This window comes from Pararge aegeria, chromosome 17 (assembly GCF_905163445.1).
Source record: "Pararge aegeria chromosome 17, ilParAegt1.1, whole genome shotgun sequence".
NCBI classification, from domain to species: domain Eukaryota; kingdom Metazoa; phylum Arthropoda; class Insecta; order Lepidoptera; family Nymphalidae; genus Pararge; species Pararge aegeria.
The window spans coordinates 11324918-11397006 of NC_053196.1; the positions used below are offsets into that span (position 1 = coordinate 11324918).

At 35.9% G+C, this 72089-nt stretch overlaps 2 protein-coding genes and 1 pseudogene across 2 annotated transcripts; 1 reads left to right on the top strand and 2 right to left on the bottom strand.

The window, feature by feature from the left end:
• Nucleotides 1-228: 228 nt before the first annotated feature.
• LOC120630919 lies at nt 229-19461 on the bottom strand (annotated as a pseudogene).
• Nucleotides 19462-21909: 2448 nt separating this feature from the next.
• LOC120631265 (carboxypeptidase B-like) lies at nt 21910-27395 on the top strand. The gene is made up of 9 exons (XM_039900749.1): nt 21910-21975; nt 22061-22241; nt 22640-22816; nt 23851-23984; nt 24481-24641; nt 25002-25127; nt 25597-25699; nt 26195-26341; nt 27114-27395. The coding sequence occupies exons 2-9, from the start codon at nt 22193-22195 to the stop codon at nt 27393-27395; spliced, it is 1179 nt and encodes a 392-aa protein (XP_039756683.1). The 5' UTR covers nt 21910-21975; nt 22061-22192.
• Nucleotides 27396-28232: 837 nt separating this feature from the next.
• LOC120631075 (carboxypeptidase B-like) lies at nt 28233-35843 on the bottom strand. Its single transcript, XM_039900493.1, has 8 exons — nt 35693-35843; nt 34790-34876; nt 34428-34561; nt 33046-33206; nt 32266-32391; nt 29967-30072; nt 29557-29703; nt 28233-28582 (listed from the first exon to the last, which is right to left on the bottom strand). The coding sequence occupies exons 1-8, from the start codon at nt 35841-35843 to the stop codon at nt 28343-28345; spliced, it is 1152 nt and encodes a 383-aa protein (XP_039756427.1). The 3' UTR covers nt 28233-28342.
• Between the last annotated feature and the right edge of the window lie 36246 nt (nt 35844-72089).

Consider the following 72089-nt stretch of genomic DNA (forward strand, 5'->3'; position numbering starts at 1 on the left):
AATAATTATAAATTTGTAATGAGTTGTATCACAGGATATATTATATAAAATATTTACTTTTGTAGATTCCGTGAGACTTGACTGCAATCTCACCTGGTGTTACGCAATCTAAGACGGTAACGGGCCAACCTGTTAGGGGTATACCAGCTTGAAAACACCTATCCCTTATCCGTTTATATTATAATTGTTATTAAAAAAAAGATGTAGGTAAGACAAACAATAAAAAGGTAGGTATATCAAGTAAAGTTTATTTTGTCACTTATGTATTTATAAAATGTTATTTGTTTCTTGCTATGTTTTATCTGTGTTATTCCGTGTAAGATGATAAGTGCATATAGAATAACTTTTTAAAATTTTATTTAACTTCTCACTATGCTGAATTTCTATATACGACTTTCTCTTAGGTATAGCAACTTCATAGAGATTCTCTGTTGAATTATAATTCTGATACTATCAACCGCTGTCTGTGATGTAGGAAAACTTAGTTTTATGACTTTTATGAAATTTAATAAATCAGATTACATATAGTTTATCAAGGATTCTCGACTGAATTATAATTTAGATTCTTTTTTCCATAATCATATGATTTAGAAATTGATTTATATTAGGAAGTCAGTCTTATATCAGAAATAGTTTTACAGGATACTTCGGAAACAGTCTTAGTTGATCTTTCCAAGTTAATTGTATCAGGTAGAAAATGTTTTTCTTCATCTCGTGACTTTATTTAGGGCAAGAGCACGACTGTGTACTTTGACGTTTTCTGTCCACGAAATCCATAAGCCTTAAAACCCCACTCATAACCTCGTTTGCAGTGGAAATTATGTCTTCTTTAGGCAACAAAAATCTGTACGTCTTGCCCCTTAGTTCGATCATGTAAGAATAGGGGATGCTTGCGACGGCGTAGCTCCAATCAACGCTTGTCCCAGCTGCATAGTACATAAGGTCCTTAGTGCTGCCCACTTTATAAGTGTGATTACTGGTTTCGTGGATGGCCTGTGAATTTAATACAGGCTATTTGTATTTATACAAAAATTTTGCATTTATATGTTTGTGTTCGTACAACTCAAAAGTTACCAAATGGATTGACTTGAAATTTAAGACAAACTGTTTTATTTTTTTCTAAAAATGTTTTCATAACATTTAAATAACTTCTCGAATGTCATCAGATATAGCCATCGTCTAACTAATATCAGAATTATTCAAATACCTTACCTTAGCCATAGCTGTGCCTCCTTCCAATAGTTCCACATAATCAGGGCAAGGGTCTCCCGTATAGCCCCATGGGAATATGATAACTTCACCGTAGCTATGAAGCGATAGGAATACCTTGAAATTTGTTCCCGATTCAAGTATAACATGCTGGAAAAATAAGACATCTTCAATTGGAAATTTACCTCAATTCACTGGTAGGAGTGGGGTATCAAAAATTCCATCGCCTATTTAATTTTTTTTTTCTTTTCAGTATTACCAGAAAATTGTTAACTATGTTTTTAGTAGGTGGTGATAGCCTAGTCGCTAGAGCTTTTTCCCTTTCGGTAACCAAGTTCAATCCCCATGGGCATGCACCTCTAACTTTTAGGAGTTATGTGCGATTTTAATAAAAAAAAATAAAATTGGTATGTTATTTGGTTTAACGCTGAAGGAAAACAAACAAGGAAAACAGATTTCTCCGTAACGTTGAGAACGTAACACTGTGAGGAAATCTGCATGCCTGAGAGTTCTCCATAATGTTTTCAAGGGTGTGTAAAGTTTACTAATCGGCATTTGGCCAGCGTGGTGTCCTAAACCTTTCTCATTCTAGAGAAGAGACCAGTGCCCTAAATAGTGGGCTGGCAATGGTTTTTCATGATTATGATGATGTTGTATTGTTTAAAGTTATAGTAAAACTTAACTCGGAATTCAATTTAGTTGTATATCTAAAAAAAATTAAAGTATGTAGTATCGCTAAGCCTTAAATTAGGGAATGCTGCTGTCCACTGAGGAGTTCTGTCCTCTATCTTTACCACAGTTTGGGCAAAATTAAACACATATATTAACCTTTATAGAACAAAAATAATTATTTAAGTCGGTTATAATTTGTCGGAGTTACGGCGTAGAATCGTTAAACACTCATCCCCTCTCTGTGCTTAATGTCGGGATAAAAAGTATCCTATATTACTTCTAACACTTCCAAGAATATGTGTACAAAGTTTCATAAGGATCGGTTAAGTAGTTTTTGCGTGAAAGCGTAACAAACAAACTTACATTGACATTTATAATATTAGTAGGGATAGGGTTTCGTAAGTTAGATTTGTTTTGGGCGATTCTTTCAATTATTTCAATAAGACCTAATTTTTTAAGAACTTTTTAAGAAAAATAAGAACTAAGTTTTTACCTTTGATTCGGAAGGCAGATTGACATTAACATTTTACAATCCAAAACATCTTTATGCCATTTGTATTAGATAAATCGGAAACAAAAGGCTAAATCTTACATTAAGGAAATCATAAAAAGTGCTAAAATCTTTATTACATCGAGGTACTAAACGTAGTAACCTCGATGTAATAAAGATTTTAGTTTTTTGTTAAACAGACATCATACATTGTAAGAATTAAAACTATTATTATTATATCCAATAGGATCTATAGAAAATCTAGATATAGAAATTTTTAAAGCCCTCTTACTTTAACAGCCGCTGTTTCCGGTTCTGAAAATGGCTCAGGTCCCCTAAAAAATATATTGCCGGGGTCTTCCGATGAGCCTTCCTCGCCCTTTTCACCCCAACCGTAACTGCAATAAGTTATTAAAACATGTTATATTAACTTTCATACGATCCTTTTAAAAATATAAAAAAAAATCTAAAAGCTATAATCATTATACACGTAGACACACACCTGAAGTTTCTGTTTAAATCCACACCCACACATTCTCCATAACGAGCTCTGTTTTTACGCCACATACGGTCGTGTGTGTGCGTATACTCATAACCGTCTGGGTTCAGCACAGGGAGTATGTACCTAAAACAATGAAAAAACATGTTCATATCAATTGAGCTTTTACTTTAGTTCTAGTTAGTGGACTGGGTATTCGATCTTTTCACCTTTTGCAGATTGTTGGACTTCATACACCTTTGAGAACCTTATGGAGAATTCTCAGGCGTGCAGGTTACTTCACGATGTTTTCCTTCACCGTCTAAGCAAGTGACATTTGAATTGCACGCACATAACTTAGAAAGTCGGTGTTGCATGCTGGGATTCGAACTTAGGCCCCCGAAAGGGATGGGGACAATAGGTTATAACCGCACCAATTTGGCTAATTTGCTCTAATTCGAAGATTTACACTAAGGTGGAATTTCAAATACATATGATTGGTGTGGAGTTTAATGATTGAAGACATTATTTAGGCGTTTTTATTATTAATTTTAATTTATTTATTTACATAAAAGTTTACAAAAAAATACTTTTTGCTAGCATAAGAAAATCACCCAGGTTTGTAATATGCTAACGGAGAATTAAGTCTTGGTACGTTATATACAGAACACTATTGCCAGTTTAACATTTTATGTATAAAAATGATCATAAGTGACTTAAAAAGTAGGATTTTTTTAGTCTCGTCTCGTACATCAGACAGATCGTATCGATCGTTGCATTGCAAAGACTTTCCTAGATTTTCTTTCGTGGATTATAGCAAATGAGGCTTAATGTTCATAGAATCATATGTCAGTCAGTAGCCAAATTTCATCAATATTTGTGAACCTTCAAAATATTGGCATTATAATATCAAGTAGAGAAAGTCTTACCAATCCTTTTTTGTTACTGTTTCTGAAAGCTCGTGGTAGTTTCTGACGAGGTAATTAGCGAGGTAGGTCACCACGGCGGTACTGATCCACTCGCGGGGATGAATTGAGCCATCTATCCACACGCCTTCGTTCCCACTGTTACCGTTTGATATCTTCAACATCTACTTCATGAAAACAGATTTTTTATTCACCATTTCTGGTTATTATCATATATATCAATATTTGATAATAATTGCTAACCACCCACGCTGTTTTCGCGTTTTGTGTAAATTTATGTGGGCTACAAATCGCGAAAGCAGTATTTTTTTCTTATTCCACTACAAGTTAGCCCTTGACTGTAATCTCACCTGGTGGTAAGTGATGACGCAGTCTAAGATGGCAGCGAGCTTACCTGTTAGGGAGTGTGTTTAGTCACAACTGTACGCCACATCGCACCGGAACACTAAATCGCTTAGCGGCACGTCACGTCGTTGAGGTGAATAGCCAAGAGCAAAGCCTCCCACCATACCAGAGCGTGTTGGGTGCATGCTGTAAAAAACTTCCCTTGTATAAGAGAAGGCCTGAGAGCAGCAGTGAGATATCTTTAGACTAATGATGATCCACAATAACGCCATAGGCATCACAGCCAGCCCATTATTTACCCCGTGATGCGAAAGTTTATTCACCGGCCCACTTTAGGGCACAGATCTCTTCCCACAGTGAGAAGGGTTTGGCCGTATTACACCACGCTGGCCCTGAGCGGATAAGTGGACTATATTGAATCAACATTAAATAATTATATGACTTACCTTCAAGTCCCTACCTTCAACTGACCGGCCGATTACACTAACTGTACACAAATAAGGAAACCGGGTAGCCAGGTCGTCCATAAATGAATATATCACATCCAAACGATAGTAGCCCTTCCAATCCATCTTGCGACCTTAAATCAGAATCAATATTTGAAGAATGATATTAATTTCTTGTACAAAATCAATTTATATCAACAATATTTCTACGTTCATTTTATTATCACCTTATTACAATAATGTTCTATGCGTTTAATTAATTGGTTATGCAATTAAATAATGTGTATCTCTTTTAAATTAAATAATCACGAAGTTAATTTGAACTATCATTACAATGTTACGTAAGTTTTAAAATTGTTAAAACCTATCAAGTATGAATTTGCGTAGATTTAACGATAAAAGTTATAATAGCCTCTTCATTAAATTTTGTACTAGATCATCTACTATCATAGTAACCGATGGACGTCTTCTGGTGGACATGGGTCTATTCTTCATATAGCGTAAAATCATTATATTCTGCTGCTACAGAGTGTGTATTAACATTATCAACAGCCTTTAAGAGTCGTCTGCTGTACTAAAGGTCATAAGGCTTATGGTCAAACCCTGGCAGGAGAGGTCCTGCCAGGGTTTGACCATAAACATCACGCTGGGCAGACGGATTGGTAATCACAGAAGATGGTAGTAGTAACATAGAAGATTGCTGTTACATTCTCTAAGACATCTCGTACCCGCTGCCCGCGGGTGTCGTACGAGAAGGTCACCACATAATACCAGTGTGTTTTTTTTTCATTGATCAACTTAGAGTAAAACAATAAACGACAACTAATTATCTCACCTCGTCTGAAATCACACATGGTTTATGTGACAAGGTATTGTGATAATTTTATTTTGTTTTAATTTTTTTTTTTCATCTTGTTGGTTAATGACATAGCAGTAATAATAAGCCTGTTTCTAAATTTCATCCAGCTTCTTGCACAGAAATAGATAAAGACAAGAACAAGAAGACAGCCCAGAAACACTTCGACATATACTTCAGTGTATAATATGTTGTGCCAGATATTACCGAATGTTTGTTTAAATATTATTTCAACGAAAGTTTCTACATCTTTGTCGGCTTTTTGACCTAAAATAAGATATTTTTAGTAGGGGTTTTAAAATCTCTCTCTGATACTTTTGATAATGTTTGTTCGGCTTGTTTGGAGTTACCAACGCTGCGTTTACCGGCGTTCGCCATTCGAGCATCTTGAGAATCCAACATCTAGAATAGTTAAAATAAATCGTTGATGGTCGTTTGTAAAAAACAAAACTTACGCAATGCTGAGGTCCTGCTATCTTTAGTGAAGCTGCTCCCTTGTTCTCTTCTTATCATAGGATCTACATCTCCAATTGCTATGGCATACGGTATATCTCTCTCGTGCAGCATCCCTGCAACTTGGGCGGATCGTGGACCTTCCACCATGATATCCATGGTGCTGAGCTCCTCCTTCCAGATGTTGATTGCTGATAAATATAAGATGTATTAAAATATATAGCACTATACGGCAACAAGGAGCATTTTATTTCCGTATTTTTAATACCTACTAGTGGTTCTCCGCGATTTCATACACTTCTCACCACACACACCTTCTATTTAGGCACCGAGGATGAACCTCTGCTGGTTTTTCGGTGCTTTATACTAATCATTATGATATGATTGTTTAATTTGATAAATAAATAAAAAAAAATGTTCAATTTGTCTCATCGATCCCCAATTGCTTGACTCCCAGGCCTTGTAGCGATAGTTTAAATACCTTTTTATATGCCTCAAATATTAAACCATAAAATGCAGAACGATTTTTCCTACCCGTTTGACTTAATAAATAAAAGTATGGATCTGGTAGGTGTTGCTCAAATCGTTTGCGTCATACGCAAACACAGTGTGCAGTTTCTTCTTATTCGACTTGACACACACTGTTCGTCGATCAAGTGTTCGAATAAAGTAACTTTAGAAACTAAAACGTTTTAAGTGGCAGACAAGAGCAACACTATATTTCCTGTACAGTTATAATGAGCGTATGCAAAATCTTCATCGCTTTAATAATGGGACCTGTGGTAGAGACAGGCAATTTTCTCGATATCAACTGTCTCTTAATACTGAACTCTTGGACACTGAAACCTTGGTTTCCTTTGATGGTGTCTCGTATTGTTAAGTGAGTATCTACATTAGCACAGTGCCTGAGGCGAACCCAGAACTATACTATTTTACGAGTTGAAAGATATTTGGTTGATATTTATTAACCATCGCTGATATGCTTATCCTTCTGTCTACCCATAGATTGAACTACTACGCTACTTTTCTCTTATCGGTCCTTCAAATTTCTGTCCTGCGTGCGATCAATCACAGACCGTGCCCGTTTGAGCTACTTTTATGTTTGCTCTTAAGTATGATGTACCCTTGAAGGATGCAGGTTGGACGCAGCCGTCTGGCATTAGCTTTAGCTTGAGGACGGTAAGAAAGTGAGCTACTTAGAAACTTGATTGATTGGGTCGCTCACTCGTCTGTATAGGCGTTTAAGCGAAAAAGCGTAAAAGGTAAGTTTTTAATCTTACGCCCACGGGACATTTGCGCCGTGCGACTGGCGAAGCGTCTAATATGTGTAACAAATGTATGGGAGCGGCGAGCGACACGGCTACCGGTACATTAATTCACGTTGCTCTAAGTGATTTTTCTTGTGGCAAGTTACGTTAGCCTTCGGCCTGGGATGGTAGGGGATTTTATTTTTGATGGACGTTGTTAACCCGACTGTCAAATGAAGTAACTCATAATATGATTTTTATGAGATATTTTTTATAAAACGTAAAATAAATACCTCCCAAAGTATCGAGTGTTTTAACAAAATACCGTTGAGCGTCATCAGTGAATCTTATTTCCCATACTTGCGTACTTTTATATGTCGATGCCACTTTGATTGATTACACAAATTTATTTCTATAAGTTAAGTTAGAATTTTAGTTAGAAATTAGTTTTATAAGTTATTGAGTTAAATAACATAATTTAACAAGTACTTGAAATTTTCGCAATTCCGAAACCGCATTGTCAAAAAGTGCGTCAACTCTGACGTTGGCATTATTTGTAGTAATATTTTTTTTTATAATAATTTCTAAGTTTTGATTTAAAAAAATGGTGGAAGCAAAACGGTTTTAATATATTTCTTTAGTTGACCCCAAATATTACGTATTGTGGGTGTTTGTGTGTAGCTCATAACGTTCGATGAAACATTATTTTTTTCTTATAACCAAACCAACAAGCAGAAGTTGTAAAACCGAATAGCTTTCAGGCTTATCTAAAATAGAGATAATTTTAGGTTTAGTTTAGTTCACACAGTTATTCAACCGCGTATTAGCATCAGTAACGCATCGCTTAGCTAAATCCAAAGCAAACTACAGCGGGCCGTGCAGTAACGAATGTGATTGCTTTCAAGCATTCTATATTATGACGGAGTATCATATTTCAGCATTAGTTTAACCTAATCCAACAACATTTCTCTATTCGTAAATTTGCTTTATATTCGAACACGGGCGACCATATTTGAACATCTACCCGCATTTTTCCATCAAGCTTCCTCTCTCATAAGGTTTGCAGAGCTTAGACCATTGGTAAATGCCAGGTGATGCCAAAAACGTACAACAATTCTTAGTTAACAAATCACTTTGGGGCTAGATGTCGATGTGATTGTCATAGTGTTAAAATTTTAAATTGTAAATTATAATTTAAATACTAAAGAAGAAAGTTGTGTTTATTTTCACTGACCCCCCCCCCCCCCCCCCCCTCATTAGTATATGTATTTAGTATAATTTATTTAGTGTTTGTATCTATTAAATATATACACATACATTGTCTCACGTACACAACAAGAGGGGGTAGATTACAATCGAGTAGTCTTGTGACGGACAAGGATTGGACGTACTCGTGACTGCGTAGAAGTCAGCCAGTGAATTGTAAGTACTGCCGGCCGTTACATTGATCACTATCAACCCATTTACGACCAACTACAATGCACGGGTCTCCTCTCAGTACAGCTAGCATGGGCATGAGCCAGTTTTCCCCCAGAGAAAGGATAAAAATTGATGTTCTCCCACAGCTTAATCAACTCTCAGAGCATTGGCGCACAAGTGGAAATAATATCCAAATAATATATCTGTATTAATGGGAGTAAACTTCGCCTATTCCCTGTTCTCGTGCTTAAGCGGGTGGACACGTAAATTATATCCCTCGTCAGGGGATATAATCGGGGGATATAATTTTTGTCTCCGGCCTGTGCTAGCTGCTGAATGAGACAGGTTTAGGTCGTAGTCCACGACGCTGGCTAATTGCAGATAGAAAGACTTCACACAATTTTGAGAACATTATGAAGAATCTCAGGCATGCAGGTTTCCTCACGATATTTTCCTTCACCGCTAAGCAATAATGTAAATATAATGATAATGTATATATGCTTCACCTAACTATTTTCTGTATTTGGTTTCTTCACTATTGGTTGCCTGGAAGAAATCGCTATGAAGTTATAATGCCGCCAAACTGTATACATTGTTTTGTTATACTTTTGCACGACTCATGATGCGAAGCATCAGAGAGTGCTTTACGATCGAAAAATTTTTTTCGCCTCATTTCGGCGGCTATTTTTATTATTATTGCCTTGTTAGTTCACGGAATCAAGATATTTTGCATACTATTGTCGAGATAATTTAATGGAGATTAATTCCATACTTTAAAAAAATTGATTTACTGCAATAGAATTGGAAAAAAAACACCAAAATAGGTCAAAAAATTTTCCTGTCCGTCATGTGTGAAACCCGAAAACACTCTAACTTGTGAAAAAATCTTTGAGTTTGAGTTAAGTTTTTTTTTTAAAAATTCTAATCGACGATTGTAGGTCACTGAATGCGAATGATTAATTAATTCAGTGTAGTTTAATTGCAATTAATAAAAAACGAAAACTGCAAGACTGTATATCTATATATATCCATGTAAAATTAACATGGATGGTGATATATCTATCTATATCTATAGATATTATGTACATTTTATTCCACCAGGGGCGCCTGTGCATCACTTTCCTAGTACAGCTGATTTAAAATTTTTTTTTTTTTTTTTCTATATTTGATAATTAAATGAGCATTATGAGTCGTGCACTTTTGGATTTTCCAAATTTTTATTATTTTTTACTAGCTGTTGCCCGCGACTTCGTCTGCGTTTGATTTTGTTTTGATGTGGCATTCAATATAGCTGTAGTTCTAAAAATTAAAGTATTCAGTATCGCTAAGCCTTCAGGGGTTTGCTGTTGTCCGCTGTATATATTCACAAGTAATTATCTAAATCGGTTATCATTTGACGGCGTTATGGTGTAAAATCATCAAATACCCTTCTCCCCTTCTCCCAAAAGAACTGATTTTAATTTCGGGATAAAAAGCATCCTATATTAATTCTAATACCTTCAGAAATATGTGTACAAAGTTTCATGATGATCGGTTTATTAGTTTTTGCGTGAAAGCGTAACCAACAAACTTACATTCACATTTATAATATTAGTAGGGATAGGGATAGGGATATTAGGGATGTACTTTTTGTGGTGTGCAATAAAAGTGTATTAATTCATTCATTTTAAATCCCTTAATTAATAACGCACATTATTACCAAGAGCTTAGAGGTGCGTGCTAGGGAACGAATTCGGCCCCTTCGAATAGGAGGCCGAAGCTCTAACCACTACGCTATCAGTACGTAAGACTAATCAGATTTATCCTATGAATTTAGTTTAGTTTTGTACAACTAGTTTGGAATACATATCTCAAATTGCGAAACCAGCTAAAGTCCAAGCCACTCTGTCTATTGCGACTGGAGTGTTATAGAACATAGCAGCCACTACTCTAAAATTGCAAATATGCCACTGCCCAGCCTTTTAAACTAGTAGAAAATGTAACTGTAGCTTTAGTACACGATTGGCAATCGAGTCGTTTTCGTGTAATAAACTCTGTATCGTCAAAATAAAATGGATCTAATATCGCTAATTGTAGAGTCGTGAATCTTACACTTCTGATTTTTTTTGACAAACGTTATGTCAAAATTTAAGCTTTAACAGAATTTAAATAAGATCCATTTTACTCCTACGTTCAAGTATTCCATATTCGATAACGACGCATCGATTGCGAGCAAGCAAATTCTGTACTAAGGCTACAGGGCATGGGTCTCAAACTCAGAGTCAGAAGGGCTTGGTTCGTTTTTTTTACCATGCTTGCCAAGTGATTTTTAGGCTTCGCTTAGCCTTTGCTTAAAATGCACATAACTCCAAAAAGTGACAGGTGCTTCCCTAGGATCGAACTCTGCCAACGAAAGTTATAATCAGCAAAGCTTTCAATCTACTGTAGATATAACTCATATTACTCACATTGAATTAGTAGTTAATATTTTCTCCAACAAACAATTTCTCCTTTCCATCTAAAAACTCCATCAAAGCTTTCACGCAGTTCAATATTTCATTACCAGTTTCATCTATTTCGTCTTTAGGTAGCATGAACTTGTGTTTTTTGCTTCTAAGCTCTATAAGATAACAGTATGGTATGCCGGCGACTCCATAGCTCCAGTCGTTGCTTGTGCCAGCTGCTCCATACATCACGTCTCGTGATACGCCCACTTTATAAGTGTTTCCATTGGTTTCGTAAATAGCCTTAAGTAAGCAAAAATTAGGTGCATTGGTGGACATAGTACTTACACCACTTACGTACAGTCGCCAAGGGTCAATATAAATTTGTATATTAGCTACCTAGCTTACCTACTGCGACTTAGACCTGGGCTTAATTAATTAAAAATTTAAGTCTGCTTTATGAATTTAGTCTCAGGTCAATGTAATATATCTCTCATCGCTCTATACGCTCTCGCTCACCTTGTCCTAATCCAAAGGTTGCCTGGCAGAGATCGCTACTAAGCGATAAGGCCGCCTTTTGTATTCTACTTCCGTCTTTTTATTTCTATTGTTCTTTTATTTTGTGGTGTACAAATAAAGAGTTAAAATAAAAATGGTCAACCAAAAAAAACTGACTTTGTTATACAACCTAAAAGAAAAAAATAAATATTTTCTACAACATTTTTAAGTCATTGGCAAGTAAAATGTTGAAAATGAGTATGACCAATGACTTCGTATACAGTTTTATATCATCATCATATCAACCCATTACCTACAGTGGACGGGTCTACTTCCACAATGAGAAGGGGTTGAGGCCGTAGTCCACGGGAGTCGGGAGTGTCCTTAGCTATATTTTATGAAAATCTTTTCAAAATGGCCGCCGCCACAAAATGGTGGATACATAATTTTTTTACAACTACTCCTCCAATCATGAAAGGGCGTTGTACTAGTTGTTGCTCATACTATTCTAAGTAAAGTTAATGTTATATATATTTTTTTTCATACTGTTACGTCACTGAGTTACAATTGTAATTGATAGCAGACTTAAGCCCTTATCAGTGCTTTCCAGCTAGTCAGTTGCATAAAGCGCAATACTATAACTCAGAAAAAAATAAACTTACCTTGGACATAACAGTCGCTCCTTCAAGTAAGCGGACGTAGTCCGGACATGGTTCGTCTTTGGAGGCGAAAGGAAAAACGATGACTTGTCCGTAACTATGTAGCGTGATGTAAACTCTGAACGGGATATCAGAGTTTAGGATAAAGTCCTGAAAAGAAATACCTATTTGGCTACGTAGTTATACTTATGGCTTGCTAAACAGACAGGCAAGGCTTACCTATACTAGTTTTATGGGGGCTCGTTTGTTGATTGAATATTTCGAATTTTTTAATACAAATTCTTCGAGCTGGGAGCCGCTGGAAACAAGCCCAGGATCGTGGATTTTGGAACTCTCCAAAAAAGACCTATGTCCAGCAGTGGACTTCAATCGGTTAAAGTGATGATAATGAAGAATACAAATGCTTATACAAAAGTGGTCATAGCGGCATCTATCGATATATATAGTTATTCGCTTTAACTCTAAAATGGGTCCACACAAACAAATAAATGAAATACACTTTGGTTTTTACAAACGGTGTCTCAAACGCGTGATAATCTGTATCACTCAAAACCTTTATCTTTATCTAACAAGTTTTTTTTACTCCTTATTGCAAACCATAAAAGAAAAATGGACTTAATGCTAAAGCATATTCTAACAGCCAACCTTGAGACGTGGAGAAAAAACGATTTTCTTTTTATTCTTATTTTTGAGGGCTTTCGCAAAACATCGGCATGTCATCGCTAATGTAACCTATTTATGAATGAAGTTATAATAATTATCCTACTAATATTATAAATGTGAATGTGTGCATGTTTGTTACTCAATCACGCAAAAACGGCTGAACGGTTTTCGATGAAATTAGGCATGCATGTAGTCTTTGACGTGGAAAAGAAGATAGGCTACCTTTTATTCCTATTCCTAAAGTAGTTTCTGAGAGAAAATTGAAAATTGTTTACGACCTAAGCCGCGGGCAGACAGCTTTAAAATATTGTATGTTATGAAAAGGACATGTACTTTCTATACTGATCTCTCAAATAGTTCCCGTGGTAAGATTAAAAATTGTTAACGAGTGAAGCTTTAGACCCAATTCTGAAGTCCACGCAGTCGAGGTCGCGGGCAGAAGCTAGTTATTAATATGAACAAACTGCACACCTCATTGGATTCTAGTCTTCCTAATAAGTTGTGAAACACGCAACTAGATCAGGTTGAAAGAGGTACTTAACTGTTTCCTATGTCATAGTATGAGTAGTATAGTACTTACATATAAATAAATAAATAAATAAATAAATATACTACGACAATGCACACATGGCCATAAAGCCCCAAAGTAAGCGTAGCTTGTTTTATGGGCACTAAGATCACTGTGGCATATTTTTATGAATATGTACTCATACTATGACATAGGTAAAATATTTTTTCTGTGTGTTAGCAGATGTGCCACTTACCAGCTTTGCATAAGAAAACAAAAATGTACAATTACATGATAAAACAATTAAACTGAACGCAACTGTATAAAATCGCTGCAGCGCAATTGATTTACTACTAAAATCTGTTTGCAGTTTAATCTCCGCGTGCAGCGTCGATGTCACGATTTCGGTATCAACAGCACATTACAGCTTAACATTAAACTGTGTAATGGATATTATTATTTGCGTCATGCCTTTATTTGATGTGCACGGTGTTATTTATACTGTTAAACTACTTGGTCAAAGTACTAATCAAATTGAATTAAAGGACAACGCTATAAACCATGGCCCGAAGCAAACGAAATGTTCCGTCCTTAAAAAGGCACTTTTTCATTTATATAAGTACGCATATTATAACGAAGCGGCGATAGCTCAGTGGGTAGGACTTTGACTTCACTTTCGGGGGGCGAGCTCAAACCCCAGCAGACACCTCTAACTTTTCTAAGTTATGTGCTTTTTAAGCATTTTTTTTTTTATTGGTCAACTTAAGAATTAAACAATTAACTATAACTAGGTCACTCACCTCATCTCAAACCACACAGACTTTATGTGACAAGGTATAGATTAATGATAGTCTTTTCTAAAACAATTTTTTTTAAAATTATCTAAGTTGCAATCACAACTCTACCAGTAGTCAGTACACAACAGTTAGATAGCAAGTTTATGATTACAACTTGTACATAGATGACATACCAGATCCCTACCCCACGCAACATTCTCTGTGATAAAGTTATTTTTTAACATTAAAATATCACGTGCTACAACGGTGAAGGAAAACATCGCGAGGAAACCTGCATGCCTGAGAGTTCTACTTAATGTTCTCAAAGGTATGTGGAGTCCACCAATCCGCACTGGGTCAGCGTGGTGGACTTCGGCCTGAACTCCTTCTCATTGTGGGAGGAGACCCGTGCCCTGTAGTGGGCCGACAATGGGTTGATATGATAAAGATGTTTTCCTGAAACGGTTTCCTGCCTAAAATATAATAAAATACAAAATAAAAAATTCTGAATTAATTTATTTCAAGTAGGTTTACGCTATTAGCTCATTTGAAGCGTCAAGTCTGTCTGTTTGTAGTGATTCTACCATCGGTTCGGGAGGCAGACTTTATCGAGAAATAAAGAGGTCAAATATTTCTAATACTCAAGGTAGTCCATTGAAAGGTGTGCCAAAAAGGATTTTCCAGAAATACCTGAAGGGGCGATGGGGTATGAAAGTTTGTTTAGAGGTTAATTTTTTCTTCAAAAGTAAGTACTTAGGTTATTAGGGTTACGAATTTTAATAGCATTCTCTCATAAGGGACCTAAATAACGATTATATTATCTTTCCGTGCTTAAATAACCTAACTGAAAACCGTGGTTACTAAACCCACCACGGCATGTCCCTCTTGTATCGTTAGTTTGTCCTACTTTCACATGCTAATTTTCACATTTATAAATAACATAGGAGCAAAGCTAGCAAATCTAGTATTGTAATAAAAAGAAAAGTTTTTTTTTATCACAGTAATGAGCGCTGCGATTATGGGGGTAGATATATCTGGATGGTCCCAGGTACTATGTCGCGTTAAAGGATTAGCAGTACAGGTGAACTTGTCATATACCTAACAGCCGATTGGGCGGACAAATTTATTAAAAGAGGCACCAATGACGCCCGCCCTCCGCATACTCAATGTCATATCAGAGCAATGTGATTTGTATTGTTGCGCTCTGAGTGAATTCACGAGGATCGCAATGTGGGTTATTTGTTACCCGAATAGGTAATTAAATATTATAATGTTAAGATTATGTAAAAAAAATAAAAAAGCTACACTATCGCATTAGGTTTAAGTATTCTGTAATGATAGTGTTAGAATAAGAATATAAATAAATAAATAAATAAATAAATAGCTTAGCCTGCTGTCATCTAGGCAACGTCAACACTTGCCATGCATGTGCGATTGCAGCCTAGGGCTAACTTGTACTAGAATAAAAAAGAAATACCCTCATCGCTCTAGATTCAGGTTCTGAAAATGGTTCGGGGCCTCTATAGAATGTATTTTCGGGATTTCCTGATGACTCCTTGCCTCCCCAACTGTAACTGCAAAAATACGGACAAAAAATGTTTGGTAATCCACTGCGAATATGTCCAATACTCATAAAAACATCATTATGATGTTTCACATTATATCCAAAAGTGTATATCCAAAAGTATATCCATCATCACTATCAACCGGTCTCAGAATGAGAAAGAACTGGGCTGTAGTCCACTGCACTAAATAAATAAATAAATAAAAAATAACAAATTATTACTTTTCACACATCACAAGTATCTTTCGTTTGTTTATATATTATATTCTATGTTATTGTCCTTTTTTATGATTATTTTGTTATTGTTTAGTCGCGAGGATTCAGTGACGACGAAGATAATGGGGCTGGCTGAAAACCAGTGCTGCGCTTTTTAGTTTGCAGCTATACTGAGCCAGCTCCTTACTCACACATTTTTTTTATTCTTTAACAAATTTATGCCACAAATGTAACATTTTACACAAATGTGTGATAATAAAGACGTTTTTTTTTCATTCTTTCACTAGCAATGATTAGACTTCAAACGGAATTGACTCCATTTTGCAGAACTCTCAGGCATGCAGGTGATATTTGATTGCATATATTTAAATAAACACGTACCAACTTTGTAAAGTTTGAGGTGCGCGCTAGGAATCGAACTCCGTGCCACCCAGTACAGAGGCAGAAGTGTAAGCCTTATTCCCCCACTAAACATTGTGTATGTTCAGTGGAACCTGATATTAAAAATATGACTGCTATTTTCTATCGCCATCAGACCCTTTGAATTGAAACACAGCATTACAACCAAGTGGTTGACGGCAGAAATTAGCATGGCGGGAGTATGTCCGCTGTCCGCGGATGAACTCTGTCAGCTCTGCTCTACTATCTATTGATCATTGATAATCATGCATTTCTTATGAAAACGAGACACTTATATTTAATTTTTTTGTTAAAAACAAATAATCCAACATTGCCGGCCATATAATATACTCAGGATAGTTTTGGTCTTAGATACCTGAAGTTTCTATTAAGGTCCACACCCATGCAGGCGCCCTTGTGCCGTGCTCTGTTTTTCCTCCACATCCGGTCGCCCGTATGCGAATGCTCATAGCCATCGGGGTTCACGACTGGGTGAAAATACCTATAAATTGCATATAGGACAGCTTAACGGGCAATGCATTAATACAGTCCGCGTAATTATCTGAATAATTAAAATGCTTATTCATAATTTGTGCATTGTAATTATATTATCGTTGATATTCGCGGACTAAGTATTTTTTTTATTCAATACCGGTTTTTTAGATAGTTACGCGTAACTATGTAAAAAACGTTTTAGCGCTTGACGGACCAAGCAGATGGCCTAATTAATGGGAAGTGGAAAAACATCTTAAACACATTTGCAACACTTCGTAGGGCATGCAAGAAAGATGACCTACCTAGTACTACTTTGTGTCTATCAATCTGAGGCGTAGGTGTTTCACCTCATGTGCCTGCAATTACACTAACAATAACGCCCTTCGGAACGCAGCAATACTGCTGGCGGCAGAAATAAGAATGGTGGTCTAATTCCCGGGTAGAACTCTATCACAATAAGCTCTATTGCTATAAAATTTTCTTATTAATAAGTAATGCGAAGAAGAAAAAGAAACACAGTATTACACGCATAACATATTTAAAAAGAAACAGTAAAACGTAATGTGCCCAAGCAAAGGCAGCCTTAATGCTGCAAGCAATCTCTTACAGGCTACCTTTGTAAACCTGGACTTACAGCAAGAGAACGGGAGTAGAGATTATCAAAGATAAATTCATCTGCCTGTGAAAGTTTTGTCAAAATCGATTAAAACAAATGAATTAATATACAACGACAATACACACATCTCCATCTAGCCCCAAAGCAAGCGAAGCTTGAAAAATGGGTGCTAAGATAGCTGATAAATAGTTTTATGAATATAATACACATAAATACTTATAAGTAATATACAGATAAACACCCAGAAAAACATCCATGTTCATCACACAAACACTTCCCAGTTGTGGGAATCGAACCCACGGCCTAGGACTGTTGACCCTGAAAGCAGGGTCGCTGCCCACTGCGCCAACCGGCTGTCAAAAATGGACAAACATTTTAATAATGTTTGTTTATGTTATGCTGTCGTTCAAGTAATCATCTAAGCTTAATAAGAGGCAGATTTTTTGAAATAACAATCAGCTATGTAAATTTTAATAATCAGTTACAGTTTGAAATTACCAGTCCTTATTGGTGATACTCGTTGGCAACGTCGTGAAGTTGCGAACTATGTGGTTTGCGACGTAGGTAGCTACGGCCGGGGCGATCCACTCTCGAGCATGTATCCCAGCGTCAATCCACACTGCTTGGTTGCTGGAGTTGCTGTTTGATACCTTTAGGATCTATTTGGAATATATTCACAAGTTTTAATAATATGAATTTTCGCAGCGTTCCCTTGAGAAAATGTACGTAATGTATAAATATTCAGACTTCGATCATTCGGAAAATGGTGACCAACAGAGCCACAAACACACGTAAAACCTCTTGTGTCATAGGCATAGGCATCAAAGGTATTGTTAAAAGCAAGAATAATATATAAAAAATATGCATAGTACCTTCAATGGTCTGCCTTCTAAGGAAGTTCCAATCATTCCAACAGTGCATATAGAAGGATATTCGATATTAAGCCCTTCCAAGAAGTCGTGAATTACATCCAAACGATGGTATTCATTCCAGCCCATGCGCGAAGGCTTTTCTGCTTTCTCAGTACCTGAAGAAACAAAACATGAATGCAGACAATATATCCGTATCAATCATCGATTACATTGTTCTCTTGGGTCATGACATCTCAGCTACCATCAATTTCGGTAGATCCATCTAAGCTTAAGCCAAGTTTCCGCCTTATAACCTGGTTAACTTATTAAGGTCAAGCCGTACTTTATTCCCGCCCAACTGCGTTATATCAACCTCAAAGAGTATGGAGTGGTAAATATAAATGAATAAATGAATAAATATACTACGACAATACACACATCGCCATCTAGCCCCAAAGTAAGCGTAGCTTGTGTTATGGGTACTGAGATAGCTGATGAATATTTTTTTATGAATATAATACACATAAATACTTATAATATACAGATAAACACCCAGACACTGAAAAACATTCATGTTCATCACACAAATACTTTCCAGTTGTGGGAATCGAACCCACGACCTTGAACTCAGAAAGCAGGGTCGCTGCCCACTGCGCCACTCGGCCGTCAAAATGCTAATAATAAGTAACTATTAACTACTAAACCCGCCCCGTGTCTTAATATTACTAAGTACTTTGGGTTTTTATTCCCATGTCGTAAATAGCCCAAAAATTCGCACGAAGATTTGCGTCTTCGTTTTTCAAACGCAAGCTAGCGATACGATTTAGAATGCCCTGTCTTTGTTTCCTGGTATCATGAAACAAGAGTGAATAGGCATCCTCCAAACAAGGGCGTCCCATCTTAGCTACATCATCTACCATTTGTGACCTAGCTGTGTTACTAGATGGTTGCAAGACTTTGAAAGGTATGAATAAACTTTTACCTTTCCTTCCTAAGCCTACAAGCCTGATAAGTTTGAGCTTTATATTCATGTAGTATACGAGAGAGTTTATACATGTGATTTTATAATATCTTAAGGGATCTAAATAACATAGCATTACTAACAATTTTCTAAGGTTCCATGTTTAGCACTTGGAGTAATAATTTTAGGGAGTTCTTTTATTTGAGTACCCTCGGAGCATGGTTTAGCAAAGCGATGTTCTTCTAAAATTGTAGGTCTGTTAACTAAAACGTGTTTGTTTTCGTTATTAACTTCATGATGTTGGCATCCAACATCATATTGAAATCGTTCATAATCATCAATCAAGGCAGTAGATTCATCTTTCTTTTTAGCTTTGACATCATCAAGATTATAAATATCTGACTTTATTATACAAGATGTTGAACATTTGCCTTTGTTGTTAAAACTGTATTCGGTATCCATTACTCCTTCAGAATAAGCATATTTTTAAAATTGTTTATACATTTGTATGAGTACTAAATGTAAATAATATTTTGAAAAACATTTCTTCGCTGAATACTGAATAATATTAATATGAATATTTCATGATTTATGTAAATTATGGCGATATAATCATTATTTTTTTTTGCATAATATAAACTTATGTGTTGGTTTGTCTTTATGAATCTGACAGAAATTGTTCGGAATCTGAAAATATTAGATGCTATAGTAGCTCCTTCATCTGAGGAAAACATGGACTAAGTGGTTGTATCCTCTTTGATTAGGACAATTAATTATTCTTGATTGTCACTGACAATTTCTAGTAAATATTAATCATTCCAAGACTGCTGCAAGATTCCAATGAGGTATAATGAGTTGCAGGAATCGTAGCCCGTGAGCCTTCATCATCAGTCTACTCCAAAAATTGAGCAAATAAAACAATATAGTTTGCGTGTCTGAATCGGTCCTTTTAATAATTTATTTTGCTCATTGCAAAGGTTCTCTGAAAGTCCGTTGTAAGTAAAAAATAAAATAGCTATAAAGGGATCCCGATAAATCTAACAAGCGAGTAACAAGAAGGGGGCGCAATTAAAAAGATAAACGCGTGTAAGACGAAGTCGAGGCGACATTTGGGTGGGGTGTCGGGGACCGACGTCTGGTTAGCGGGTTACCATGAGACGTGCCGCTACTATGGAATCTCATTATTACTTTAATTTATTAGTATCGAAAAAATCTAAGTTGTATATCAATAAGTTGTAAACAAAAATCAAATAAGGGTCAGACACGACAATGAACATTAATTTAATATGTTACTACTGAAAGATTATTTTCAAATTAATTATTTTTATTTTAGATTTATAGAGGAAAATCTCGTTTTTTTAGTTACTTATACTTTTCTGGTTTGTTAAAAAAATCGCTTGGGTGTGACAATCACTGCGGGCTTTATCTAAGTCCGTTTGAGATTAGTTTCTTATATGAATGAAGATGTGATCTACTGGTATGCAAATTACGCACTAAACATAGAATAAAATGTCATCTACTTGTGTGATGGCGCAACGATACCGAGAAGGCGAGGAAGAATTAGACGCAACCCCCCAGCAACAAGCAACAACAGTTTTCATAGGCTGTTGCCAACGAGAAATAATCTTATGTTGATTGGATGCTTTACAATTATTTTGGCTTTGTCTTTATTATACGACCAATCAGGATATGAAAAGGGTATTGATAACGTGATTGGTTGGTCACTAGGAAAAAAATACCACCGTAATTTACCACAGCATCGGTAAATAATTGGTCGACAAAATTAAGACATCCCTAGCAAAATGCTTGACATCAAATAAACAAAATCCTTAAAAGTAACCCTTTAAATTTTTTTTTTGCGTGAAAATACATTGTTAGGTATTGACATGCGAACAGAAGCGAGTCATCTAACTGATGAGAAGAGATGATAAATAAGTGAGAAACAAGTGAGAAAATTTAAAAAAAACGAGACGGATAAGTGGTAGGGTACTTTCATTAAAAGGGAGTGCATAGGGGAGGGAGAGGCGTTTACTGAAAATATCTGATTACATCTAATTATCGAGCGAGTGGCGCGCCTCTTAACGCCTTAGCTCTTTGAGCTTCTCTTGATTACGGGCCCATTGTTTGCGCAAATGTTTGAGTACGCCATAACGTAATCTTTAAACTCATGGAACACCTGTGTTGAATACTATATTGACGTTCAGGAGGCCAATGAGAGTTGCAGGAGTAACGTAGTGTAACGTTACTCCTGCAACGTATAGAGTTATATACTCATTGGCTTTCCATGTAAAACTATGAGTGATATCCAGTCATATATTTTATGTGACATACAAACAAATTTCTAAAAAGGTAAAATTATGATTGAATAAAAAACTAAGTATGAGACAAACACACAATCCCTGGCACACCAACCTATGTATGACAACTTTTAGCAACAGAGGTCTATGTGTTATTTGGTTTTTGTTATATTATTATATAAGTTTATCATGTCAGATAGTTTTTGGAACGATGTTGCTAAAAGAAATCGTCATAAGGATAAAGCATTATGTCCCTTCCAAGCTTTGTTCGCTTCCATTTCGCGTAATAAGTTAGGAGTAAAACTTAGGTTATTTTTAAAATTTTATTTTCGTAACTTCTTATAAAGAGGATACATACAGTCGGTTAAGAGAATACTAACATTCGGTTATGACCAAAAACAAAGAAAAATAATGTCAACTTAATATATTTTCGTATATATTCTAAGATAGCAAAAATGAAAGCAAAAGAAGGAAGAGAGAAGGAGATGATGCCCTAAATCTCAGGGAGGTAGCTATACTACTATATTAGAAACGTAGAAATGATGCCATATGTCACCAATTGATTAATAATTATGACATTGTTAATTTTTCAGTAATTATAGTCACAAAATTCAAAGGCTTCCGTCATAAACTTAATTTAAATTAAATGTTATCAAAATTCCTATATAAAATAAACCAAAGTGGCACGTAAAGGCACCAAGTATCAAATATGGGATGTAAAATGTATGAAAGAAGGACAACGGCTGTTCATGAGAAGTTTAGACACTAAGGGTTGTGAGTTGATACTTCACCAATTCTATTATTAAAATTAATTTAGCTTAATTACGTTTTTCGCGTGCGGGGTAAAAGAAGCCTGAAAAAACTATAAGCTGAGAATATTCGCACTGCTCTTACATAAATGAGAAGGATGGTGTTTAGAACCGACAGTTTCCAATTGTACCTAATCCGGTTACACTTCTGATTTGACTTACAACCAGCAACCGTACTTGCGGGGTTGTTATTTCAGTACGTAAATATTCATCGGTTATTTGATCCGCCTCACTCAGTTTAGCTTAGAAACTGGTCTTATTATCAGAAACTCCATCATTTCTATGGATTTAAATTTTTTTGTGTCTTTGTAAATTCTTCAGTTTTAAATGTATGTAACCAGCAATACAATAAAATGTTTACAGCTATCAACATTTTCAAAGAAAGAAAACATGCTATGGACGTGATGGTAGATGGCTGCCGCGCTACACAGATACAGAAATTGCTCCGCGATAGAGATATCCCGTTTGAAGTAGGTGAAAGAATCGGTCCAATTAACAGGAGTCCAGTCAGTTTTAATGAAACGAAGCCAAAGTCTCCGAGTAAGTAATGTTTAGTGATAAAATAAAATAAACTAAATTTAAAATTGGGAAATGGCTTCATCGTATTAAAATTCTTTTAATGATCACATAGACTTTGTGTTTGACAAAAAACTTGTTCTTGAAAATTCCTCACCAATGCACCACACCAGAGTATACACGATTTCATATGATTGACTTCAATCAGCCTTTTGTTTTATGAACTATCTTGCCTTATATATGTTATGATCATAAGTGATATCAACTTATATAATAAATATTTAAAAGTAAAACCAGTGTTGCCAATCACAAAAGACATAATTTGATTTTACCTAAATCTTTAATCTTCTGCTACCATAGCTAAAAAAACAAGTATTGAATAAATTTACTAAATATACTACGTCAACACACACATCGCCATCTAGCCCCAAAGTAAGCGTAGCTTGTGTTATGGGTACCAAGATAGCGGATGAATATTTTTATGAATATGATACACATAAATACTTACAATATACAGATAAACACCCAGACACTGAAAAACAATCATGTTCATCACACAAACATTTTCCAGTTGTGGGAATCGAACCCACGGCCCAGGACTCATTAAGCAGGGTCGCTGCCCACTGCGCCAGTCGGCCGTCAAATAATAGTGCTTGTAGCATTGTTATTAAAACCTGATGTTATGGTACTCTTGCTGCAACTGTGCCAGTCAATAGTGAAAAAGTGTTGCTGAATTATCACAATATGATCTCTGTGCCACAATTTTCATGACATAAAACGAGACGATACGAGTAAAAAAACATGGGGATAGAGTTCTCGCTTTGCCTCACCTGATCTAAAGAAGAAATAACTAGCTAAAGGAGCGTATGGACGGCTAATTTTGGCGTTGTCTTAAAATGTTGCCTGCAAGGTAAATCCTACGTGACAATCAGCTGATCTCGTCGAAAATCGATAAAAAATTAGATATCGACCTCGTCTTTTCATCTATACTGACGACAATATAGTCTAATCATAGAATATTTAAGACGTATCTTCAATACATATATTATTTATTCCAGAAAATTTAATCGATTGGAGAAATTTTTATCCACTTCGCAATATTTATTACTTCATGGAAAATCTAGAAGTTCGGTATCCGTCAACGTGCACTGTTACTTCTATCGGTCAGACGGTGGAAGGAAGAGATATAAAGGTTAGCAATGTAAAATCTTCTTTAGGGTAAGTTTGTACCAAGAACTGTAGTTTTAAGAATTGTTCTGTCTTATATTCGTGTGTAAGCATTATCTACGTCTGTAAATCTCTAAAGCTCTGCATAGGACTCAGGTTTGCTTAGTCTAGCTGATGTATCCATTAGAGGTGGCCAGAAGCAGATTGCTTTCAAGACCAAACCAATACTCCCCTTTAATTCACCGACCCCTGGGGTTTCCTCGTCCTCTGCACCCTTCCAATTTACCATCTTTCCACTATTTGGGGGTTCTTGCACAATTCGTGCGTTGCACATCTCCTATCGCATTAAACACATTCATTTCTTTTAATTTGCGTAAGTAGCACGAGCTAAATATTTTAACGACCAAAAACATACAGCGGTGTCTCTTGCATTCAGCATTTTATTTTTAATCTTATCTTACGTTTGTAATCGCCATAAATACGTGAGAGTAGAGTATAAATAAGTTATTGTTACTTTGCAGATGTTGAAAATTTCCAATAGTAATGCTGGCAACACTGGCGTTTGGATTGATGGTGGTATACATGCGCGTGAATGGATAGCTCCTTCTGTGGTAACATTTATTGCTGACCAACTTGCCAGGAATATGGACAATCTCCCCGAAAATATAACTAACAAGGATTGGTAAGTCACCTTCATCGGCTTACTAACGTTGCAATGACACAGGCCGCTTCTCTCATCCAAGAGGGTTTTAGAGCATGGACCTACCACTTCAAGGAGTATAATTACGTATCTTTTATTTTTATATTATATAAAAATTCATTGCCATGCGTGTTCTGCTTCAATACTAAATTCGTTAAGGGCTAAAGAAAGTCTTTTGGTATTAAAGTAAAGTATTAAAAAGTTAAAATTATAAGTAGCCATAGACTTTAAATCCCATACTATTCTTTTTGTTTTTTTTTTTTATCAATAATCATCACATAAAAATTCTTAGCTTGTTGATTTTATATAGCTTCTATGTAATATAATTTTATTATTGTTCAGGTATTTACTTCCTGTTGTGAATCCGGATGGCTATCTTTATTCTCATACGAGCGATCGTATGTGGCGAAAAAACAGAGCTCGTACAGGAAATATGATTTGTGGCGTCGATCTTAACCGTAATTTTGGGTACTACTTAATAAATTGAACTATTAGATATATGTTATGGATAAGGAAATAAGTACTTAGGGTTTTTATTCATATAGTCTGGGAATCCTTTAAAAAATAATTCGCTTTTACTATAAAACCCTAAATATTCATAGATCCCAAAGTTTGGACAAGCTTGTTGTATGTTAAGTTTGAAAATTGATTTGAATGCAAAGTTAAAATAAATGATTTTACAATTTATAAGCAGCTTGGAAACAAACGACTTCACTTTTATCCGCAGTCAAGAAACTATTATGATTAATTAGTAAATTTTTTTTTAAAGACAGAATTGCCATATTTCTTATCGGCTTAATTTACCTCCCAAATGAATGAGAGAGTGACGTATCTATTTGAAAATTAGAGCATGTTAAGTTAAACGAACTTTTTTTATTAAAGCAACTGCGCCAAAAGATATTTTTTTTTATATGTATGTTTACCCTGAAAAATCTAGATATCACTGGTTTCCAAAAGACGATTGCCACAGAGATGATCCAGCCCATATGAACTATCGTGGTCCTGAACCATTTTCGGAGCCAGAAACTGCAGCGATTAAGGTATGGTCATAATATTACCGATAGTATGAACAATCATCTATATTTTGGCTCGCTTTTTTATTTGTCGGTAGGGTTTTTGACGTGATATAGTTAAATATGATTGTATCTCTTCTTATTAGAAGAGAATGTTTTGAATAAATTTAGATGGGATTAGATGTTTAAAGTTCAAGTTATATTCGTGCTATTACTAAAAATAACTTGCAAAATATAAGAAGTTACATAATCACGATCGCACATAAAATACGATGCCTTAGAAATCATCAATGGCGCGAATTCTGATGTAGGTACCAAATCTCTTAGTTGTTTTAAATAAATTGCCTGGTCTAAAAGCAATACTGTCCTACTTACTACGTATCTCCTCGATAAGTATAGCTCTAGCTTAGTTTAGATATTTAAGTACAACCCTACGCAACAGAACTGGCATCATTGGCTGTCTATGAAAGACTATGAGAGTTACAAAAAATATTTTGTGTTATTCTACTACTTTGTTCACAGGATATAATTTTATATTCAGGCGTACCATTCAAGATATTTTTAACATTGCATGCATATAGCGAAGTAGTAACTTTTCCCTGGTGCTTCACATCGGACCCTTGTGCTGATTACGTTAACTTATTAGAGGGTGCAACAGCTATGGCCAAAGTGAGTAAAATTGAGGAAGTTTTATTCAAGTTTTCTCGTAAATTGTATAATACACTAATCGTACAGTCTGCTTACAAAGTCATGTGGTATTTTTTCTATAAACCAGGTTGACTGGCTTACCAGGATAACAGGAGCTATCTAGCTAACATGATTGATCCTATAAATAACTGCATATAGATTACAAAATAGTAAAATTCACTCAATCTGCGGCTCAATTTTGCGATTTATATTATTTCCCAAGTGGCTATGTCCCATCATAATCGTCGTTAATGTACCTACCTTATAAGTTGCATCTACTCCATAAATATAACACAATGCGTTTCAGATGAGTTATGGGTAAAAAATGCGATTCTAACTTTCCCAAATTGTTCCATTCCAATTGCTTTTACGTGGCCAATTTGTTAAATAATTTCAAAAGAGTTATATGGTTGTTCTATAGAACAATTTAAAAATTAAAAATGTCCATAAGTATTAAGTTCTATGGAACAAAAAAGAACGTAATGTCTAAATTTTATCCGGTAACGTCAAGTTCCTGAGTAATCATGCTAGCATTGTGGACAGGTGGACGTTGAGGTTCCAAGTCCCTGGAGTTTTGACCCCGCATTAGGTGAACAGACGATTTCAAGCGATGGACACATGATGCAAAAGACCCAAACACAAGGACCGTTCCTTGTGTTTGTGTCTAAGTATTCGCAATAGCTTAACATCCAGCCACGATGTCTATCAGTTGAAATGATGATGACGATGTGTAATCAGGTTATTTTATTGTCAGGCCATCTACGACGTAAATGGTCGTACGTACAAAGTCGGTAATTTCAAGGACATAATGTACAACGCAACTGGGACAAGTATCGATTGGAGCTATGGAACAGCGCGGATACCTTTCTCTTACCTCGTCGAATTGAGGAGCAAACAGTACAAGTTTCTTTTACCCAAGGAAGAGATATTGGACTGTTGTAAGGAAATATTTGCAGGTGTGAGGGCTTTAGCGGAATTTGTGGACAAAAAGAAATGTTTAAATTGTAGTATGTTTTTTAATAAAAAGTGTCTATAACAATTTGAAAGGATTTTTCTTGTTCAGTATCGGAAAATAACTTAGTTTTTGAATCGTTATATTGTAGGTTTTATATGTATACAAATTTCTTTTGGGCAGTCTTTATTGAAATGTTGGTAAACATACCGATTATTTGTAAACACTGTATTTTCCGATATATTTATGATCTTAAAATCTTTACTACTAACACTATACTATATACATATCAACTTATGATTATTTTTCATGGTTAAATAATTTCAAGTATAATAGTGATTATAATATATAATAATTATTTTTATTTATTTTTGGATATGTGATTAATTATGTCAGCAAAATAATATCAGTAATATTTTAAATGTTAATCATCTAACATTTAAAGTTATTTTTGACCTACTTTCTCCGAAAGGGGGGAGGTTATAAATTCGGGCATAAATCCGTCATTTATATTTAGACGGATTTGCAAAATTCTCTGTTTGTTCGAAAGAAGTTCCTTCCGTAATGGCCTCACTTTCATACTAATCTGATGACAAGTTTCGCAGACGTATAACGGAACTGTTCAAAATATGACAGCAAATCAACCGAGATTGCTGCAATTGCATAAATACACATTGTTTATGCAATCAGACAACATATCATCGCTTGTACATTCGAATGGGTCACGCAGATGTATTGGGGTACACCTACATTTTTGATCAAAGTAAGTAGTAATAGCAATTTTGCCACTGAAAGCTAGTTGTAGCACATAGTATTCAAGCTCGATTTTTACCAAAATGTATTTTCTTTATAGTTTATTTAAAATTTATTGTAGAAGTCGTTTATTTTTGTTGGAAAAAATCTCTATGTTTTATAACGATTTCTGCTTTATAAATAAAGTGACTCAAACTTCATTGCGTTCACTAGTCACGTTATATAAAAACTTCGGTCCATCTTCAATAACTCTGTTAATACTATCTTGATAATTTACTCTATGGCTGATCGATAAACTCCATCAGACTTTTCACTGCATGCCAGATTTCTACGCAAGTCTCTAAAATTTGGTCTTTTGGTAACTTGAATCTGTGCTTCTTGCTGCGCAATTCTATCATATACGAATATGGGATTTTTGCAATACCATAGCTCCAGTCAGTACTGGTTCCACACGCGTAGTACGTGAGGTCTTTTGTACATCCAACTTTGTAAATCATTCCGCTGTTGTTATATATTGCCTGTAATAAAATTGTAATAATATGTCAAACTATAACAACTTTTTGCTTTCCTCTTTCCTTCGGCATTGGGTTCGAAGAGTTCTGGGTATATGGTATGATATGCTTCATGGGTTTCTTTCTGCTTGCTCTTTATTTTTTGCAGCTATACTTCTTTTGGCGCGTGAAAGAAAAAAATATGAGAGTAAACTTTTACGATGCGCACACGCACCGTCACAAAAAACCTACACCCTGAAGTTAGCTAAAGGTCAATTAATAGCGTCAAACCTTATGGCTTTACAGTGTTTCTTTTTTAGAGGAATTTTATTAAACCTCTAAAAATTGGCGGACCAAGCAAAAAGAAAAATCATGGCCCACCTGATGGTTAATGCCTATAAACAGGGGAACATATCGCAGCGCAAGCAAGGAAGACACCATTAGTTGATGGACACAATACAGCACCCTGTGTCTATTAACTAAAGGCGTAGGTGTTAGGCCCCTCATATGTCCGTAATTACACCGGCAATCACGCCCTTCAGACTGGAGTCTGGAACACATCAATGCTTGTAGTACTTCCCCGTACAAGCTACATTACAAAAAAATCTACCACTACTAGGAGTATGGACTTAACATTTAACTGACTTCCATGTTAGCCCGACACGATCTTAAACTGCAACATTACTTACCAGGTGGTATTGCAGTCAAGATTCATCATCATCAATAACTCGTTACCGGCCCACAACAGGGCACGGATCTCCTCTCAGAATGCCAAGTGCGGGCGGATTGGTAGACTTCACACACCGTTGAGAAAATTATGGAGAACTCTCAGGCATTTAGGATTCCTCACGATGTTTTGCTTCACCGTTATAGCAAGTGATATTATAATGCCTTTAATTAAAAACGCACATAATTTCGATCAATGGTAGATATATATTATTATAATAGATATATTATGCCTATCTTAACTAGCCTACTAGATTCTTACGTGGACGTGTTACCCTTGACATGACCGTGCCACCTTCCAGTAGCTGCAGATAATCCGGACAGGGCTCCGCTTTGTAGCCCCAGGGAAATATGATCAGCTCATAGTAGCTATGGAAGGAGAGGTAGACTTTAAAAGGCGTCTGGGAGCTTAATATTGTATCCTAGAAACGTAATAAAAATAATGAATACCTAATTTACCTTTCAAACAACAAAAAAAAAACAAAATCAAAATCGATTTTTGCGTTGGGGTTAAAAAGTAAAATTGTAATATGTGTGCAATAGGTAAAATTCCACATAAACAAATACCTTGGCATAAAGACGTTTAAAGCAAACTAAAAAATAATTTTAAGCTTTAAACTTAAGATTATTTTTTAGTTGGCTTTCGCGAACTAAAATTTCTTGAAGTTTGACTGTCTCTACATACCCTGACTGCACAACTTTCTGGTTCTGAAAAGGGGACAGGTCCTCGGTAAAACACATGATTGGGCAAATCTGATGACCCTTCATTGACATTGTTTCCCCAACGATAACTAAAATAATATAAATACTATATAGAAAAGGTTAAAAAATCAAGCATATTTTTCTAACAAAAAAAAACTAGCTTAAATTAGCCATGATTTTTTGAGGCTACGTCTGATTTATTTTTTTACAAAACTGTCTCAGTCTTTCCTCTGTGCTCTGGCGGACACAAAAACTCGCCAATCCTGGTTATTATCACTAGAAAGGCGCTTTATTATTTAATAATGAATTTGTTAACATTTAAAAATCTACCAAATTTTTCTACGGTTTATTAACAAAATAAACTAAGCTAATCTTAAATAGTATGTAACATAATATATAGCAAATAATTTGAAATTAGTGTGTCAGACTCAGAATGTTTCCGAATTGTATCTATTTATATTTCATGTTTTAAAATTATATTCTACTAGCGGACCTTAGCGCCATCTGTCTGGCTGATTTGTGAATCTAAACCATCCAGGGTGCCACCCAAACGCATACCAAAAAATTCATTCAAATCGGTCCAGCCGTTAAGGAGGAGTTCAGTGGCACACACACGCACACAAGAAATATATATATAAGATGTCCATCTACACGATGCAAGTTATACAATATGTGGTAAATTTCACTAATATCATCATTAATAACGTTGAGTATCTGCAATATCAGATATAAAACTTCTTAAAATAAAGAAATCTTTCCAAGGAAGAGGAAAAATCAAATGAAAAGGTCAAAGTTGGGATCAATGAAGTTTGCTCAGACGAAAAGCCCATGGATTGAAAATAAGTTTTCAACACGAATTTGTGTCACGTGTCTACATGGATATATTTATAGTGGATGAATAAGCTACAGTTACATTGATATAGTGTGGAGATACACAATAGACGAAGATATTTACGTACTGATAACGGAACTAAATCAGTCGCGCGAATGTTTAATTTTTATTTATTGTTTATGTTTTTTGGAGAATTATCTCTTTTTATTTGACGACAAGTTATTTATTTTTTATTTATTTAAACTCTTTATTTGCACACAAATAAAAATACAGAAAAAGAATAAAAGAAAACACAGACAGAAGAAGTATACAAAAGGCGGCCTTATCGCTTTGTAGCAAGTTAGCATTGGAATGCCTTCGCATTCCACTATGAAGATAGATAGATAGATAGATCTTTATTTGCAAAATACACACGTTTACATAGATGTCATTTCAATATCAATTGCGAAGTCACAGTGTATTTCCATTAGCTGGCGTGCAAATGTTACAAGCCATTGGTTGCAATTAACACAGAATCTATTTAAAAACATGTAATTTTAATACAATACAATAATACAATTGCGGTAATAATAATTTGAGTAAAAATATATATTTATATATCTAAATAAATTTAAATATATATATATATATATAAAAAAATCCGAAACATTAATTGAAAATTCGTGTTCAATGTTCAGTGTTTTTTGTCATATTGGAAAAAATCATCTACGGAGTAGAAATTTTTACCTTGCAACCATTTCTTCAACTTTTGCGTAAAATGTTTTATTGAAAGTGTTTTGAGATTGGATGTAAGTAATATAACAGGCTATTACGTTGGTAGTATAGTGGTTTGCTACGAATTACGAGGTTATCGGTTGGCCAAAAATTGTGGAGTGCAGTTGGGTTTACTGTCAATCGTTTATCTTTAACACAAAGTAAGAAAGTAAACAAATGATAATAATCATTATAGCTCGCTTACTCATATTGGATCAGAGTCACAGCTATTAATCATTCTTTCGTTTCCAGAGAGGAGTTGAGACCTACACTATTCTTCTAATTTATGCACTTATACTACGTTATATCCCAAAACAACTTCTTTAAGACTTGGGAAAAGATTTGCTGATTTAGTTTTGTTAGTGTTTTGTTAATTTGCTGGTTTAGTTAAGTTCATTATTTTTACTTTATTCCATTAAAAATTAACCCCTTAACTTCAATCTCAACTGGTGTTAAGGTGATGCAGTTTGAGATGGGAGCGGGTTAGCCTGTTAGCAGTGGCAATGGCAGTTATACTACCGTTCGGGTAAGACGTCGCGTAGAAACCGAAAAGGGGTGCCGGTTCAATTCTACGCGACATCGTACCGGAACGACGCTTAATCGCTTAGCGGCACGTGTTTGACATGTGTTATTTAGGTTGTACCAAGAAGCACCATTCTCTATGTTTAGTATATCATTGTGCACTTTACGCAGTCACCTAAAATTCCTGTTGAGATCAACACCGACACGCTCGCCGTCGTGTTTCGCTCGGTTCTTTCTCCACATGCGATCTCTTGTATGCGTGTACACGTAACCATCGGGATTCAATACAGGGACTATGAACCTGCAAAAAAATATAGGCACTGTTATCCTTTTTTATTTGTGTCCACCAACCTAAGGCTTAGGTGTTTTAGCCTCATCTGCCTGTAATAATATCAGCAACCATTCCCTTGAGACCGGAGCACAGCATTGCAACAATGCTGCTTAGCGGCAGAAATAAGCATGGTGGTAGTAGGTACTTCCTCGGATGAGCTCTGTCACAAAAAGGGTCTTCTACTATTACATTAAATAGTGTGTATCAGCGTGTAAACTTGTGATTGAACTATTGTTTATATATTATCTACGATCATTGTGAGCCCTAACCTAGTTTACTTTAAATGTAAACATAGCTGATTTTATAGTTTCAGTTAATTTTTTAACGAAAATTTCGAATCAGCTTGAATGAATTTGTATTGATTATATTCTATAATGACCGCTCGATGATGGCCTTCCTTACATCTATGTTAGTTTTTAAGTTGTGTATATTCGTTTTCTTAGGTTTGTAATAAATGTTTTTTTCCTTTAGCGTCTTTGGTGGCTTTGAAAAAATCGCTATGTTGCGATAAGGCCACCAGATTGTACTCTCTTGCTCTGTGTATATCTCTGTAACTACTTTTTCTTTGGTGTACAATAAAAGTGTATTCATTCATTCATATTTTATGACTATTTAAAAAAATACCAATCATTATCAGTAATGGACTCGGAGAGTTTCTGGAAGTTTCTGACGATGAAATCGGCGAGGTAAGTGACAACGGCTGTGCTTATCCATTCCCTCGAGTGTATTGCTGCATCTAGCCAGACTGCAGGGTTGCTGGCCTTGCTGTTTGATATCTTCAACATCTAGTCGTAAATAAATTGCTTACTTCACGATCATAAACAGGCTTGCTTGCAGTTTATAGACGCAATAATATTTCTTATTTTAAATTACTGAGAGTTCAGTATGGAAAAAAAATGGATAGGAGGAGGAAAATCTAATCAAAGTCACCGAAATCGACTGATCTGGGTTTTGATAGTGGCTAGTTGATTGTAGTAGCAAAAACGTGGCGCAAAGCGATATATCGTTCTGGTATCATACTGCTTAGAAACATACTGTGGTTTAATGCATCTGCCATACCCCTTAAACGTTAGCCCGCTATCATCTTAGATTGCATCGACAAAAACTACCATATAACAGTTAAAGATACCTTAAGTTGGAATTGCAAGCAAATACAACGACGAAATAAACGACAAGGTAAAGTGCCAGTGGGAAGTTCATGTTTGAATGGATCGATGACCAGTTTGTGTTTGCAGTGGAAACAAAGCAAGAAATGATCTCCAATAGGCGGATGACCTCATGAAGGTGGTTAAAATGGCTGGATGGGTAGAGAGCCGTATCTGGTTCCATGCGATAGTTGCAAAGTTGTTCCGATAACACAATATAACATTGAATTTTTGATCGACTACGGGCCACCTTTAATTTTGTGCTTATAGAAGAAAATGCTCTTGCTCTTATGTTTTATCTCATATTGTCCATACTCTTCAATGAAATTCATAAACGTGTTTGAAAAAAAATAAGTTCAATTATATTGCTAGTGAAGCAGTGATAGCATTGGGTAGGCATATTGGGTAATTGAAATATCACTTGCTTCAACGGTGAAGGAAAACATCGTGAGGAAACCTGCATGCCTGAGAGTTCTACATAATGTTTCGAAAGCTGTGTGGAGTCCACCAATCCACACTGGGCCAGCGTGGTGGACTACGGCCTCAATCCCTTATCAGTTCTGGAGGAGACCCGTGCTCTGTAGTGGGCCGGTAATGGGTTTATGTGATGATGATGGTGATGTTGCTAGTAGGTGATGCCCGCGTTCTTCCACGGGTTTTTAAGGATTAAAGAAAAAACTCGTGGGCACCGTTTGATTTTGCGGGTTTAAAAGTTGCCTTCACCATTCAAATAACTCTATGCCAAAAATCAAATTGATTGGTTGTTTGATTAGGGCGTGAAGAAAGGACAAACAAACAAATGTACAAACAAACACACTTTTGCACTTATCATATTAGTTAGGATTAACGCCTTAACAGTACCTTAATATCCCTTCCTTCTACCGACTTGCCAATGCTTGTAACTGTACATATTGCTGGAAAATCCCTTTCTAGCTCATCCATAAACGAATATATAACGTTGAGTTTGTGAAACTTTTTCCAGTTCATTAACTTTACTGAAAGAAAATATATGTAAGTTCTTGTACAGTGTACAGGGTACGCGTTCATACTAGGCGTCGTTGCCGATAAAGACGTGCAGCAAAGCGATTTAATGTTCCCGTGCGATGTCGCGTAGGAACCGATTAGGGGTGTGACTACCGTGGTCCCTAACAGGTTATGACGTACCACCAGGTGAGGTTGCTGTCAAGTATTACGTTGTAGTGAAATAAAATAAAAAAAAATACCTTTTCTTTTCCCTGGCAGTTCCGATGGCAGGATTTGTTTTATGCCTTTGCCTAAACACCTCCGGAACATTAAACTCGGTATGAGTTCTGCTAGAAAAAAAGCTGATTAAGTATAGTAGTAATATTTAGCGGAGAGGTAGTTAATTTACTTTTCTATCGACCTCCTTGGCGCAGTGATTTTGGGAGGTCCCGGATTTGATTCGTGGCAGAGGTGATTTGGGAATATTAAATTTTCTACCTAGTCTGGTTTCGACCGCGGCTTTTTACCACCTTCATCAGGCTTGCTGCCAAGCGATTGCCAGCAGGTAACATATTGGCTTAGACTGCAACATCGTAAGTGATTTTCTGCGATCTCAGTCAAGGGCTAACTTGTGGTGAAATCAATAAAAAGGAAGTGATGATGCAGTCTAAAATAGTAGCGCACTAACTTTTAGGGCTATGGCAGTTATATATGCCCCTAATCGGTATCAACGTAGCATCTTATGACCCTGCTTTCTGAGTCTAAAGCCGTGGGTTCGATTCCTGGAATTTTTTTAGCGGCTGGGTGTTTATATGTATATTCTAAGTATTTATGTATATTATTCATAAAATATTCATCAGTCACCTTAGTACCCATAGCAAAAGCTAAGCTTACTTTGGGGCTAGATGGTGATGTGTGTATTGTCCTAGTATATTAATTTATTTATTTATCGTACCGGGACGCTAAATGGCTTAGCGGCACGTTCACGTTAATAACTAGCCGTGGCAAAGGCCTTCCACCAGCCCAGACAAAATTGAGAAATTATAAATTTCCAAATTTCACCCGCGGCTGATCAAACACGGGAACTCCTACCTCTAAGATCACAGCGGTCACCATTGTTCCAGAAAGTTTAATTATTGTCCAATTAACAGTTAGTTTTTTACCTTTGCTTTTCCGGAGTCGGAAAAATTTCGTTTGTGTGCCATTATTTGCCTTTTCGGCACTGTTACTGTCCTCTGAAGACTGGTCGCTTAGCAAAACATGTAGTTTAGGTTGGTCAACGGCAACATGTTGAGGTAGAGAACTCTCCATCATTCTATTGGTCTTGACGTCGAGAATTAAAATAATAACAAAATTACGGATTATGTAAGAGAATGAAATATATAAATCATGAAATATTCGTATAGTTGAATAAGCGAGACCTTGCGTCTTGACAAGGGTTTATTGACACTTCGCATGTACGTCCATCTGTTAGATAGTCTAATAGTTTGGAAATTAAATGAAAATTGTTTATTTTCAACTAACTGTAGATTGGTTGCTCAATTAGGGTGTAAAGGACCAAAAACCAATACCAACCACCAAAACCAACAAACAGACACACATTCGCATTTGCAATATTAGTAAGGATTCTCCGGAAACAATTGATTAATAAGCAGCCCTTGGGGCTATATGATATAAGCAGTATCAGTTATTTCTTATTTTTGTTTAACACATCAACAAATACTAGTACGTATATATAATAAGAAAAGGAATGAAAACTATATGTTATTTAGTATTTTTTTTAAAGCGAGTATAAGTAATAATTTTTAAGCCACTACCTATTTATCACTAAAATTTCGATGTTTCAAATAAATAAATATTTTTGACAGTGTTTCAAAATTATGCTTGACAAATGGTCATAGATTAGTAAAATTAGTTTAATTTGGCCATGCTAAGATAATATAAACTGAGTTTATTTTTTATACTATGAATATTTATTTTAACTTTAAAGCTTATCGATTTAATATGTTGTATCTGCTTAAACTACACTTCCCGTCCCAAAATTTTGACGGTCGAGTGGCGCAGTGGGCAGCGACCCTGCTTTCTGAGTGTGTTCGATTCCCACAACTGGAAAATGTTTGTGTGATGAACATGAATGTTTTTCAGTGTTTGGGTGTTTATCTGTATATTATAAGTATTTATGTATATTATTCATAAAAATATTCATCAGTCATCTTATAGTACCCATAACACAAGCAACGCTTACTTTGGGGCTAGATGGCGATGTGTACATTGTCGTAGTATATTTATTTATTTATTTAAATCGCCTTTCTGCTTTAAAAAGCAAAATACGTATTCTAATTTAAATTTAAAGTCAGTCAATAAAGGTAGATGTCCGCTAAAAGTGCATTTGGCAGTGCAGTAGTAAATAAAATAAGCTCTCAGCAGCTGAGTCCATGAACAAATTTCGGTCTCGGATTAGAAAACCGCGGGCAGAAAACTGCTCGTCAACTACGCGTCGGCGTCAGTCTGCAATCGCAATCACGGCTGCCAGCGCGGCACTATTCTGAACATTTGTATTTTTTTCTTTTTTTTTTAATGCAACATAAATCAGTAGAATCAGTATCAGTATCGTGCAATCGACGCAGGAGTGCTTTGTTAATTAACACAGATAAGAAATGCTGATAATTTTCACAAGCCTTTGGTACACAATTTCGTTCGTTATCATGTTATAAAAGCATATACCCATCCCCACAAAGGATTTCTGTACTTTTCTCAGACGATATGCAGCACTAATTTATGTCCGTTTCTAGTAAGTCGACTGTTTATATCGACTTTTTGTTTATGATTACTTATGTTTAGTTTAACAAAGATTATAGTATTACAAATATACTGCGAAGCTACTGTTAGTATACCTATTTCTTTAAATATGCTGATTGTATATTGAAAATGCAGATTTTTATAGTGGATATGCAGATTCGCTATAACAAGTATATAAGTGACATACATTGACACTTATATATGACATGTTCTTTTTATAGCGAATGTGCATATCGCTTTTCGAAACAGAATAAGTCGTTTAACTTTTACAGTACAACTTTGGCCGGTCGACGAGCGGTGCGCTGTTAATTGTAGACAAACGAGATTGATTGAAATGGACATGGAGTTACAATCTAGTTCCTCGCATTTTACTATTCTAATCAGCTTTGTGTCTCAGGTAAATATAGAAACATTTATTTGGTTGTTTAAGTGTTTATTAGTATGACGGCCGAATGGCGCAGTGGGCAGCGACCCTGCTTTCTGAGTCCAAGGCCGTGGGTTCGATTCCCACAACTGGACAATATTTGTGTGATGAACATGGATGTTTATGTGTCTGGGTGTTTATTTATATAATATAAGTAGTTATGTATATTATTCATGAAAATTATTCATCATTTATCTTAGTACCCATAACACAAGCTAGGCTTATTTTGGGACTTGGTGGCGATGAGTCGTAGTATATTTATAATTTATTACTTTTGAATTGGTCATAGTCCAGTGGGTAGGACTTCAACTTCACTTTCGGAGGGACGAGTTCGAATCCCAACACGCACGTCTAACATATCTAAGTTCAGAACGTTTTTAGCAATTAACATATCATTTGCTCCAACGGTGAAGGAAAACATCAAGCCTGAGAGTTTGACACAATGTTCTCAGAGGTGTGTGGAGTCCACCAATCTGCACTGGGCCAGCGTGGTGGACTGCAGCCTTACCCCTTCTCGTTGTCGGCCGGCAGTGATATTTTAATTACTTAAAACGCACATAACTTAGAAGAGTTAGAGGTGCGTGCTGGGATTCGAACTCGCCACTCCGAAAGTCAAGTCGAGCTCGTACCCACTGGGCTATTACCACTTCAAAGCAAACTAATAGACACTAAAACAATCAAACAAATGTGTCTATATTTACCTCAGACACATCACCGCCTTTGGTTTCACAAAAAATTATATAATTGCACATATAATTTTTTTAACCTATATATTTAACAATAAATTTACTTTTAGCACTTTTAAACAGATGGAATTTTATATTTATATACAAAAATACTAGAAGGATTCATATCCTTCTACTTATTACTCAGACGACGCTTTACTTATCTTAGTAAAATTTTCATTGGAAAAGTTGGCATCCCGGAAACGGCTATAGGACACATTTTATCCTGGGAAAATAAAGGGATTTAAAAAAATCAAAATAAATATTTATATTTTCCTCAATATTATAAATAATATTCTGGAAAACATAGTATTTATATATGTAACAGAGCACTTTTTAGTTACAACCTAATTGCCATATTACGTTTATTATATGACTATACGTGCATGGTATACATATAGAAGCCCCTTGGCAATCTTCAGTCAAACATATTAATCTCAGGCCAAACAATGTAGTGACAAGGCGCCGTACATTTCAATTAGTCGGGATGTCGACATTTCACGCCACTATCTTCACGTAATCTTGTTAATTACCGCTCAGGAATCGAACTCCGAACACTCCCCCGTGTTATTTAGACGTAATTAACATTCGATGCACTTTTACGGCCTTAGGTAAGCGTTAAGCAATTAAAGCAATATATGTAAAGAACAGGGGGCCAAGTCTGCTATTACAACTGTATAATACACAAACACTGCACTCCACTTTTTGCATATTATCTCATAGTGCAAACATTTTTTTAATTACTTTGAAGTGTACCTAAAGTATGATTTTAAAATATAGAAAAAACAAGTGTGATAAAATAAATAAAAACAAGCAAAATAAAAAGAGATTTTTATAGATAAAATAAGCAACACAGACTTCAAATGCATTTAGTCTTTTTTCTTAGCATTATAACGTTTTTTCAAGATAGCCATAGCTAGATCTGCTAAACGCCGTTATAAATAAAATTCAAACGTGTACAGGCTATATAGATTCAAAGTATATTTAATGCACAGTCAAATTCGTTTTATTCTGAGTATAGATTATTTTAATATATATACGACTGTTTGTCGAGCATACTTTGGTCAAGCATTTATTTCGTGTATACTATTTCTTTAAGTACATTCGAGCTAATTTAAATGTGTGGACGTCACATTACATCTCTCACGTCACAGCTTTATAAAAATATTTCTAATCTGCAAAAATACAGTATGGATATAGTGCTTACTACTGTAGTTAATACTATCAGAATTACATACTGACAAGAAGTTGTGTGTGGAATCGACCAGCAATTCTATCCTGTAAAGTCAATTGAGACTGGAATGAATGGGATGGAAGAAGCTAGCGGGTTCAAATTGGATTCAAACAATTCAATATCGCCAGAAGTAGAAAATGTTCAAGCAAGCCTACACAAATATGGTCGAAATAGACCCAACAAAAAGAGAACGTCAACAGCAAAATAACTGCATACAAACTGCAATATTTATCCATTGCAATCAATATCCATATAAGTTTTATTGTAAAATTAAAAAAAAAACCGTTTGAGCGGTTTTTATTATGATAAAAAGATTTGTTTTCTCAATCAGTTGTATTATCTACAACAAAAGCGAATAATGCCTTGAAGCAACTGGGGTTCGTTTTAATGTGAGCCGGCTTCGTGTAAACAACGCTGTCTCTGGCTTCCTTAGCCTTCGGCGGGGCAAAGAGTAGACATTTCACCGCAGAACTTACAGTAGGCAAAAGCTTTTTTGAGGTTATGCAGTACATATGGACAATTTAAAAAGAAAGAAAGCATGCAATCAATATTTAAAGAAAGACATCATACTATTTATTATACTGCACACTAAGAAATTATTTTAGGGTATGCAGTAGATATGGACAGTTTAGAATAATATGCAATAAATATTTAAAGAGAGACAGCATAATGTATACAAAGAAACAAAGTAGAATTATATAATAAATAAACAAATATCGGATTCTTTCCAGTTGTACTTATACTATGTAGCCATATCGCTAAAAAGAAGTCTACCACGCAAACAAGATGATAAGTAATTAGAAAAACCACTTAATATTCGTAGAATTTTCTCGTTTAGTGACATAGTGCGCACTTGAGTTACTGATGAATGGGATGAATAAAGTATTTATTCGGAAAAAAATATATATGCGTTAGTTAGATAAAACGCTCTTGGGATTCAAATATATATTAAATTTAAAAGAAAAGTCTTAAAAGAACAGAACGATTATATACGAGTATATTAGTAATGTAAGTAATGTGAGTATTATGCTTTATAAATTGACACAACCAGTAGTCGTAGTAGTATGATCTTATGCACCTCTATTTAAACTTTAATAATAACGTCTACATTCTAATAGGCTTATTTTAATGGTACGTTCTTACATAATTTTTTTCCTTGGTGGAAAGAGCTCCGATTAAAGGAGAAGCCAAAGAAAAGCCCTGCTAAGTTTTACTTTTGCTATCACCATCTCACAATTAAGTTTAAACACATACATAACAAAAATATTATGGAATTTTTCCAAGTTGTGCCTTGGAATTAGGTTTACTCTACGGCAAAGACATAGAGGGAGACGGGTAGAATCAAAAAATTGTGCTTCCAATAAGGGACATCATTAATTCTCGCCGCTCGCTTGTCGGGGGATTGCCTGCATTACTCTAATAGCTTCTGAGAAAAATAACGGATCAATATCCGGAGATCAGGACGACCGGCAAACGACCGGAGCTTTTGTTGTGGTCGTTCATCTGCCCTGGTTATATTGGTGCTTTGTGTTTGGTAACGTAAAGAGGAAATATGCTTTATCTATTGCTTTATTTATGCATTCATCATAGTTCCTATTAAAAATGACGATAAGTTATTTGTTACTAAAACATTGTGCAATTGATGGCAAATGACCGTGTATGAAGCTGTTTTGTTCATTGTTTTTAATAAGCACCGCAATGACATGTTATAACAAGCCGGTTTCTATTGTTCTAGTCACATATATGACCACTTATAATAAAGTCATTTAGAATTCAGAGCATATTATAAAAAGCAACCACTTCATGAATATCCTATAACAAGCCCACTGCTGGAATAAAGGCCTCTTCCAATGGGAGTTTTTGCCCATAATCACCATGCTGGGCAGACGGGTTGTTGACCGCAGTAGATGGTTGTAGTTGACAGATGAGGCTCCTGCCCTATCTCCGTTATATTCCCTTAGTCACCTCGCACGACACCCGCCGGAATAGGAGTGGTGGTGACCACTGTATAATGACCTGCCGTTAAGGCGTAAAACAAAGTTTCAAACAAGTGTTTTATTGTTAAACGGGTTAAATATAAGTCAAATGTTCGCTATAGCGTCTGGATAAAATCTGTTTCTCATTGAACATACATTGGTCAAAACAGTCCCTTGAGAGGTTCACTATCACTGATAGCAAATACAGTTCAACCAAACAATCGAAGTAAAGTCCACTACAAATCTTATTTATATGTACCTACAGAAAATTTAGTTTCACTTCTTTAAGTTAGCATTTATTTTATTTTTAGTTTCTGTTATTATATCAGTTTGTGGTCAGTAAAATTTTACTTGTATTAAAAACAAATTCAAAGGATCCATGTTAATCTGTATGACAAAATATAACGTGTATGTTATAAATGCTGTAAAGCTTGTACTTGTATATGCGGAAGTTTCGTTGTTTGTTACTTACTCTACCTGATTCAGCTGAGAGTAATATATTCTTGTACGCTTGGTGAGTACCTAAATTGTGAAATCAAACTGACTTGTCTAGGTGCAGAAAACTAAGAGGTAATCTTGTATATCGTACCAGCTATTTTTTTGGTTTTTCATGAATCCTGCGGAAACCGTAAATTTTCCCAGGTTAAAAAGCAGCCTATGTTTTAATCCATGATATAATCTATCTCCATATCAAAATTCAGTCAAACTGGTTCAGTAGTTTTTTTGTCAGAGTAACATACAAACTTTCGCACTTATAATACTATAAGTAGAAAGTAGGATTTTATTGGAAAGAAAAACTGGCTTTCGTATAATGTCCCTCTTTAATTAATAAAAGCTGATTTGTACCCAGTTAAACAGGTGCTTACGCAGTCTACTAAAACCTTAATAGTCTTGTAAGAATCCCCCGGGCATCTAAGTATTTCTTTCAAATAATTATCCGAGAAAAACATCCGGGGATTCTTCGGGTTCGTTAGGATCTTGCCCTCCCTAAGTAGAATTAATGATTCCCTTTATTGAAAGTTCAATTTTTTGATTAGGGGCCGTGGCCTCTCTCCAAAACACCGTTCAAACACCGGATAACAGGATTTTTTATTTGCATTCGGTTAATAGAGATTTTGATTTGATTTATATAGACTGTGCTTTTTTATTTTAGTCTCTTAGTTTATGGCTCTAATTGATAAGATTGAGTACTATTTTTTTTTGAGTGATTTATAGGTTCGGCCAATTTTAGTTTATAATAAAGTAAATAAGATAATTGTTCTTGTTGTAGCTATGGATTTTTATCTGAATTAAAAGTTATTATTATTATCTTAATCTATCATTTATTCTTTCACATTTCATTTATTTTTTAATTCTTAACAATGCTTAAAAAAAAAAATAAAAAACAATATTAAAATTTATAAAAAAAAACACAAAATATATTAATGAAAATAGTTACGTGTGTTTATTATTTTCTACCCTTAAATTATAACTTTTTTAGATAAATTGATTCCGTTTTGTGGGGGCTTGAGACGTGGCTAGTTACCACACAACCGACAAAGACGAATCGCCTAGCTACTTAGCGTTCTAGTACAAAGTTGCGTGGAAATCGGATAGGACTATCACAGTGACAGGGGAACCTATCTTAGACTGCTTCGTCACTCACCTCTACTACGTGTGATTTAAAAAAATCTCTTTTTAATATTTGGTTGAGATTATTATGATAATGAATTTTTTATTCACTTTGCTGATGAGGAGATCGTATCTACTGTTACTATTTAAATAAATAAATATAATACGACATTACACACATCGCCATCTAGCCCCAAAGTAAGCTAAGCCCAAAGTAGGTAGTACCTACCCATAACACGAGCTCTGATAAACAGATGACTGATGAATATTTTTATTAATAATTTACAAAAATACTTATAATATACAGATAAACACCTAGAATCTGAAAACCATTCATGTTCATCACAGAGACATTTTCCAGTTGTGGGAATCGAACCGACAGCCTTGGATTCAAAAAGCAGGGTCGCTGCAAGCTGTGCCAGTTAAAGTTAAAAACGTAAGAAACGTTATAGCAGCTTTTAATACCTGAGAGAATCTTTCCGAGGTGAGTTTTGAGGAAAACAAAAGAGAAATAAAAAATTCAACGTGAACTAACGCGTTCTTTGAACAGTTTCGTTGAGAGAATTGTACGTATTCTATTTTTACTTCTTACCTTATATCTGTTATACTTGCCACCACTAAAAACTAAATCTAAAAATTAACTTTTAAAGAAAAATGACATTGAGATGCCGACGCCAATTTTATGAGTTACTGCGTGACTAAACAAAACGCATCTTTGATAGACCTCCGACGAGGTGGACGGATGACATCAAGTGAGTGACAGGAAGCCTCTGGACCCAACCATCACAAGACCGTGGTATTCTCCCAACAAAGGCCTATGTCTGGTTTTTTTTTATTCCTCTGCCAATAAGCCCTTGACTGCAGTCTCACCTGATTGTAATTGATGATGACAGTCTAAGATGGTAGCGGGCTAACCTGTTAAGGAGTAGTCATACCCCTAATCGTTTTCCACGCACACTAAATCGCACCGGCACACTAAATCGCTTAGCGGCACCTCTGTGTCGTTAGGGTGGTAACTAGCCACGGCCAAAGCCACCAGACCAGACCAGAGAAAATTCAGAAATTATAAAGTTCCAAATTGCCCCTGCCAAATTTAAATTCAAATTCAAAATTTCTTTATTCATGTAGGCCTATCACAGGGCGTGAAGCGTTCATTCATACATGTTTACATAATTGTAAGGGGATGGTGATAACTTCGTTCGCCAACTTGAACCTAAAGCTACGTGGGTGCCAAACGCGCCCTGGTCTAAGAAGAGCCCAAAAAAACTTAGCCGGGTAAATTGTTTTTGTTATCACCATCTCACAGTTTATTTATATAAAGCTATGAAGCTAGAGCAATTCACACCCATGCTTTTTTATCGTTTAAGTAATCCTTAATATTATAATAGGATTTTTCAAAACATGGTTGACATGTTGATTATGAAACAAAATGAAGGTTTAGTCACGTAGTTCGTATTTGGTTGATTGATAATTCCGTCTTTATTTAGGCATTTTTATCATCATCATATAATCTCTTTACCTGGCCGCTACAAGGCACGAGTCTTCCATAATGGGAAGGGCTTAGGCCATAGTTCACCACATTGGCCCAGTGCCGTTTGTTGTTATGTAGAACTCTCAGGCATACAGGTTTCTTCACGATGTTTTTCTTCATATCTGAAGCAAGTGATATTTTAATTACCTGAGATACACTTAACTACGAAAAGGTAGAGGTGCGTGCTGCGGTTCGAACCCAGCCCTCCGTCAGGCTGAAGTCCTAACCAATGAGCTATTACCGTTTCAAGTGGCATATGAAGTTCATAAAATAATCAATAGGCTGTTGGCTTCCACTTTTGGACGAGGGCCTTTCCGAACTCCTCACGCGATGCTCTGCCTTAAAGTTGGGGTTTGGACAAGACGTTTTACACTGTATCGTGTAGAATATAAGGTCAGGGTGGGCCAGTAGTAATCAGAAAGGTGAGCGAGCGAGCGCGGTTCGGCGCGGCGGGAATCTAATTTGGTTGGCATCGTCGCTCATTTGTTCAAATTACACCCCACCCTACGCCGCCACTGCCGGCTGAGACTTGTGCAGTGCGATTCAACTAAAAAGAAGAGCTATAGTCGCTTTAAGACTGATATAAAAAGGCGTATACTAATTTTGACATTGGCGGTAGGAGAGCCTCAGCTTTTTGATTAAAGCACTCATTCTACCAGAAGGTCGCAGATTTAAATCTTGTCGGTGCTTCTTTATTAATAAAATTAAAAGAAGAGATATAAAAGACCATGATCGATTTCAGAATGTTTCAAACTAAAACGGAACTTAAAATGCTACGTGGCCGCTCAGTTTTCCAGTTCCACTTTTTTTTTTTTAAATTTTCTGTATCCAGTCGCTATCCTTACATAAACTCTTTCGTTTCTAAGGATTGCGCATTGTATGCGGTTATGTATTTAACTTATTTTGATCAATAAAAGAAAAATTGTAATCCCAGAATAATCAATAATGCCTTTATTGTAAATAGTATTTTCTTTTTGGTAATTATTAACGGAACAGACAGATCTCCCACCTCATGGTAATAGGAAAACCATCTCCAATGAACAGAGCAACACTGCAGGGAATGCATTCAACACTTTTTGCAACATGCCGCTCTGTGTCCATTAGACTGAACCATGTCTATCAGGCCTACAGCATTGCAACACTGTTTAGCGGAAAAAATATGTAATCATTACAAAAAGCTCTACAACAACTCCGGTTTTTTTTATTTGATCTCAAAACTTTAATAATTGCTGTATTATTACAATTTACACATACGACGTAACTAAAGAAACTATTATTTTCCGAAATACTATATATTACTCTTGCGTTTGTAACGCATACAGCTGAGTAACAAAATCTATAGATACCAAGTATAACATAACAAAAGCTCCTTCGCTTGAGTAGTTTTATTCAAATCAGCATGACCTATTTTTATTTTTTAGGATACTGTAACGACGTTTCTATGGTCCCTTTACCCTCGCCTCCCTACAAGGAACTCTAACTATTCATCCCTCGGGCGGTGTCTTTGTAAAATGATCTTTCCGTCCCCATTGTTTGCCGTGCACAGTCCAGGGTTAGCTGGGTAATATAATATGTTAACCCTTCACAAATAAGCAGGAAACGGGATAATTTGAAGCGGCAATTAAATGTTTTCTACATATTTCAGCTTCAAAGCGGAAAAATAAGTCGCAGAAATATGTAGCTTTACTTGACACAAGCTTTTAATAACTGAGAAATAAAAATTCTAAAAAATACTTCATGTAATGTTCAGTCTCTGAAATCCTAAAAAAATGATTTTTATAATGAGTATAATTTTGATTTAATCGACTAGCTTTTAATCTTAGCCTGTCAGGCAACTTAATTATATAAGGTAATGGCAGTATGCCTCCGCTCGTAGCCCTGGGTTATCATCATCATTCCACCTCTCAGAATGAGAAGGGTGTAGGCCGCATTCCACCACGCTTTTCCTAGGCTTAAACCGCATCCGTGCCGTGAGTAGTAAAAAAATAAATAAATAAATTTAATATGACAACACACACATCGCCATCTTGTCCGAAAGTAAGCGTAGCTTGTGTTATGGGTATTAAGATGACTGATGAATATGTTTATGAATAATAAACATGTTAGCAAAACTGCCTTTGTATGCACATTTGGTTAAAGATAAAAAGCTATGTTTGCTCAGACTGGTCAAAATTATGTAAAATCTGTGGTCGGTATAAGTTGGAGTAGGAATTTTAAATGACTGGAACCCAGATCAAAAAGGAAGGTCATTTAAAATGGCGGGAAAAATAGAGGTACAGAAGAGTACGGGCAGAAGTGCCTAGGGAAGATTGAAGAAGTTATCTCTTTGTAGTTACTTAAAAGTGTGCTATAAGTTTTGATAGATTGACGTTTGAGTTTATAATGTGCTACACTGTAATTAGAGATACAAAAACGATTTAACGTTGTAAGATATGAATATGGGGTTTCTTTTAAACATATAAAATACAAATAAACACCCAGACTCTGAAAATATTCATGTTCATCACTCAAACATTTTCTAGTTGTGGGAATCGAACCCACAGCCTCGGACTCCGAAAGTGGGGTTTCTGCCCACTGCGCCAGTCGGCAATTACATTTAGAAACCTACCTAGTAATGCCGCGAACCTAGATGACGATGATGCTTTAATTAGGTTCCTACTTAATAACATCTCACTGAATCCCAACCTAACCAAGTACCTACTAATTACTATACAATATAATCATTGTACCTGCCGTAAATTCATCAGCATTAACCCCTCATGTGCAGTTATGTTTCAATAGACAGGGATCAACATTGGAGGCGATATGCGTTCTCACGGTGATTGACTTACCTAATGAGAACGGTCCGGCACTTCGGACTGCGTTTATACTAAGACACACGATTTTATGGCAGGTGTATACCCAATGGCGTGCATAGAGGGTATGCACAGTAATGAAGAAAATCTCCAGTACGAATTATAAAAAACTTGAGGCATTATAAAAATAGTTAAAGTCAAAGTCAAAGTCAAATGCCTGGAGCCTTCTTTTAAGGGTAGCATTACTACCCCTGAGAAGACATCGCTCTTCCATAACAAAAAATAAACATATAAACGAGGGTAGGTATACAAACAAAAATATTTATGTTGATATTAGAAATAATAGACATGTTACATAGCGGAAGATAAGTTAACTAAAAAATAAAAATTAACGAAAAATTACATTACAATATATTTAAAGTGCGTGCGTGTTTGTGAGTACGCGTGTGGTGTGTGTATGTGTGTGTTAACCTCTATAATTATATTCAGCTTCTAGCTCGTACTGGAGATTTACTTAATTTTATATTATCTGCCTCTGTGCATACCCTGTATGTACGCGACTGTGTATACCTATGTAAAAAGCGATGATAACCTAGCCTTTCAGGCAGAGACTGAGTGCGATCTGGCACGCTCTAACTTTTCGAAGTTATGTGCTTTTTTAATACAAGGAATTTTAAATATCTCTTGCTTTAACTGTGGGGAAAAATATCGTGAAGACATCTGCATGTCTGAGAGTTTCCATAAGGTGGTTTACTAATCCGCACTGGGCTAGCTTGGTACTACGGCCTAAGCCCTGCACATTCTGAAAAGAGGAGAGGAATAGACGTAGTTGATGCCCCTTGGACTGGTACAAAGCGTTTGGCTTCCTCGTTCCTAATTTGCACCGCAAAAATCCTTCCAACTTCCGTTTTCCCCGAAACCTATAATATAAGTTCCTTCAAATCAAGAGTGAATAGGCATCTCCTAGGCAAGCGCACTCCATCTTAGGCCGCATCATCACTTATTTTCGGGTGTGATTGCGGTCAAGCGCTAGACGGCATTAAAAAAAAAAGACTCATGCCCTGTATTGGGCCTACTGTTCATGGGCCAAAGTTTTACACTTTCCATCAGGTAGGCCTACTTGGTCCGCCAATTATAACTATATAAACATATAAATTAAAAAAAACTCCGACTGACAATATAATATATAATAATTGGTGGCGGCCATCTTGGATTTGAAATGTATCATAGTTTATAGTAATATAGTAGTCCTTTATTGAGGGAGTTGTGGAAAAATATGTAAATCGCCATTTTGTAGCGACTTTCATCAAAGCAGAACACTTCCGACATATTTATCTATCAAACAAAAAAAAAAACAAAATCAACATCGCTTCATCCGTTCGATAGCCACGATGCTACAGGTACACACACACAAACACACAGACACGTTAAACTTATAACACCCCCTTGTTTTTTCGTCGGGGGTTAAAAAAAGGAGGTAAATGTACCCGACATTTTAGTCGCAATGTAAACCTAGTTCCATATCCGCATATAGCAGCTAATATATGCAGTTGTAGCTCGTTAAACCGTAATATAGGGCTGTGATACTATGTATGGCTATAAGCTTAGACTGGGTGCAATATTGTAGCGACACATGTATACACGGTGATTGGTTCCCGTAATGAAGACAGTTCAACGCCTTTTGGGAATGTGTATTACAGCCGAATAAAGCCGAACTGTTATATAATCTTCATCCGCAGACTAGAAATGTTACCGTCGTCGGTGGTAAAGTCACCACAAAGACTTACCAAAAGCTGATAAACTAAACGCGTTCTTTGCACTCGTTTATGACGGTCCATTACAAATCCCGTGGGAATCGTTTTGTCCTGGGCTAAAAGTGTATGTCTATATTTCATAAATTTTCATCAGTTGTTCAAGTACCAATAATACTAACTACGCTTTCTTTGGGACTAGCTGGCGATGGCGAATTATTACGACAATTATCATATCAACCCTCTACCGACCCACTACAGAGCACAGGTTTTCCTTTCGGAATGAAAAGGGGTTAGGTAGTATTCTACCAAGCAGGCCAAGTGCAGATTGTAGACTTCACACGCCGTTGATAACATTATGGAGAACTCTCAGGCATGCAGGTTTCCTCACGATGTTTACCTTCACCGTTTAAAGCAAACAATATTTGAATTGCTTAAATTAAAACGTACATAACTCCGAAAAGTCAGAGGTGCGTGCTCGAACGCTGTCTCCACAAAAGGAAAGCCGATACCTTACCCAATAGGCTATCACCGCTAGGCTGGTTATAAATAAATTATTACGAAAATACATTGTCGTAATTATTGGTTTATTATTAAATTAAACCCAATCAATCTTGCTAAAACCTGATTAAAAAAATCTCTTACTCACTCCCACCTAGTTAGCGCAACAAAACAGTTTAATTCCATCAACAAAAGCACACGCTCTTCGACTGGGGACGCTGATCGAACTGTCTCCTGGGTATAAATTGATTTAAAATTATACGAAAAAGCGCAACGTAACCGTTTGAATGACAGGTTGATAAGAGAATTTTAGGCTCCCCGTACACACTTATTCACAATAATACTATTGACAATATTCTACATATTAACAATCAATCAGGTCGTATTCCACCTCGCTGGCCCAGTGCGTATTTGACTCCACAGACCTTTTGAGAACATTGATGTTTACCTTCACCGTTGAAGCCAGTAATATTTTTTGCTTAAAACGCACATACTGAATAGTTAGAGGTGTGAGCTGTCATTCCGACTCGGCCCCCCGAAAGTGAAGTTCAGAGACTTTAGAGGTACATTATTTACTGTCTCTAAACCTTTTCTGTGAAATCGAAACGCTAATAATTTTTGACTATAGTTTTTACTGAAAGAAATCAGATTCAGCCCTAATACCACATGCAAGAGTAAAATCAAGTGACTGCAGTCACTTTATTAGGTACGCGTCGCGTAGCGTATGCACATGCATATTTCGGTCTTTTATCTTCAATAGGGTTTTCATAACTAAACACTGAGAATGTTTTGAATAACTTTGTATGGAAAAATTAAAATGCTTTTTTTTAATTTACAATGTATACAGGATGATTCCTTATGAAATATAATTATGCACCCTTCAATAGTATTTTGTAGTTCCGTTACAAGTTGTATATACTTTAAATATGTGTAGAGTAAATTTTGGTGTTCTATTAGTCGTGTAAAATTCACTACCCTCAAAATTCAGTATTATATCTGGAATATTATGTCCCAAAACGGAACCATTTTATAAACTCGAAGTAGGTACCTCTGCGCCGGACACTGAAGGTATTACGGTCTTACTGTATTTGCCTACTCACCGCTCCCTGTTTACTCAGTAAGGCTCCCATTTAACAAGTTAGAGGAAACCTCCGGGATGACAAAGCTGCGTCTCATTTGGGCTTAATGTTAAGCAAACATTCCGATTTCATAAAATATATCTTTCTACGCCATAATATTTATTGCTTCTCATATCGTAGTAAGTATGAAGTATGAAAAGTATAGCCACAGATCAGACTTTAATTTATAAGTTACAATAATTACAAACTAAAATTAATATTTACAATAAATATAAGTCGTCTAACTGTTCACTTATGGGCATGGTACCCAAAATGCTGGCGCTATTGCCCCTTTGAATTGCTAGACTTAATATAAGCGCCAGCTCTTGGGTCACCAGACGTCATTACCAATTTTAGGGACACGATGTTAATAACATTTTTCATGTCCGAAGACCATGGGCCCAGAGTCTCAAACGCAAGCGCCGCAAAAACGTAGTATTTAGAAATAAAAGAGTATTTACGGCATTTAAGCATTTGTATTCGGCAGCTGCTGCCACTTTTTGGGGCGAAGTATGAAAAGTAGTTGAAGAAATTACAAATTACACCGTACAGATTCTCCTGCTTTTCGCGGAGTATACCAAAAGCTTAATCTAATATGATTACCCAGTTTCCTTTGTTATTGCTAACCATTTGCTAACTCTATACCAGCTATAGGCGATGGCGCGACGCGGCGTCCGCGACTATAAAATTTCACGCAACATAAAGTAAAAACACACCCCATGGTTATATCCCGACCACACACGCAAGACCTATCATTTCCATCCGGATCCTTTTAAATGACGTCATAACTAGGAAGTGCGAGGTGTCTCTCGTTCTGGTGCATAAAACACATTTCGTTAGTCCGGATATCGTCGAAGTTGTGGATAACAACGTGAACTACAACTATCAAAAGTGTCGTTTTAGGTTTGATGTTCATCTCCTTATTTATCTATCTATATGAATAAATGAAATTAAAGTAAGTAGGTATCTATATATGACTGTGATTTTGAAATAATTGCCTCATAATATAAGTGAGCTTATAATACCATATCAAATCAATGAATAATATGATCGTATTAAAAATTTAACGGTAGCATAACTTTATAATTCGTTTTTGAAATTTTTGTTTCTCTGTGATGTCGACTGTCGGATAAAATTGCATGTGAGTTTTATTTATTTATTGAATAAACAGTTGCTTTTATTAGCTTATAATTTATTTAACACTACGTTAGGTTTTTTTAGCATTAATTTATTTAACATTAGCCTAGCCCGCAGATTCGCTAAATCTGATTTTTGTACCAGTGGTAATAGAGCTTTTTTTTTATATGTTCGTGCTTATTTTTGCCGCCAAGCACAAATGGTTGCAATGCTGTGTTCCAGTCTGAAGGGCATGGTTGCCGGTGCAATCACAGACATAACTTAACTCCTCAGGTTGATGGACACAAGGTGATAAGTTGCAGTAGGTACGTATTCCTTGCATGCCCTGCGAAGTGTTCCTCTAATTGTTTCACAAACTATACGGCGGGCAATCTGCATGGCCCATCAATAAAAAAATGTAAACCCCTCTTTTGGGGACAAAAAGGGAGGTTTTTTCTAAAATATTTTTTTTACAATTGCCTACATAACGTTGATAATAGCTAACGTATGCCAAATTTCAATCCGATCCATCCAGTTGTATGACTTGGGCGTCTGGAAATCATTTAGCTAGTCACCTAATTTGTCATCTTGATTAATACTTTTACTAGCTTCTGCCCGCATCTTCGTCTGCATGGACTTTAGAACTGGGTCTAAAGCTTCGCTCGTTAGCCTCGTTTATTCTACAACGGGAGCTATTTGAGAGATCGGTATAGAAAGTACACATCCTTTTCCATAGCATACCAAATTTCAAAGTTGTCTGCCCGCGCCTTAGCTCGTAAAGTTTTTAATACTCCCACGGGAACTCTCTTATTTTCATTGATAAAAGGTAGGCTTTTCTTCTTTTCCATGTCAAAGGCTACATGCATACCAAATTTCATCCAAATCCGTTCAGCCGTTTTTGCGAGATTGAGTAACTAACATCCACACTTTTACATTTACAATATTAGTAGGATAGTAGGATAAGTAGGATAGTAGGGTTAATACAGATTATGCTTTCGGGTCAGATAAGGCACATTTAAAATAACTAAGATCTAAAATTAAAATCTAAAATAGATTCATAGAAGCAATAAATTGAAGCTCCAACATCAATATTTAACAGATATAACTTCGTGTTATTAAGTCTTACGAGAGTAGGTAAACACTGTAGTACCTACTGGCATTTAAGTAACTAACTTCCGATATTTTAATAATTTCTTGCTACGGGCAATTTTTGAATAGTAGATTTTATAAAACAGACGGCTTATTTATTGTATTACGAAAGATGTAAAATAATGCACGTTGGCATATGTGTGAGCAAAATTTTAAACTACATATTGTTTAAGGATACCTACTGTTTTAATTTTGACGGCCGATTGGTGCAGTAGGCAGCGAACCCGCTTTCTGAGCCCAAGGCTGTGGGTTCGATAATAATAATAATATTGTTCGATATAAATATAATAAATATACTACGACAATACACACATCGCCATCTAGCCCCGAAGTAAGTCTAGTCCCCAAAGTAAGTCTAGTCTATCTGTATATATAATAAGAATTCATGAAAATATTCATCAGTCATCTTCCAGAAAAATATAAAGACATTTGTAAAAATATAAATAATTCCCGCGTTCTTTTTCCGTAAACCATTACGGTTTTTTACAAATCCCATGGAAACCGTTAGTTTCTCTGGGATAAAGGAGCTATGACAAAAATCAAGTTGTTTCCGTTGCTAGTTGGCGACAATGGAGGACAAATTAACAAAATTCCAAAAAAAAAAAAAACAAAATTCATTTATTTAAAGTAGGCCTAATATAAGCAGTTTCGAAACGTGAAGTCTGTTGACAGATTCTACCGGGAAGAAGCCGGCAAGAAACTCAGCAGTTGCTCTTCTTCAACGTCTACTGTTTACATTTTACATTACATGCATATACATTTTAGTAAGGATGCCATTGTTTCAAAACGTTAAAATGAAAGCTAAAAGCGTCTTTATCTCTCTAAATCTTAATGTTAAGATTAAAGTATCCGCACAGAATCGATAACGGCTCAAAATATCACGTATCGCATCACCCCTTCGGCTAACAACTTCCAACTTGTCGACAACTTCAGCCTCTCGGATATATTGGGAATATAAATATCCTCCAGCCAGCCCTTTCTCAGCCACTTAAGACGTTCGACGCAGACCCTTATGCCCTTTACATGTACTTAAGGAAACATCTATTTTGAGTTACAACTCTAGATGTCCCCATGGGAAAATGCGCATTTGAAAACTTAATTTCGTTGGAAAATTTTCTGACAGGAAGGTCTGTCCGGCCTTTGGAGGTCTCGATAAAAATTTGTTTTTGTGATTTAGTATGACCATTTTGTTTTTGTGATTTAGTATGACAATTCTATTATTACGTGTATATGTTGTAATTTATAAATTGGTATTTATACAGACGTTCTAGTTTTTTTGGTGATCTTGAAGTGTATGTACATTTTTAAATAATTTAACTTCACGATTGGGAGATTGTTTTAGTGTTTCAAGTATTTTCTATACGCAAATAAATGCACCTAATGGAAAATTTTATTATTAATTAGGATTTTTAAAGTATGCTCAAATTGTCGATGGAAGTAATTGTTATGTTTATTTATTAAAATTTTGAATTGAAATTTTATTTAAAATAGATTTGTAAGATTAATATGTATATGCTATATCGTTTCAACAATAACATATTTAATAATGTATTTGACATATTTTATATAAGGTTTTTCGGTTCTTCTCTGTAAAAAACGGTATTCGGTTATATCAGTGATTCCTTATGAAATATACTCATGCACCCTTAAACAATATTTAATAATTCGATTACTCGGTGTAGAGATATATTTATCTCTATTTTTATAACTCCATTTTAGGACTTTTGAAGAAACTCCGGTGCGTATATATTTATAGCCGTCTACCACTGAGAATGAGAATTTAGAGCCAACCAACCGTATTTTGACGTGACAACGTCTTATAAATTGGTTTGCCGGGTGACACTTCAAGAAACTGCGTTACGCTCCGCTCACGTTATCCGCTCACAATGAGAGCGAGTGAGAGGCACGCGTCCCTTCCACTCGGGCATGGTTAGCCCGCCTAAGAGCGAGAGAGACAGACATAAAAAGTGAAAGGCACGCGTCCCTTTGTAGTAAACGCTGTTTCATTGTACGCAAATGTATTGCAAGTTATTGTATGTATATTTGTATATAAATACGTATGTATGTGTAAAGGTAAAAATAAAATTTTGTTAATATGAAATTCAGTGCGAGATTCTTTGTATAAATTAATGTTTTAAATATAATTCTTTGTATAAATAAATGTTTTAAATTGTTACTATTATTTCATCCTTCTTCCTACTATACGAATGAATATTCACATTAAAATTATTTTACCACTCAAAGTCGTTGTCACGTAAAACTTTCGCCCGTATACCGACTTTACAGGCAACCAATTTTTTCCCCAATTCCATTAATAACAATAAAACAATAAGAACCTACTTACATCGATAAATCTGAGCGGGTCATTCAAAGGTCAAACCCCCGTGCGCCCTCATTTTGCGTCATTGCAGATTCTATTGTTGGATATTAATTCTTGTATCCTTTTATCTCCTCTATGTGTGCAGACGAGCGTTTAATTCAATAACGTCCACGAGTTAGTAAGATTTTATACAATATTTGCACCTACGATGGAAAGAAGATGGAGTGTTTTGGTTGCAAATTATTTTTTTGTTTGCTGACTAACATTTCATAAAGAAGTTATGTTTAAGTGATCGTTATAAGTTATAATTGACAGACAGGGTTATGATGTAGAGCAGAAAACTTCTCTGCTTAGGACAGCATCAGCATCATATTTATTATAAGGTGCTAATAATAATATAATGGGAACGACCGGAATCTATGGCTTACATATTTCTCCTTTACGGAGAGATCTGCAAGCCATAGGTCCCGGTTACTGATAGCCTGGGTTACTGATATAGAATACTATTTATCTGCTAAGCCGCGGGTAATAGCTAGTAGTCCATTTTTAGCCACGATTGCCATGTTTTTTTTAAATTTTTATTCCACTACAAGTTAGCCCTTGACTGCAATCTCACCTGGTGGTAAGTGATGATGCAGTCTAAGATGGTAGTGGGCTAAACTGTTAGAGGTTATGGTAGTCATACCGGAACACTAATTCGCTTAGCGGTCCGTCTTTGTCAGTAGGGTGGTAACTAGCCACAGCCAAAGCCTCCCACAAGACCAGACAAGAGAAAATTTTGAAATAATAAATTCCCAATTGCCCGTGGAAATCGCACCCGGGACCTCCTACTTAAATTTACAGCGCTCACCGCTGCGCCAGGGAGGTCGTCCGAGTGGATTAGTGGACTTCACACTTTGAGAACATTATGGAGACCTTTCAGGGCTCCGGCATGCAGGTTTCCTCACGATGTTTCCCTCCACCGTTAAAGCAAGTGATATTTAATTGATAAAAATCACTTGCTTTAACGGTGGACGATAAACTGAAACCGAAGTCCTAATCACTACCGGCTAAGTTTGTTGTGGGCTTCTTATTAGACCAGGACGCGTTTGGAACCCTCGTAGCTTTAGTTTTAAGTTTACGAATATGGCTATCGCCATGAATTACACTACCGTGTAATTCTTATGTACGTGCCACCTATGGACCTACTTGAATAAAGATATTTTTGACTTTGACTTTAACTACACACATATAGATAGCTCTCGGAAAAGATGCCGCATTAGTACTTCCTTTATACATCTAAGTCCGGACATCGGACTCAAACGCCACTTATGTTAAAGTGTGCAAGTTTTTCTATAACCGAGGGGTCGAGCCATGCTCGCTGTAGTGTTAAATTAGCGAGCACTGACGACTGAGCACGATATATGTACTAACAAATATTTTTTCATGTGTTAATGCTGAAATTACGTGATCGTGTAATGGTTAAAGTTATGTTCTCAACGGCGAGTGAAGTCTAGCAATCCGCACTTGGCAAAGCTTGGTAGACTACGGCCTTTAAACCCTTCTCACTCTGAGAGGAGAGACCCGAGCCCTGTACTGGGCCGGTAGTGGGCTGATGATGATGGTGATGATGATGATGATACCTGTTATTATTGACTCAGTTGTTTTTTTTTGGAGTATATGGTTTTGTAGAAAGAACGTTCGAGCGGTTTTGTTAATTTCTTTCGTAAAGAGGAATGTTCACGCAAATGACTCTCTTACTTCTGTAAACTTTTGTATGTGTGCATGTAATATATAACTTCAAAACTACTTCACCAAATTTAACTATAAATTACAATTTATTACTATATTATTTTAAACTAGCTATTGCCCTATTTTGTTGGTGTTCTAAAAAAAATAAAAGTATTCAGTATCACTAAGCCTTAAATGAGGGGTTTGTTGCTGTCCGCTGAGGATTTCTGTCCTCCATCTCCAACCACAGTTTGGGCAAAATTAAACACATATTATAACCTCTATCGTACAAAAATAGTTATTTAAATCGGTTATAATTAGTCGGAGTTATGGTGTAAAATCGTCAAACACTTTCATGCCCTCTCCCAAAGGAATTGAGCTTTATGTCGGGATAAATTATATTCTATATTACTTCTAACGCTCCCAAGAATATGTGTACAAAGTTTCATGAGGATCGGTTAAGTAGTTTTTGCGTGAAAGCGTAACAAACAAACTTATATTAACATTTATAATATTAGTAGGATAGGATAGGATAGGATAGGATAGGAAAGGATAGAGAGGATAGGATAGGATATTTATTATAAGGTGATAATGATAATATAAAGGACCTATGGCTTACATATCTCTAAGTAGTAACAATTCAATATAACATTTGTATAGCAAGCCTTAATACTATATATCATCACCATCATAATATCAACCGATTGACGGACCGATTACTGGACATACTTAGGTCTTTTGTACAAAAAAACTTACGTAAATACGGTTTGGGGCCGCTTGTTTCCATTCCAGCGGCTCTCAGCGACTCGCTTAGTGCCGTCCATCTACCTCGTTGGGAAGAACCAAAACACTAAATAGATACTACAAAGATCTTCAGTCAGATCAGTCTTTGATAAATATATAAAAAAATGTAGAGCCATATATCTATCTCATAAAATTAACCTTCAATAAGGAATTGTAATTAAGCGGTGATAGTGCATTAAGCAGGAGCTCGACTTCCCTATCGGGGGGCTGAGTTCAAATCCCAGCACGCACCTCTAACTTTTCTAGGTTATGTGTGTTTTAAGTAATTAAAATATCACTTGCTTCAACGGTGAAGAAAAACATCTTGAGGAAACCTGCATGCCTGAGAGTTCTATATAATGTTCTCAAAGGTGTGTGGAGTCCATCGTGCGTGGTGGACTACGGCCTTAACCCTTTCTCAATGTGGGAGGAGACCTATGCTCGGTAGTGGGCCGAAAATGGGTTGATATGATGAAATAATTGTACGACGTAATACTATTAAAAATAAAAAGGTATTTTACAATTGTCATTATTAGGCATAGAATTGAAATTTCAAAGTGAAGGAAAACATCGTGTTGAATACTGCATGCCTGAGAGCATCTTCTTGTGGCCAGCGTGGTGGACTAAGGCCTAAACTCTTTTTGTTCTGAGAAGTGACCCTTGCCCTGTAAATTTACCGGTAATATGTTGATAGTGATGCTGATGATGTAAACGCCCTTCAGACCGGATAAGCATGGTGATGGTATTTCTCCAAACGAGTTTTGCCACTAAAAGTCCTACTTTTACTTTAATATTGTGATCATTATCAGTACAACAACGTCTAGCTACATCCCTACTAATATTATAAATGTGAATGTATGTTTGTTACGCTTTCATGCAAAAACTATTAAACCGATCATCACGAACCTTTGTACATATATTTCTGAAGGTATTAGAAGTAATATAGGAATAGAAATTAAGCTCAGTTCCCTTGGGAGAGGGGACGAAGGTATTTGGCGATTTTAGACCAGGCTTAGCTATCCGAAATACATAAAATGCCGCCCCATTTATGAGGCACATGTCTTTCGAAAAACAAAAGCGAACGAAGTCGCGGGCAACAGCTAGTAATATAATAAAGATATTATTACAGTTATTGCAACGCATTCCTGGAGCTGCATAACTCAAATAGCTCGCCACGGTCGCGGGAACGCTTGGCGCGCGCCGCCGCGCGAATTCTGTCGCGTGCCACCATCGCGAATCATCGTCATCTGTACTATTGATGGTATGCCATACCTTGTTTGATACATCCAATTTCTTAAGCGGTTCTGACCTCTAATATTAGCTTTGATAGCATCGTGGTTAGGGCTTCCGTTTCACTTTCAGGGAGACAGAGTTCGATTCGCGGCACGCACCTTAAAATTTTTATTTTTTATTTGACATAAAAATATTCATCTATCTGGATGCCCTGGACACGCGAATCGAAATTAGGACTGTGTCCTCCTTACTGTTTCTTTTCTTGTATGTTATACATGCAATAAAGTGTTTCTTCTTCTTCTTTTTTATTATTTTTATTCAGTGCTTTTACCAACACTTGGAAAAGTACTATAGGCACGCGTAGCGAAGGTACTATGCACGTGTCGGTCTTTTATCTACAATAGGGTTGTCATAAGTAAACACTTTGAAGAATGTTTTGAATTCGTTTGTATGGAAAAATAAATATTCTTCTTTATATGATTTAATATTATTACACGGTGATTCGTTATGAAATATACTTATGCACCCTTCAATATTATTTCTTAATTATGTGACACGTTTTACATTCGATCTCAGAATGTGAGGATCTTGTTATTATAAGAAACAAACTAAGGCTGACATCAATACAGTCTACTTTGGCTTTGAGCCTATTTTACATTATGTTAATTGTACTAGTGCCGAAATTACATTCTAAATGCGTGTCACGAGATACCAAAAGCATCAGTAGGTATCGGATCCGCCATCTGACAGACTAATGTTGCATGCTGCTTAGAACGGCTTAACATGTCGAACTATTATCGTATACCTAATGCAGTGCAATTAGGAGAATGTCTAATCATCGTTTAGTAAACACTGAAAACTTTGTATTATATGTAGTTCAAACGCGAGTTGTAGCCCGCTATGAACATACCGCCATCTTGCGACTACCATTTTCTATTTTAAAATCTTGATTTTTAACAAAACGCGGATACATTTTTTAAAGGTTGTAAATTTATACATATACTCGTAAGTTTAGATAACTGGTCATAGTCATTGTACTTATATAAGAATAAAAAATCAACTTTGTTTTTTTTATTCCACTGCATAAAGTCGTCTAATTTAGTCTATTTAGGTACTCTTTAACAAACGTTCGTGTAAGTATAAATATTTCCTGCAAGTTACCTGCATAAACTGTGTCCATGCAATATTCATTAAATTCGAAGTGTATTTCGAGAAATAGCTACAAAAGTACGAGAGACGCGTCCAACTTAGATACTGAAATATCTTGACTCTGCAGCAGACATCGGCGAAGTTTATATGTGCCGTCCCACGTGTCAACCTCGTGATCAGACCAATAACGTCTGCATACCTCACATGCAGCTAGATATGCGATACCAAACCTAAATTCATCGTGATAAGGAATATACCTGTGTAATAATAAAGTTGTGAGCTATAAAACGTGTCGTATTTCATTTAGCGGCTGGTCAGTAGATTTCATGGTGGCTGTTATATTATGGTAGTGCTTTTCTTTTGACTAAAAAGCACGAGATACTGGTTTCGATTCCCGGTTTAAAATTATTAGGTAAGTACTTATTGGTTATATAGGCTATCGTATGTACCTACTATATAATCGTGTCGCTGGACATTTCTATCAAGAAATTCCAGTAGGTACATATCCGGAAGATTCGTATATCCATCCTCGTGCTCGGATACCATTTAAAGTCATCGGGACAAAGAAATCCCTTTTTCCGAACTGCGGTGGTACCTACTACTTAAAACTTACCTGTGTCGTTAAGCTATCAAACTAACTTGCTTATATTGTTACAAAGGAAATCATACCAAGTCTGAAGAACATTACTCACAAATGCACAACTATCTATAAGTTACAGGCTGTCACTGTCACTTTGACATTACATTAAACTTACTTTGTCAGCCGATCGGTGCAGTGGGCAGTGACCCTGCTTTCTGAGTCCAAGGCTGTAGGTTCTATTCCCACAACAGAAAATTTTTTGTGTGAAGTTAAAATATTTATTAGTAAAATACTTCATAAAAAATATTCATCAGCTGTCCTAGTACCCATAAAACCAGCTACGCTTACATTAGGACTAGATGGAGATGTGTGTATATGTTGTGTAATTTCATTTTTTGAACTTCAATTTTGTTTATTTAGATAAAGATATAAATAAAGTTTATTATAGAAAGTTAGTTCGTTGGTTTGTCCACTTATGCAGTTACTTACGTAATAATTTATAAGTTAAGTAGTAAAGTAAAAAGTGTTAAGCTAATATTATATTCGTCATGTTTTCAGTCTAGAAAATTAACCCAACACGCTATAAAAATGCTATTTTGCCGGTCTTAGCACGCTATTGCGAATAATAAACGGGACCGATGAATTAACTGGTGTGCTTTACTGTCCTCCTTTCAATAAGTTCAATGACTAGGTTCAATTAATCCTGATGTCAAATTATACTTAGTATGACTAACCTATTCATAATTGAAGTTATGTCTATCTTAATCTCATAAAGCCCTGGATATTTTATTTATGCTTAGTAGGAAAACCAAATTCGCGATAGATATTTAAAAACAAGTAGAACTCATTCTTAAAAATTTATTTATTTTGGATTTGATTTATTGCGGATATATTTATAAGCCTGTGGGGCCCGAAAACCGAGTTTCTTAAAGAAGGCAGTATATATCGCGTCGCGTACGTCTATTACTAAACAGCCCTACATAGAAAGCCGACAACATTTCTTGAATAGTTTATCGATCTGATTATAAAAGACAAAGGTCTGAGTGGTATCCACAAGGCTACTATTAGCGTGCACCGTCCGATTGCTATTAAAGGATTAACGTCGGGCACAAAGCGATGGCATTTTGTTCTTGCCCCTTGTCCAGTGTTGCCGCCCCTCCCGCCTCGCCCCTCTTGCCCCTGGCCCCCTTTCAGCCGTAAGCGTCTCGACCCTCAAGACCTTTGTACATTTGCATAGCTTTAGATCGAGCTTAGATTTTTTGCGTTCTTAAAGGATAAAGCATCTTAGATTTCCTTCTAAATATTTAAATTTATTCTAAAGGTTCGCTGTGTTAGTACCTACTAGGATTATTTTAGGTTTTCTTACTGCCGGCAATGGTTTTTTTATGCCACTTCTCGTGGAATGAAAACTAGTCCATTACCGGCCCCCTACGGGTTAAGGACTTAGTCCATTACGCTGACCCAGTGCGGATTGGTGGACTGTCAGATGGTCCACAAACCTTTTTTTTTTCTTATATACTACGACAATACACACATCGCCATCTAGCCCCAAAGTAAGCGTAGCTTGTGTTATGGGTACTAAGGTAGCTGATGAATATTTTTTAAGAATATAATACACATAAGTACTTATAATATACAGATAAACACCCAGCACTGAAAAACATTTATGTTCATCACACAAGCATTTTCCAGTTGTGGGAATCGAACCCACGGCCTTGGACTCAGAGAGCAGGGTCGCTGACCATTGTGCCAGGCGGCCATCGAACGTCGGCTTTGCGAACATTATGGAGAACTCTCAGGAATGCAGGTTTTCTCACGATGTTTTTCTTCACCGTTGAAGCAAGTGATATTAAAGTAATTAAAACGCACGTAACTTAGAAAATTTAGAGTGCTGGGGTTCGAACTCGGCACCCCGAAAGTGAAGTCAATGACCTACCCACTGGGCTATCATCGCTTGAAAATAATAAAAAAATATAAATAGTGATTAAGTTAGTGTATATATTTGCACCGTCCATCAGACGACATTGAAGCCAAGTACTAACCTGGCTTATTCAAAACAACAGAGACACTTCCTCACTCCGCGTATATACCTAGTTATAACTCTCTCTATATCCAGGGGTCCACCGCGCAGTACATCATACCGGAGTCATATCTCACACGCACTTCTCTATTTATCATTTCTTTGTCCACCCCTAGAGATTTATGGAGTCGACATGGCCCTTCGAGATACAATAACTCAAAGAGAGTTTTATTTATTGCCAGTGTGATTTTGTTATCTGGTTACGCGAAAATTGGTACCTTAATATATATGTACACTTTGTCTTAAATTATGTAGGTACAATGAATGTTCTTCTACAACGGTTTGTTTTAAGTTTTAGGCTAGGTATATGGCGACTTAGGGTCTCAGCCCTTGACTGTGTTAACTTAAAGCTAGGACAGACGGACGAATACTAAAACTATTTATTAATCCTCCTAATATGATAAATGTGAATGTGTATATGTTTGTTATTCAAGAAAAGAACGTAGTTACATTTTATCCCGATTTCTTAAGTAGTTCCCGAAGTAAAATCAAAAATTGTATACGAGCTGAGCCGCGGGCACACATCCTATAATAAGAAAAGGATGTACTTTCTATACCGATCTCTCAAATAGTTCCCGTTGTAATAATTGTAAACGAGCGGAGTTTTAGCCTCAATTCTGAAGACCACGCAGACGAAGTCGCTAGTTAAATAAATAAAATCGTAAAAAACCTAATCAATTTAATAAAATATATGGCCAATATGAATTTATACTTGTCAAAAGTTTAATTATTTACCCACTTTATAAAATAACTGTACGATAAAAATTTGCTACCTAAAGATCGACAAAGTATTACTTGGTAGGTAAAGTGTATTAATTAATGGTATTAAACAGTTTGGTTGTATTTTGATACTTTGTTTGGATCTGATTAATTAGTAGGGATAATGTGGAAGAGCTTTCCGAAGTTTGTTGTCTAATAAAGAAAGTTCGTCTTTTTGAAGCTCCGAGCCTCTTTGAAGAGCGGCCGGGATTAGAAAACTCGTCTTTAGTAAATATGTTCTCTTGATGTTCAGTCATTACTTCGATACGTCTCGGAGAATTTTATTTGCCAAGGGCATCAGGTAAGTTATATTTTAATTTGCCGAACTAGCGGCTGACCCCGGCTTTCTTCTATCGATGAATTAGAAAAACCTTAACCGGATTTTTTTCCAAGTTAATAAAGTTTCCGTAGTTTAATCGTTTGTGTGTGTTGGTTTCTCCTTGCTTAACACTCTTAACTAAGCAACCAATCTACTTGCTTGATTTTTGTCGAGAGTAAAATAGGCTACTTTTGGTACTAGAAATACATCTAATTTTGATTCGTAACAATTTTAAAATATAACATATAACCCGAGATTGAAAGGTTCTCAATCTAAAAACGATCCCTATTCAAACAAGCTCTACAATTAATTATTATATTCAAAAAAGAAAAACAAAAAAAGGAAACACGGTAGACTTTATTGCACACCAAGAAAAACATACAACAACAAAACCCCCGACTTACACTTTTGTTATTAGTCACAGTTTATAGTATTCTTGTCAAACTTTTTCATTACATACCCATATTGTAGGAGTTGGAACATATATGAAATCCGCCATTTTGGGGCGGGGGCCGTCATAGACTAATTTTCATTAAACGCGACCAACTAATTCGCCTTTCAAACAAAAAAAAACAAAATCAAAATCAATTCATCCATTCGGTTAATATAATGCCACGGACAACCAAACACACAACAGACCCATACACACACACACACACACAGACAGGTCAAACTTATAACACACGTCCGTTAATAACGACACATTGAAAATATGTTGTACAACTGGGCATTGGCGGCCTTATCGCTAAAAAGCGATCTCTCCCAGGCAACCAAACTGCACAGGATATAATGAGTGAGAAAAGCGTTATGGGTTTACACAACAATATGTTTAATCCCTATCCCTATCCCTATCCCAACTAATATTATAAATGCCAATGTAAGTTTGTTTGTTATCACGCAAAAACTACTTCGTTTCTCTACTAACTTTTCTACTACTAACGATCCTCATGAAACTTAGTACACATATTCTTGGAAGTGTTAGAAGTAATATAAAATACTTTTCATCCCGACATTAAGCTCTGTTCCTTTGGGAGAGGGGATGAGAGTTTTTGACGATTTTACACCATAACTCCGACAAATTATAACCGTTTTAAATAATTATTTTTGTACTAAAGAGGTTATAATTTGTGTAGATCTGATGAATGTGGTTGGAGATAGAGGACAGAACACATCAGCAAACCCCTCATTTAAGGCTTAGCGATACTGAATACTTTAAAAACAAAATCAAACGCAGACGAAGTCGTGGGCAACAGCTAGTATATATAAAAATTAACACAAGAAGAACATAACAAGCAGATTCTTAGTCATTAATTTCACTCTAAAAAAATTGGAAGACTCACTGGTCCAAAATAAGTAGTCCCGATACACGCCCTTATAAATCATAGACACCCCTATCCCTCTTTGGTCGCAAGGGATGAACTTATCCCGTCTTAATACACTGCGTGGAAAAGTAACCTGATCCCGCCGGACAGGGAAATTCACTTACTGCCCAGACTGTGAGGTGTTTTGTATACGAAAAAGCCTTATTTTCAAGGCAATTGATATACACACATATTATACTCTTCACTATAACAAACAACTCAAAGTAAAAAAATACTTCGCGTATTAGTTAGTATTACTTTTTCATTATTATAATAGGTAATTTAAAAGCTTTACTATATTTTAGCTTTATTATAGTAGGAGTAGAACTTGTTGTGACAGAGCTCGTCCAGTGAAACTACTACTGTCATGCTTATTTCTGCCAATAAGCAGCGTTGTTGCGATGCAGTCTTACGGTCACGGCAGGGCATGGTTGCCGGTGTAAATACAAGCATATGAAACTTAACAACTTAACTCGTAGCTATAGTTTTAAATTGACGAATTTAGTTATCGCCATCAACTCACTTCTATGCCATATTTAACATGTGATGTACGCATTAAAAGTGCCATCTATGTGCTGTGCATGTATTTGAATAAAGGAATATTTGGCTTTGACTTGACTTTGACTTTGAACGCGCCTTAGGTTGATGGACACAGGGCGGCACCTTGTAAGACATACCCTTGCTTTGCTCTGTTTATAGGCCATAGTTTTCCGATTTCCGTCAAGTAGGCCATCTACTTGTTATGTTAAATTATGTGAAGCCAGGTATTTTTAATAACACTAAAAGTTAGCTCTTGTCTGTGGCAAGAAATGATGTAGTCTATGGTGGTTGCCGGGCTAGCCTGAGGTGGTAATTACGTTAAATCCCTAATCATTAATCTAGTTTCTGTGAGTGGTAGGAGGCTTTGGCGTGGCTAGGCTATTTATCATTACAATAAAAATTCCGCCCAACATACAAGTAGCTTTACAGAGTGATGGCACTCTGTAAAACTATGTGTGTGCATTTTTCTACCTACGTTTATTTATTTATTTATTTATACTCTTTATTTGCACACAAATAAAAATACAAAAAAAAGAATAAAAGAAAACACAGACAGAAGAAGTATACAAAAGGCGGCCTTATCGCTTCGTAGCGATCTCTTCCAGGCAACCTTAGGATAAGGAAAACAAAAGGATAACATACTGCAGGTTGTGCATATTAAAAAAAAATTCATACTAATAACTACATACTAATACTTAAACTAGATTACACATATAAAATAATACATAATAAATTAAATAATAAAAAATAATAATAAACTAATATATACTATAACATATCATAAATACATTAACAACAGTAAATACTATTACAAGTCGTCTTCAATTCAAACTATAGTGGTTTTTGACAGCTTTCTTAAAAATACAAAGTGTCTTAGACTGCCTTATGTCTATTGGGAGCGCATTCCATAGCGCTATGGCTTGCACTGTAAACGAGTGCTCATAGAACTTAGTTCTATGAAAAGGCGTACTCAGAGTCAGCGCGCGACACGATCTTAAATCAGATTGCACTCCCAGAAAAGTAAACTTCTCCTTAAGATAAGAAGGAGTTTTTAAATGAAATAAAACACAGTACAGAAGCGAAAGTACATGCAAATCCCGGCGACGGCGAATAGGGAGCCACTTGAGTTTTTGTCGAAATTCGGAAACGTGGTCATATTTGCGTAGGCCAAATATGAACCGAATAGCAAGATTTTGGAGACGCTCAAGTTTGTTAATCTGGTCTTCAGTCAAATTAAGAAAGCATGCATCCGCATAATCGAGAATTGAGAGAAGGAGAGAATGGGCTATCATAACTTTGGTTGGGATTGGCAGAACAGCACGTAGGCGTCGCAATGAATGCATTGTCGCAAAAGTTTTCTTACTCAGCTCCTTAATATGCGTTGACCATTATAAATCCTGATCTATTTGAATGCCAAGATCTTTAACGGTGGCACTAAAAGGAATAGCGACACCATTATAAACAATAGAAGGGATGTTCTGCCAATCAACTTTTGAAATCATTCCCGGACTGCCAATAATTATTGATTGTGATTTTGCGGGGTTCACCTTCAGCCCATACTGCTTGCTCCATTCACAGATCAGTGAAAGGTCAACATTAACAGCAGTAATAGCAGAGCCAAGATTTTCAAAAGTTGAGTGGCGATAAATCTGGACATCATCTGCATACATGTGATAGAGAGAAGCTATTTTTTGAGTGATAGAATTAATGAATATGGCAAATAGTAAAGGAGATAACACGCCACCCTGAGGTACCCCGGCCGTAACATCACACCAAGATGAAACGGACTCATCAGTCCGAATGCGTTGTCGACGACCAATGAGGTAACTCCGAAACCAGTCTATCGCCGATGGAGATATGTCAATAGAGCGCAGAAGACTAAGCAAGATATCATAGTCAACGGTATTGAAAGCGTTACTAAAATCAAGCAGAGTCAGAACAGTAAGCTGCTTATTATCCATCGCCCACCGAATGTCATCGGTGACTTTGATCAATGCTGTAACCGTACTATGACCAGGACGAAATCCCGATTGCAAGGGACTAAGAAGATTATTTTTATTAAGAAATAGGCTTAACTGCTTGTAAACTAATTTTTCAAGGACTTTTGACAAGAAAGGTAAAATCGAAATGGGACGGAAATCTGAAAGAGAAACAGGTCTAGCCTTTTTAGGGAGAGGAATAATCTGAGCATTTTTCCACGCATCGGGAAATTTGCTACAACAGATTGAAAAATTCAGAATATGAGTTAAAATGGGAGAAATAACATCAAGAATAGGAATGATCATATTACGGCTAATGCAATCAGTACCGACAGCATTCGAGGCGATGGACATTATACTCTTCTTAACATCACATTCAGAGAAAGACTCGAAGTTAAAAGAGAGAAAGTTTGGAGTTGAGGGAGAAGAAAGAGTTCTAAGTGTATTTTCTTTATCGACACCATCTATTGTATCGGAGGTAGATAAATGTTTGTTCAGGAGTTCAATATCAATGTTAAAAGAAGTCTTATTAGATGATTTACCAACTCCAAGTGACTCGAGAAACTTCCATGTTTTAGCAGTGCTACCACTTTCGACTGACTTATGTATGTGGCGTCGTTGGGCATCTCTACACAATGTATTACAGCGATTCCGTAATTTATGGTACTTTAAACGGTTATCAACCGAGTTATTAACTTTGTATTTGTATTTTGCGGAGTTCTTTTTATTCATTGAGACTTTGATTTCATCCGACAACCACGGTGCTGGCAAGTGCTTCATCTTAATAGATCTTATCGGAGCATGCGTATCATAAAGCTGCGTTACAAGAGTATTAAATATCTCAACCTTCTGATCAATTTTCTGATCAATCAACTTACTTACTTTGTTGTTTACTTGTTCAATCGCGTGAATGTATACTACTAATCTATATATACTTATATATATAATCTACTCTACTACTTAATTTTGACCGGGGGATGCTTTATAATTGATACTGAGTCCGAACAAATTTTTATTTAATTTTTGTCCGTCTGTCTGTCTGTCCGGGCAACACGTGAAACTACTGAACGGATTTAAATAAAATTTTGTATTGTGGTTGCTGGTATCCCGAGTCAACATATATGATACCTTTTATCCCGATAAAAAATAAGTTTCCTCCGGGAAACGGGATGAAAATTTTTATAAATTTTATTTCATAGCTCCGTTAAACTTTAACCGTTTAAAATAATTATTTTTTTGATTTTAAAGTGTATACTATAAAAAATGTAGTGTCTAATTTTAATGAAGATCTGATAAATATTGTCGGAGATAAAGGACATAACTCTTCACAAATACCAGCAAGTAGCAAGGCATATGGGACAACAATCGAATACATGCTCATACTACTTAATATAATAAATGCGAAAGTTTGTGAGGGTGGATGTATGGATGTATGGATGTATGTATGTATTAACATAAATAATGACAACTTATTAAATCAGTATACCAGGTAAAATAATAGTAGGTAAATAGCTAGCCACGATGATTATGTTAGCATCACATCTGGGCCCCAAGTCTGCTATTACAATTGTGTGTCAGTGATCGATCAGTGACTTCATAATTGTCAATTTTGGCATATTTGGTAGTCTGCTAACACAATGGTGTCATTATGGTGTCATTATGATTTTCCGATGGAAAACCACTGACACTTCAATGAACATTTGCTAGTCTGCTGCACAATGACAATTCAATGATCGCACGAATTGGTAGTCTGCTAATATTTTGACAGTTCTATTGATCATTGTGAGACCATTGAGACGCAATTCTGCAGTCATTGCCTTTTAGCAATATTATTGTTGATTACAATTAAATTGTGAAGTGTGAGATCATAATATTCAGATTAAGGTGGAATATTTTTAAGTTGGCTAAGACTATTGATGTTCTTCAATACCATTTGATTAAGCGTAGCAGGCGCCGTCGAGCCCGCAGCTTGCTAAGAAACAATGTAGACTACTTTAGGATATTCCCGATGCGGAATTTATAAAAAAAGGAGTTGCTTGGGAAGCAGACTGTAATGAGTCAAGTGTGGGAGCTCGCTCCACTTAGGCATTCCCAAACCACGGTAAGAAAACAACTTTAATTTTCGTTGCTTTTTAATTAAGTATAGTACCTATATCTCAGAATAAGTTATGATGGCATGGCTGTAATGCTGGTATTTCTGTTGCAGTTACTGGTAGCACTAGCATTTTATGCATCTGGCTCTAAAAAACGATTAACGATTGGGCAGAGAGCCCCCCACAATGTTTCTCAGATCACTGCCTCAAGAGCTGTGGGACAAATAACGGAGGTGCTTAACACCAAATTTAATAAAAAGTGTTAAATGTCCAGAGTGATAAGGATGCTGAAGTGGAGTGATGGATGAAGGAAGAAATTATATTTTACCAGTTATATGCTGAGAACTTTACCAAGAAGAATGCTTTTTCAGCTTCTATGAAAAAAATTACTTCAGATATCATAGATGGGACACATGTGGCAATAATAAGGCCAAATGTTCATGAAAGGCAATATTATAACACTAAGGTATTCCATTCCCTCACTGTTATAATAGTAACTTTAATATTGAACTCATATTTTAATATTATGTGATATATCTAGCCAATAATCTTCAATTTATTTAACAATCTGTGACGCAGATTTAAATATATTGTGCCTGCAACCCAGGCTCTGCTCTTAACTCCAATGTGTGGCAGAGTCACCCACTCAGCCAACACTTAACTCCATTAAATGATAATGGGGCATGAGGTTTTTTTTAGGTATTACTTATTTTAGGTTTTTTTAATTCATTCCAATATAGATTTTTAATCGTCAAGGTTAATATTGGTTGGATTTTCAGGTGAGTTTTTCCTCTGTGGAAAACTATGATGACCACAACTTAAATACTATAGAGGGGAGATATACCACACTACTCTATGCATGAAACTTGTGACTGTATGCAATACAGTAGAGCGCTGTAAAAGTATATTGGAAGAATGTTTCAGGTAAAGTAAATAAAATGCTTTAGATAGCATGTTAGGGTCTCCTAGATTGAAAACTGTAGTAAATCATGTACATAGTTTGATGGTAAAGTGTTTTATTTCCAAATATCTTTTTCTGGTAATTGTTTAGAGCAAGTATGCATTATAATGCATACTTGCTCTAAACAATTGCACTGCTGGCAAGATTGCAAATGCATGTTGTGTTTGGCACAATATAAAAGCCACAACACAATTAAAGCAATTCTTCTGCAAGAGGCATTTAACTTTTGTGTGTTATTAAAATTATTTTTATAAATCTATGAGGAGACAAATAATACAAGTTAATAAAGATAAGACACTGAACAATGATTTTTATTTACAGTAATTTAGTTTACAAATGAATACATGTAAAAAATGAAGACTCTTCAGCTGGCTTCCAATAAAAGCAGGAGGATATAATTTCATTTTGAAATCCAAACCTTTATTGTTAACCTTTTTATATTCATTCCAAGAATTATTTATTTTATCTGATGAAGTTCCTTATAGATAGAGGACAGAATTCTTCAACTGATAACAGCAAATCACTTTGTTCACGATTAGAGCCGAGTTGGAAAGCTCTATCACATAAGGACTTGGTTCACAGAGACTTCAACGAGTAAACCAGGGTCTGCTTGAAGGTTGGGCACTGCAGCAGGCTCTTGTCAAAAGACTGTGGACAAAGGCATATATTATGAGTATATGTGTTCCAAGGGTTAAACATAGTGTTTTGTCCTATTAATCTATTGTTTTTAATTATTCTACAACAATTTTTTACTCTGTTACAGGGATGCTGGTCACAATTTGTGCAATACCTTAAATGGGTCCACAAGTTAATAAAAGATAAAAATTTTAAAAGAAAATAGAATGGAATGAAAACCTCCTAGCTTTAGTTTTAAGTTAAAAAATGTAGTTAGCACCACCATGATAAGTACAAGTTCATTAGCACCTGTGATAAGCGTACATGAATAAAGAATTTAAGAATTTT

What these genes read in the sequence shown, in the direction of transcription:
- LOC120631265 (XM_039900749.1), top strand. Translation starts at nt 22,193, where the DNA reads ATGAAAGAAGGACAACGGCTGTTCATGAGAAGTTTAGACACTAAGGGT. An exon ending in AACGAAGCCAAAGTCTCCGA is followed by an intron (nt 22,817 to 23,850) that starts GTAAGTAATGTT and finishes TATTTATTCCAG; the next exon opens with AAAATTTAATCGATTGGAGA. An exon ending in TGGAAGGAAGAGATATAAAG is followed by an intron (nt 23,985 to 24,480) that starts GTTAGCAATGTA and finishes GTTACTTTGCAG; the next exon opens with ATGTTGAAAATTTCCAATAG.
- LOC120631075 (XM_039900493.1), bottom strand. Translation starts at nt 35,843, where the DNA reads ATGATGGAGAGTTCTCTACCTCAACATGTTGCCGTTGACCAACCTAAA. An exon ending in TAGAAGGAAGGGATATTAAG is followed by an intron (nt 33,207 to 34,427) that starts GTACTGTTAAGG and finishes ATTTACGACTAG; the next exon opens with ATGTTGAAGATATCAAACAG. An exon ending in TCCATTACTGATAATGATTG is followed by an intron (nt 32,392 to 33,045) that starts GTATTTTTTTAA and finishes ATTTTTTTGCAG; the next exon opens with GTTCATAGTCCCTGTATTGA.